The sequence below is a fragment of the Hylobates moloch genome, unplaced genomic scaffold (genome assembly GCF_009828535.3).
Source record: "Hylobates moloch isolate HMO894 unplaced genomic scaffold, HMol_V3 SCAFFOLD_5, whole genome shotgun sequence".
Classification (NCBI taxonomy): Eukaryota; Metazoa; Chordata; class Mammalia; order Primates; family Hylobatidae; genus Hylobates; species Hylobates moloch.
The window spans coordinates 16,171,607-16,232,432 of record NW_026652280.1 but is presented as its reverse complement, the minus strand read 5'-3'; the positions used below and the strand labels follow the sequence as shown (position 1 = coordinate 16,232,432).

Below are 60,826 nucleotides of genomic sequence, written 5' to 3'. Positions count from 1 at the left end.
AGGCCCCGGAGCATCGGAAAAGGCGGCTGGAGGCTTCCGGAGCAGGCTCAGCCTGGGAGCCCGGCGACTACGCTCTGAAATCCCGGGCTCCACTCCATATTTTTTGGCGTTCTTAGAAGATGGTCACAGCCCACTTTCGCTTTTCAGAGGACCGGAAAGCCTTAACGGGGAGTTTTGAGAAATCACCAAGGTAATTCAATTTCACTGAGTTCAGAGTTCATCTTTACCAAGCAGGTTCAAAACAAATAAATAAAAAACGCAAACAACTCATCTTTATTAAGGTCTCATTCACATACTATACCATACAATTCCCTATTTAACGTGCGTAATAGGCCGGGCGAGGTAGTTCACTCCTGTAATCCCCGACGTTTGGGAGGCTGAGGCGGGCGGATCACTTAAGGTCAGGAGTTCGAGACCAGCCTGGCCACGATGGTGAAACCCCGTCTCTACTAAAAATACAAAAATTAGCTGGGCATGGTGGCGTATGCTTGTAATCCCAGCTACCCTGGAGGCTGAGGCAGGAGAATCGCTTGAACCCGGGAGGCAGAGATTGCAGTGAGATCGCGCCATTGCACTCCAGCCTGGGCGACAGAGCAAGACTCCGTCTCAAAAATAAATAAATAAATAAAGCTCATAATAAATTGTTTTTAATATAGTCACAGTTGTGGACCCATCACTATCGTAAATTTTAGAACATTTTTTGTCACAACCCCCCAAAATCCTATACTCATTAGCAGTCATGACCCATTTCCTCCCAAGCCCCACCCAAGCCTAAGCAATCCCTCATCTTTCTGTCTCTATAAACTTGCCTATTCGGGATATTTCACATAAATGGAATCATATAATATGTAGCCTTTTTCATCTTATTTTTCACTTACTGTAATGTTTTCAAGGTTCATCCATGATATGAAGTACTACATGTTAATACTTCATTTATTTTTATTGCCAAATAATATCCCATTGTATGACTATACCACATTTTAATTTTCCATTCATCAATTGAGGAATATTTAGGTTGTTTCCACTTTTTGACTATTAGAATTATGCTAACTGTAAATATTCGTTTACAGGTTTTTGTGTGGGCATTATGTTTCATTTCTCTTGGGTACATGCCTAGTAGGAGAGTTGCTACATCTTATGGCAACTCTATGTTTAACTATTTGAGGAATTGCCAGAATGTTTTCCAAAGTGACTACAACATTTTGTGTTCCCACCAGCAGTGTATGTGGGTTCCAATTTCTCTACATCTTCACAAACACTTGTTATTGTCTGTCTTTCTGATTATAGCTTTTTTAGTTGGTGTGAAGTCTCATTGTGATTTCAATTTGCATAGAGGCTCATATTTTTGTTTGCTTACTTGCTTTTCATTTTTGTTGTTGTTTCTAGAAATACTAGGGAGCTAAGGAGAAAAAAAAGTTTTTGTTTTCCTTTTTTTCTTGACTTACAGCAGAGTTACCCAAACTGCAAAATTTGAGGGCATAATGTCCAACACTTCTGATATCAATGCAAGTTTAGAGGTTCCTGAACCACCCTCAGGTTTGATAATTCACTGGAAGGACTCACAGAACTCACTGAAAGCCATTATGCTCATAGTTATGGTTTATTATGGGGAAAGAATACAGATCAAAATCAGCTAAAGAAAGAAATGCCTAAGGCAGAGTCTGGAGGGCTCCAAATGCAAAGCTCCTGTTGTCATCTCCCACGGAGTCAGGCTGTGTTACCTTCCCAGCATTGGTATGTGACAATATGCTGGGAGTATTGCCAACCAGGGATGCTTGCCTGAGCTTCTGTGTCCAGAGTTTTTATTGGGACTCCAGCACATAGGCTTGATCATTCGTCCACTTGGTTGAACTGAGACTCCAACTAGACTGATAGTGCATGACAAAAGCCCCCTAATTCACATGCTTGGTCTCTCTGGAACGGCCAGTCTCCACCCTAAAATCCAGTTTGCCCAGTCCCCATCTAAACAGAGATACTCCTATCAGGTATGACATAGATAACCTCCCATAAGCCAAGGGCAAAAGTCAAACCTCTTTGGGCGAGACTGAATCCTTTACAACATGGCTGCCACCTGGCCTTTGGCCAAAGCTCTCTTACAGTAAAATGAACATGTATCTGACGTTTGGAGGAACCATTGTAGAGTAGGAGGCCTTTAACTCAATTTCTCAATACATTTGGCCATCAGTGTGAATATTATAACCTCACTTACAATCCCAGAGTTACACTGTATTATGATATGGTAGTAAACATAATTTGAAAAATTAGAGTCAAAAGATAGTGGCAGATAGATATAAGAGTTCCACTCTGCCATCAACAACTGGTCCAGTTCATCATCATATTGTATGACCAAAATGTCTCCCAGAGAAATGCCACTCAGACTTGAAGGTTCCCGTTTGATGCTATCAGTTTCCAAAAACAGAAGTGGCCTTCACCCTTTCAGGTACCAGACTGTCTTTTTAACATGTTTTGTCCACCAAGTATCCTATAGTTTTTAATATTAACAACTTGTGTGGGCTCAGCAATCTTACTGGTTCCCATTTAGCATGTCCAATCAATATTGTCTGAAGGGCAGATCCACCTGTCTTGTGTTTTACATTACTAGGTAAAGGAAATTTTCCTCAGGCAATATCCATCCCCATAGTACATTCATGTAAACGGGATGCAACCACTCCAAATAGAGTCTGTTCAGACATTCCAGTTTCTATCCAAACTTTCATTTTAATCCCATCAAATGTATTTTCATATCTTTCCAATCTGTTGCCTTGGTTAGAATTTCACTAACAGAAAAACAGTGCATGGGGCTCCCATGTCAAAGAATTTTAGAAATGTTTCTTTTCTTGATATATGATCATGTGATTTTCCTTCTTTCACCTGTTAATATGATAGATTATACTAATTGAATTTTAAATATTGGAACAGTCTTGCATCCTTGAAATAAACCCCAGGTAGTCATGGGGTTTACTTGTCTTACTTGAAGTAAGATTTACCAATGGAATTTAGATATCATGGGGTCTCATTCATAGAGAATTGGCTCACTGGAGGCCAAAATAAATGCAAAGGAACAACAACATCAGAAAGCTGAACATGGCATCTCTTGATTGTTATTATCTGTAATCGCTAAATTATAGGGATAGTGTTGGGGCACAACCTGATGCTGGGCCAAGCTGGAATTGTAGCCGTTGAGCCATAGCTGCTAGTTCAGGGCCACCTCCAAAGGGAAAAGTTATGCTAAAACTACAGAGAGCAGACTTATTCCAAGAGACAAAGGAAAGAGAAAAGGGAGAGGGAATGGATAGAAATTTAAAAATAGTTATTAAGAAATATCATAAATAAAGTAGGCATTGGTGGTGTTGAAACAAAAGTCTTAATGCAGCACTCTCAGAAGTTGGATGGACAAATGGAAACCCTTACTTAGTCCCCCAACATTGAAGGGCGCTAAACAAATCCACTTTTTTCAACCTAGTCTGGATAAATTTTAAAAGCTGAAAAGCAAAGATGACCATGAGAAACCTGACTTCCAATCACCTGGGGTGAAGATACGCAAAGTAGTCAAGATAAGAACTGAAGAAAGCCCGGGCAGGTAGCTTATGCCTGTAATCCCAGCTCTTTGGGAGGCTGAGGTGGGTGGATCACCTGAGGTCAGGAGTTCGAGACCAGCCTGGCCAACATGGTGAAATCCCATGTCTACTGAAAATACAAAAATTAGCTGGGCATGGTTGTGCGAGCCTGTAATCCCAGCTACTCGGGAAGCCAAGGCATGAGAAACACTTGAACCCAGGAGGCAGAGGTTGCAGTGAGCCAACATCACACCATTGCACTCCAGCCTGGGCAAAAAGAGTGAAACTCTGTCTCAAAAAAAAAAAAAAAAAAAAGAAAAAAAAAGAAAAGAAAAGAAATGGAACTGCTACAACTGGACGTCCATAGACAAAGTAAAACAAACAAATAGAAAAAAAATACCTCAACCAAAAGTTTATACCATTTGCAAAACTTAAGAAGGTGGGATGGCTAATTTTGTGTGTCAGCTTCATTGAGCCATGTGGTGCCCTGATATTCAGTCAAACATTATTCTGGGTGTTTCAGTGAGGGTATTTTGGATGAGATTTATCATTTAACCTAGAAGACTGAGTAAAGCAGATTGTACCTCCTGTGGGTGGACCTCATCCAATCAGTTGAAGGCCTGAATAGAACGAAAAGGCAGATCCTTCCTTTCGTAAGAGAGAATTCTTCCTGCCTGATGATCTTTAGACTAGGACACTGGCTTTTTCCTCTGCCTTTGGCTTGAACTGAAACATTAGCTCTCCTGGGTCTCTAGCTTGCCAACTCGCCCTGCAAATCTTGGGATTTTCCAGCCTCTATAATTGCATAAACCAATTTCTCATAATAAATCTCTTTGCTTATGTATACATCCTATTCATTCTATTTCTCAGGAGTACCCTAAATAATACAGAGAGGATCATGGACTTAAATCTAAAACTATAAAATGTTAGGAAAAACCACACTTTGAGAGCTAGGATTAGGTAAAGACTTCCTAGATTTGGCACCAAAAGCACAGTCCCTAAATGAAAACATTGATAAATTGGGCTTCATCAAAATTTAACATTTTGACTCTGCAAAATACCCTGATAAAAGGAAAAAAAGGTAAGCTGCAGATTGGGAGAAAATATTTGCAAACCACATATCTGACAAAGGACTAGTATCCAGGATATGCAAATAATTATCAAAACTCAACAATAAAAAAATTGAGGCTGGGCGCGGTGGCTCACGCTTGTGATCCCAGCACTTTGGGAGGCCGAGGCGGGCGGATCACGAGGTCAGGAGATCGAGACCACAGTGAAACCCCGTCTCTACTAAAAATACAAAAAATTAGCCGGGCGTGGTGGCGGGCACCTGTAGTCCCAGCTACTCGGAGAGGCTGAGGCAGGAGAATGGCGTGAACCCGGGAGGCGGAGCTTACAGCGAGCCAAGATCGTGCCACTGCACTCCAGCCTGGGTGACAGAGCGAGACTCCGTCTCAAAAAAAAAAAAAACACAATAAAAAAAATTGAAACCGTCAGGTGCAAAGGCTTATGCCTGTAATCCCAGCACTTTGGGAGGCAGAGGTGGTGGACCACTTGAAGTCAGGAGTTCGAGACCAGCCTGGCCAACATGGTGAAACCCCATCTCTACTAGAAATACACAAAAAAACTAGCCGGGCATGGTGGTGGGCGCCTGTAGTCCCAGCTCCTCAGGAGGCTGAGGCAGGAGAATCTGGGAGGTAGAGGTTGCAGTGAGCTGAGAATTGCACCATTGCACTCCAGCCTGGGCAACAAGAGCGAAACTCCATCTCAATAATAATAAAACCAGTTATAACATGGGAAATTTACATGAGATATTTCCATGAGGAAGATATACAGATAGGAAATAAGCACATGAAGAAATATGTCCAACATAATTTGCCATTAGAGAAATAAAAATTAAAACCTCAATGGGCCGGGTGCAGTGGCTCATGCCTGTAATCCCAGCACTTTGGGAGGCCAAGGCAGGTGGATCACCTGAAATCAAGAGTTTTGAGACCAGCCTGGCCAACATGGTGGAAAACCGTCTCTACTAAAAATACAAAAATTAGCTGGGCGTGGTGGCGTGCCCTTGTAATCCCAGCAACTCAGAAGGGTGAGGCGGAAGAATCACTTGAACCCAGGAGGCGGAGGTTGCAGTGAGCCAAGATCACGCCACTGCACTTCATCCTGGGTGACAGAGTGAGACCTTGTCTCAAAAATTATATATAAAATAAAACCACAATGATGTATCAGTATATGTTGATAAAAATGGCTAAAACAAAAAATAGTGACAACACCAAATGTTGGTGAGGATGTGGAGAAACTAGATTACTCATACATTGCTGATAGGAATGTAAAAAATGGCACAGCCTTTCTGGAAAACAGTCTGGCAGTTTGTTGAAAAAAAGAAAAGCAAAAACTGAGCCTGCAACTACTATGTGACCCAGCAATCACATTCCTGGGCATTTATCCCAGAGAAATGAAGACTTATGTTCACACAAAAACATGTATATAAATGTTTATAGCAACTTCATCCAAAATAGTAAAAAACTGGAAGCAATTCAGATGTCCTTCAACAAGTGAATGGTTAAACAAACTGTGGTACATATGTACCATGGAACTCAACAATACTCAACAGTACCATGCTACTTGACAATAAAAAAGAATGGATGGCAGAGTGCAGTGGCTCATGCCTGTAATGCCAGCACTTTGGGGGGCCAAGTCAGGCAGAGCACTTGAGTCCGGGAGTTTGAGACCAGCCTGGACAACATGGCAAAACACCATCTCTACAAAAATACAAAAATTAACTGGACGTGGTGGCATGTGCCTGTAGTCCCAGCTACTCAGGAGGCTGAGGCATGAGAATAGCTTGAATCCAGGAGGTGGAGGCTGCAGTGAGCTAAAATTGTGCCCCTGCACTCCAGCCTCGGCAACAGAGCAAGACCCTGTCTCAAAAAAACAAAAATGGATTATTGATACACACAGCAACCAGGATGAATTATGCTAAGGGAAAAAAGTCAATCCCAAAAAGGTGACAAGTCAATCCCACATAGTTACATACTGTGTGATTCCATTTATATAACATTCTTGAAATGGAAATATCATAAATAAATAACAGGCTGGGAGTGGTGGCGCTCACACCTGTAATCCCAACACTTTGGGAGGCTGAGGCGAACAGATCACTTGAGCTCAGGAGTTCAAGACCAACCTGGGCAACATGGTGAAACGCTGTCTCTACCAAAGGTACAAAAACTTAGCCGGACATGGTGTCCTGCATTTGTAGTCCTAGCTACTTGGAAGGCTGGAGGTAGGATAATTGCTTGGGGGTGGGCAGGGGAATGGGAGGTAGAAGATACAGTGAGCTGAGATTGCACTACTGCACTCCAGCCTGGGTGACAGAGCGAGGTTATCTCAAAAAATTTAAAAAAAAATTTTTTTAAACTAACATCATTGGCCGGGCATGGTGGCTCACACCTGTAATTCCAGCACTTTGGGAGGCCAAGGTGGATGGATCACCTGAGGTCAGGAGTTCGAGACCAGCCTGACCAACATGGTGAAACCCTGTCTCTACTAAAAATACAAAATTAGCCGGGCGTGGTGGTGCATGCCTGTAATCCCAGCTACTTGGGAGGCTGAGGCAGGATATACCCACTTGAACCCAGGAGGCAGAGGTTGTAGTGAGCCAAGATTGCGCCATTACACTCCAGCCTGGGCAACAAGAGTGAAACTACATCTCAAACAAAACAAAAAACAAAAAATCAAAAACTAACATCATTTCTAGGGGTTAAGGAGGAAGTGGAACAGGAGGGAAGTAGGTGTGGCTATAAAAAGGGAGCATGTGATAATGAGAATGTTCTGTATCTTGACTATATCCATGTCAATATCCTGGTTGTGATATAGTGGTATAATTTTGCAGGATGTTACCACTGGGGGAAAGTGGGTACAGGGGATCTCTGTTTTGTTCCTTACAACTACATGTGCATCTACAATTATCTCAAAATAAAAAGTTTAATAAAAACAGAAAATTAAAGTGAAAGAGGACAGCAGGAGAGTGGGTGGGTGAGATGCAACAATGCAAGAAGAGGCAGGAGAGATCTTAAGCACGACTGGGACTTAACCCACCATTGCTGGCTTTGAAAGTGGAGGAGGGGGCCACAAGCCAAGGAGTGTAGGTGGCCTCTAGAAAGTGGGAACACCCCTCAGCTGACAGCCAGCAAGAACATGGGACCTCAGTCCTACAACCACAAGGAATTGAATTCTGCCCACAACCTGAACGACCAAGGAAACTAATTCTTCCCAGGCTGGAGTACAGTGGTGCAATCATAACCCAGGCTGGAGTGCAGCGGTGTGATTACAGCTCACTGCAGCCTCAAACTCTTGGTCTCAAGCAATCCTCCCACCTCAATTTCCTGAGTAGCTGGGACTACAGGCTTGCAACACTATGTCTGGCTGACGTCCTGATTTTAGCCCAGTGAGACCTGTACTGGACTTCTGACTGACAGAACTGTAACATAATATATCTGCATTGGTTTAAGCCACTAACTTTGTGGTAATTTGTTACAACAGTATTACAAAACTAATCCAAGTTCCTCTTGCCTACTCAGATTCACACACGCCAAAAACACAGAATGCATATAACCTAAATTCTGGCCACAACATACTCACCATCCATGAAAACCCTGCAAAATACAAACTCAGAAGCACCATGTTGGGTGACTGGCTCCCAGCCCCTCAGAACCCAGCTGACAAAGCAGGTTCTTCTTGATATTTTTATCATCCTGGTGATACTGTGTCTTACAGAAAGGATTTTTTTGGTCTCTAAGTATGGCATTATACCTAAATTTTCCTGTATTGGTCAACCTGATGCAGTTCGTCAGCAATGTCTTTTTTTTCTAAAAGTTCCTCACTCTATCTTCTGCCTTGTGAGCTGGTTTATTTATCAAGATTGATTTCAAATGTGTCAGTGGCTCAGTGAGGTTTTCCCAAGCAACCTAAGAAGAGTATTTTTTCTCTAATCCACATTTTCCACATTTTAATTATAACATTTATCACATTGTATTATAAAGTAGTCACATGACTTAAAACTAAGATTCTTCCATAGTGCCTTGCTGAATTCTGGACACCTAAGTAGGTGTCCAATAATTTATTGTTAAATTGACTGATGATTTGGCCCTCAACAAACTTGGGGTTAAATAAATGCATGGGTTATGACAAAGCAGAAATCTAAATAACTCCCGTCCTTCCCTCCCTCCCTCCTTCCCTCCTTTCTTCCTTCCGTTTATTCCAGGTCTTTAGATAATAACTCTTTCAACCAACTGCCAATCAGAAAATCTTGGAATCTGCCTGCGACCTCCCAGCTTCCAGTTTTTCCACCTTTCTGGACCAAACCAATGTACATCTTACATGTATTGATTGATGTCTCATGTCTCCCTAAGATGTGTAAACCAAGCTGCAGCCCAACCACCATGGGCACATGTTCTCAGGATCTCCCGGAGCTGTGTCATGGGCCATTGTTCACTCGTATTTGGCTCAGTATAAATCTCTTCAAATGTTTTAGAGTTGGACTCTTTTGGTTGACATGAAAAAGTTCAAAGCAGGAAATAAACAATGAGAACCATTAAGCTAATTTCTAATCTTATCTGATAATTTTTAAAAAATATTTTTTGTATCTTGTTGAAACCATTAAAAAAGATATTTTGGATTACCTTAGAATAGCAATATTGGCATTCTCACTCTTCTTACATTCTTAAAAATGAATAAAATATAGAAAATTAAATTAAAAACTATTTTTTTTTGGAGACGGAATCTCCATCTGTCACCCAGCCTGGGGTGTGGCACGATCTCAGCTCGCTGTAACCTCTGCCTCCTGGGTTCCAGCGACTCTCCTGCCTCAGCCTCCAGAGTAGCTGGGATTACAAGCATGCGCCCCATGCCTGGCTAATTTTTGTATTTTTAGTAGAGACAGGTTTCACCATGTTGGCCAAGCTGGTCTTGAACTCCTGACCTCAGGGGATCTGCCTGCTTCAGTTTCCCAAAGTGCTAGGATCGCAGGTGTGAGCCACCATGCCCGGCTTGAAAGATACATAGTTTCTTTTTTTTTTCTTTTTTTTTTTTTGAGACAGAGTTTTGCTGTTGTCACCCAGTCTGGAGTGCAATGGCTCAATCTTGGCTCACGGCAACCTCTGCCTCCTGGGTTCAAGTGATTCTCCTGCCTCAGCCTCCTGAGTAGCTGGGATTACAGGCACCTGCCACCATGCCTGGCTAATTTTTGTGTTTTTAGTAGAGATGGGGTTTCACCATGTTGGCCAGGCTGGTTTCGAACTCCCGATCTCAAGTGATCTGCCTGCCTTGGCCTTCCAAAGTACTGGGATTACAGGTGTGAGCCACCGTGCTCTTTTGAAAGGAACTGGCACGGTCCTGATACAGAGATATTATGAAAAAAAAAAAAGGTGGGGGAAGAGCGGTGAAGAGCAGAAGGACTCCTCTATAGATCTACACTCAGGGAAAAAACAAAACAAAACAAAAAATCTTTTATTTGGATACTTAAATATTTCACCATAATTTAAAACATTTGGTGAAGCAGTTATTTTATGAAGGAAGACTACAAATGCAAGGACTCAGGGAAGAATGATGAAACAAGAGGAGATGAAAGTTACACTGGCAGAAATCAGGAAAGAAGTGAAAATCATCAGAAATAAAAATGAAAGTGAATGCAGTAGGAGAATAGAGTGAAAGGAGAATGGAGTGAAAAACACAGGAATAGAAAGGAAAGAATGAGTAAAGCAAACAAAATGAAATGAAAACAAAGAATTTAAAAGACAGAAAAAAAGGTAAGAAAACAGACAAAGGATTTGAGTCAACGTATGTATAATACGAATGCCTGAAGAAAAAAAGACATTAGAAATATTTTTTTAAATTTCAAATACACTTTCCTAAAATACCAAAGCATTTGAACATTTATATGTGTGTGTGTACACACACAGACATGATAGATTAGATAGATGATAGATAGATAGATAGATAGATAGATATGATATGATATGATATTTTACACCAGGGAAAACTGACGGAAAATAATCAACATTGAGTCATTCTCTAGTAAGTATTGGATTTTAAAAGAATGAAGACTTTGGTCAGTTAGACGAAATCATCAGGTCAGTTGTTTTAAAAAGAGATCAGGCTAGTTTCAGGTTTATCCAGAGTGACATTCAACATGAGAGAACGATGCAACATCTATCAGATCCTCAAGGAAGGAATGTTGGCCGGGCGCGGTGGCTCACGCTTGTAATCCCAGCACTTTGGGAGGCTGAGGCGGGTGGATCACGAGGTCAGGAGATCGAGACCACGGTGAAACCCCGTCTCTACTAAAAATACAAAAAATTAGCCGGGCGTGGTGGCGGGCGCCTGTAGTCCCAGCTACTCGGAGAGGCTGAGGCAGGAGAATGGCGTGAACCCAAAAATAAAAGAGCGGCATTAACTAGCCTGGAGACGGGACTCTCTCTCAAAAAAAAAAAAAAAAAAAGGAAGGAATGTTGTGTCAAGGTTTCACGTTCAGCGAATCTGTATTTCACCCATAAAAGTTACAGACAAATAATTTTGAACATCTAATAACCAAGGAAATATTTTTCCCATAAGCAGTTCTTGAGGAAATTATTAAGACTATAGGATGACTCAGCCAGCCAATAGCTGACTGGGAAAAGCATAGTAAAAAAGCAATCTTTTGAAAATTGAATCTATTTAACAGTAAACCAAAGCCTAAAGCAAATGTGAGTTGTAGGGTAAAGAATAATATGTATGTACATGTTATATGCAAAAATAATACAAGGGACAAATTTTGGGAGAGGAAGGAGAAAAACGTGAAAGATGTGTGGAAAGCATTGAAGATCAGTTAGTCATTGATTCTTTCTTTTCTTTTTTTTTTTTTTGAGACAGAGTCTTGCTGTGTCGCCCTGGCTGGAGTGCAGTAGTGCGATCTCCGCTCACTGCAACCTCCACCTCCCAGGTTCAAGCGATTCTCATGCTTTAGCCTCCCGAGTAGCTGGGATTACAGGCTCCCACCACCTCACTCGGCTAATTTTTATACTTTTAGTGAAGACAGGATTTCACCATGTTGGCCGGGATGGTCTCAAACTCCTGACCTCAAGTGATCCGCCCACCTCAGCCTCCCAAAGTGCTGGGATTACAGGCGTGAACCACCACGCCCAGCAGTTAGTCATAGATTCTATCACTAGATATTTTTTAAACTGCAGAAACGATTCTTTATCCTTCAGTGTTCTTTATTTATTTAGACATGTTTGCTTCATGTAGGTGTTTAAGTGCATGTGTGGAGTTTTTTTTCGGAACCATTTCAAAGTAATTTATAGACGTCATGGCACTTCCTCTGCATCCCTGTATGAGCACACTTAAGCATATGTCTTCTAAATTGAAGGGTACAATGCACACTAACATTAACTACAATACCATTATCACACTTAAGGCAGTAACAATTCCATAATATTACCTACAATCCAGTCCCTATTCATATTTCTTCAATTCCCCCCAATTTTTTTTTTTTTTTAGATGGGGTTTCACAGTGTTGGGCAGGCTGGTCTTGAACTCCTAGCCTCAAGTGATCCACCTGCCCTGACCACTCAAAATGCTGGGATTGCAGGCGTGAGCCACTGCGTCCAGCCCAAATTGTCTTTTATAGCTTTTTGGTTTTTTCCAGACTAGGAGCCAAGCAAGGTTCACATATTGCATTGAGTTATACATCTCCAACTTTTTTTAATCTAGAAGAATATAAGAATCTTCCAAGCTTTTTAGAAAAATGACATTAAGTTTTTTGAAGAGACTGGGTCAGTTGTCTTGTAGAAGACCCTGCATTCTCTTCTGACTGATTGATTTCTTTTGGTGTTATTTCTCTCTCCAGTGAATTTTCTGTAACCTGGCATTAGGTCCATGGCTTGGTTAGATTCAGACTACACATTTTTTATAAGAATACTTCATAAGTGGTTTTCATGTTGCATCCTACCAGGTGGCACATGATTTCTGGTTGCCATTGTTAGTGATGCTCAATTTGATTTCCTTGGCAAGGTGATGACAGCCATAGCTCTCCATTGTAACACCAGTGTTCCCCTTGGCGGTGAGCAAGTAATCTGAGAGGACACTTCTGAATGTTGGTGGGTCATCACCAACAATTCCTCCCTTTCCTATCTGCATATGCTGGTCCTCCTATGAAGAAGTAGAATTTATTTTTCATGCTGTGAATCTTGACTGGTCTTCTAAGTGGTTTATTTCTTGGTCTGGGCCTTAAGAGGCATTGAAGCTTCTGGGACTGGGAGTAACCTGCCATGGAAAGAAACTCAGGCTGGACTACTGCAGGATGAGAGATCACATGAAAGAGAACAGTCCAGCCAGCCCAACTTGAGGCACCAGACATGTGATGGAGCCATCTTGGATTCCTCACCCCAGCCAACACCATGTGGAGCAGAGGCAAGCCCTCTCCATGGAGTTCTGCCTGAATTGCAGACGTGTGAAAAATAATAAATGGCTGTTTCAAGCCATTAAGATTTTGAGTGGTTTATTATACACTCATACACCATGTAAATATATATCACTCAATAATTTTAACATCCATCAATGATCTTTGCCTGAATCATTTCATCAGGCTTGGCAAAGGGTATTTTAAATTCCGCCGTTCCCTTCACCTTTATTAGCTGGCATTCTTCTGGAGAGAGAGAGAGAGAGAGAGAGAGCTTTCCCTCATCATCTAGGTATCAACTGCTATTTCTCTTAAAGAGGAAGAGCAAATGTTCAATGTCTCCCGTAATTCCTAGCTTTCAGACTAAGAAGTTGTGTGATATTCACCACCAGTGGTGGCAAATGAGGCTCTCCCCCTCCACTTTTTCCCATAGTCTTTAGCTGTTCCTCTTCAATGGCTGCGTGGTGCGCTTTGCACATCTGTCCTTGATCTCGAAGTGTTGTACTATAATCATTGATTCACTTGACTATCCTTTTAACTGGACTGTAAGTTTCTTGAGAGCAGGGACATTATAGGCTCAAGGCCAGTATATGTAAAGTTCTGACATCTAGTTAGATGGTACTAGACTTCTACCATACATCTTTTAGTTTTATTTTGGACATATATTTTACATAGCTTAGATAATACAATTTTTTAATCCTGCAATTTTTTTTAGAGGTGATCTTGATACTTTAGTTTTTATTTTATTTTATCTTTATTTTTTGAGATGGAGCCTCACCCTGTCACCCAGGCTGGAGTGCGATGGCACCATCGGCTCACTGCAGCCTCCACTTCCTGGGTTCTAGCGATTCTCCTGCCTCAGCCTCCCGAGTAGCTGGGATTACAGGCACCCACCACCACACCTGGCTAATTTTTTTGTGTCTTTAGTAGAGATGGGGTTTCACCATGTTGGCCAGGCTGATCTCGAATTCCTGACCTTGTGATCTATCTGCCTCGGCCTCCCAAAGTGTTGGGATTACAGGCGTGAGCCACTGTGCCTGGCCCATTTTATTTTTTAATCAAAAGAATAGCTGTGTGTGGACATAAAAGTAACAGTACACTGGGCTAAGATGTAACTTCACAGTTCCCTACCTCAAACCCTCCTCAGCCCTGATTCCACTCCCCAGGGGCAATCACTTCCAGTCTTTCTTAGGTTTGGTTCCTGTGGATGATTTTGTTTTCCAAAAGTGGCCACAACAACATGTGCCAACTCAGATGCTCTTCTTACAATGTCACCTTGACATTCCTCCCAGGGATGGGGGAATCCATGTCCCCTCCCCTCAAAATTGGGTGAGCTTCTGTGAATATTGTGATCCATGGAATATGGCAGGAGAGACACTATGTGACTTCCGAGGCTAGGTTGCTAAAAGTGGTACAGCTTTTGTTTTGGTCCCTGGAATACTTGCTCCTGAAGTTGCAGTCACCAGTCACCATGTCAGCAGTCAGACTGCCCTGTGGCGGCCATGCTATGTGGAAGCCCAAACATCCTACGCAGAGCAGCCACTTGGAGCAACCCCAAGCCTCCATGAAGAGGGCTATCCAGCCAACGCCTGGTTGCATCAGCTGTCCAGCAGCTGTGGGACTGCACCTGTGCAGAGCTCTCCTAGGCAGAAGCACCTGGCCAAGCCCTTCCTGAATTCCTGGCCCACAGGAACCAAGAGAAAATAACTGAAACCATGAAGTTTGGGGATGACTTCTAAAGCAGCAATTCCAAACAAATAATTTTTCTGAGTTATCTCCATGTCTGCTTATTGTACTACATCTCAATTTACTGACCTTATACATGATTGCTTCCTACTTTGAGAGATGAGAGTTTAGCTCACTTGCATTAACCCCTCAGTTGCCCCTTCCAATTTTTTAATAGTTTAGAATTTTATCGCCTACCTTTGAAACTGTTTTTAAACCTCCATTTCTTGCTCCACCAACTTTTGAAATCTCATATTACTATCCATTTGTAAGGTTAAGTTTATATAATGTCTATTCTTTCTTCTACATCTATTTCAATTCTCAACTTACCTTAGATGTATCTTCATTATTTTCTTAATTGTGAAATACCAGGCCAGTGGAGGAACATGTAAAGTATGTATTCACTGTTGTTTTCTAAAATTCATTTATTTTCTATACCGTTCATCCTGCAGAGTTAAACGGGGCCCTGGTAGATAAGACCGTACCTAGACTTTTCATGTTCTGGATGGTGGCAGTATTTCTATGATTTCCTCTAGTGTTGTAACAATTGTTTATTATTCACTGTTTCTGTAAGAGGGAAAAGTTCCAGGGGGTTCTCCTTGACCCTTCTTTTTACATTAACCTTCACCCCACATGTCAGAGAACTGCTCTGGTGACTGACCATTCCCAGAGTTATTCATTCAGCGTAACCAATGCACACTTTGGTTAAAACTCCACCTCATTTATCACTAAACCCCCATAAGTCCCCTCTTGACCAGTGGACCATGTGACTTTCTGATTCTCCAGTTAAGATTATTAGCTCAGAGCCAGTGTCCCACAGTCCTCTAAAGTCTTCATATTTCTGTTTCACTATTTCCTAGCAGCTTTGGTAAGTAGCCTCCCATCCCTTTGCGGAAGGCCGAAAGGAAGGTACTTGTGGTATTATTGCAGGATCCTTCCTCAACAATACCAAGCCTACGCTTGCTTCAAGTGGTACAAAATCAATGCTGTGCTTCATGCTTTGCCTATTATCATGATGGTTCTGGTCAGGTGTCCACCAGACTTGGGAGGTTTTGGTTAGGCTAATGAAGTAGCCCCTTAGTGAGCTGAACAGGCATTTGTTTTTGTTGCAGGGATCCCATCGCCCATGAATTGTTGCTTAAGACTCTGTGGGAAAGACCTTTCTGATGATCACACTAGCCTGACATGGTACCAAAGTCCACTTGGCTTGTGCTAGCCCTGGTGCCACTGCTGGGCTTCTGCAACCCAAGTGGATTGCGTTCCGGCCCCAGTGCAATCAGAGGACAAGAAAAGTGCATTAGAAAGCATTTCTTCAGCCGGGCGCGGTGGCTCACGCCTGTAATACCAGCACTTTGGGAGGCCGAGGCAGGTGGATCACTTGCAGCCTGGCCAACATGGTGAAACCCTGTCTCAACTAAAAATACCAAAAAATTAGCTGGGTGTGGTGGCAGGTGCCTGTAATCCCAGCTACTCGGGAGGCTGAGGCAGGAGACTTGCTTGAACCCCGGAGGTGGAGGTTGCAGTGAGCTGAAATGGCACCACTGCACTCCAGCCTGGGTGACAAAAGTGAGACTTCATCTCAAAAAATAAAATAAAATAAAAAGTAAGAAAGCGTTCCTTCCATCTACCAAAGCTTTGATTAAGGAACCAGATTCTAGTTCTCTAGGAACACTGTGGCTTTGTGGATAGGTCTTACGTGGTAAATCCACTAAAGCTTTATTTTCTAAAGTTGTTTTTTTTCTTTTACATTATATGTTACTGGAGTTCAGAGAGGGTCCACTGTCAAGTTCAGTTTCTTCAAGCAGTCAGGCAAACAATGAAAGTCACTCTCAGTGGTTCAAACCAAAAACTGAATACAGAATTTCTGTTGACTGAACCCATAGTGATAAATCCAATTGTATCTGAAACTTGATTCCTCTGCTTTTTGATCATCAGCATAACCCACTGTCACATATGCTCCAGATAGTTGCTGATATTCAGAATCCTCCAAATTTTCAAATATACACATTCTAATACTACAGGGCCTGCTGTTTTCCTACTAAATTTTCTTCCTTTCACATACAAAACGTGTTGAATCTGTGAATTCAACTGATTGCCAGCAACCTGCAGGATCAAATACTGAGTTTGGCTTTTGATTACTTAGGTACTGTGGCTGTAAGAAATTATTTTAGGACAGTCATAGAAGATCCCTGGTTTTCCTTCTCTGCTCTGACCAGCCATTTGAAGTTCTCATGCTCTGTATTTTGTTCTACAGCAGCTGCAAAGTGGCTCTCCAATGTCTTGTCCTCACTGGGCACTTCATTCCCTGTGACCATAGGCAATACTATAGTCAGCTGTCTCACTAGGAGCTACCAGAGTCCCATCCAGTTATATGCTGGTGATGCTGCTATGATCCTGTTTTAAATGTCCTGCCATCTCTGTGTTACTTGCTCAAGATCGAAGGACCTGAGTGGCAGCACCTGATATGCCAAGGTTACATAAAGGGCCCAGGTACTGGCTACCAAGTGATGAAGAAAAATAGGATCTCCTCACTTTGGTTCCTGTGTTGGGAGGCCGGAAGGCAGTTGGATGAATAGCGCCTCTCCAGAGTACATCTGTTTGATGACTGTCTGACTGCCCTGGTCTTCTCTTTTTAAAACATTTCCTGTTATTTCGTAGAGTTCTAGAGGGGGAGGAGTCCTAATTCCTGTGATTTGCTGTCAACCAAATTCTTCCTTAAAACTCCTTTTTTTTTTTTTTTTTTTTTTTTTTTTTTTTTTTTTTTTTTTTGAGACGGAGTCTCGCCCTGTCACCCAGGCTGTAGTGCAATGGCATGATCTCAGCTCACTGCAACGTCTGCCTCCTGGGTACAAATGATTCTGCCTCAGCCTCCCGAGTAGCTGGGATTACAGGCGCCAGCCACCATGCCCAGCTATTTTTTGTATTTTTATTAGAGACGGGGTTTCACCATGTTGGCCAGGTTGGTCTTCAACTCCTGACCTCAGATGATCCGCCTGCCTAGGCCTCACTAAGTGCTGGGATTACAGGCCTAAGCCACTGAGCCCGGCCCCTTAAAACTTCATTTTGAGAAATTAAAAATAAAGATAAAAATATAAAGAAAAGAATAAAAGTGTCCATATTTCTATTCACCAGAATTTAGTCACTGTTAATTTCTTGAGGTATTTTCAGTCCTAATTTTCTTTTTAGAAGAACACTGCGGGGTAGGGGACAGAAATTATACATGCTGATTGTACAAATTTAGGAAGAATACAAAGTAAGTTTCACTCACTCAACGAATACTTGTTGAACACCCATCAGGCACTAGCACTCTTCTAGACACTGGAGATACAGCAGAGAACAAAACAGACAAGAAACTCTGATTTGATTGCATACATGTTAGTGGGAGAAATCACATAAGGAAAATAGTAAATTATATCGTATGTTAGATGACAAGCACTATGGGGAAAAATACAGCCAGGGATGGGGATAAGGAGCATCAGGAGGGTTTGTCATTTTCAGTAGGATGGCCAAGGAAGGTTTCACTGAAAAAGAGACATCGGAATAGACCTGAAGGGGATACAAGAGGTAAAGTAAGTTAAAAAAAAAAAAAATCTATCTAATAACATCATGAGCATTATGGGGAAGTCATTCCAGATGTCTATGTGAACATGCAGATTTCTGGATGAATGATTATGGATGGATGGACAGAAAAATATACTTAGGAGATACTATCATAAAAACAAACTAGAAAAGATTTTTAAGAATCAGTAAATTATTTAGTACCTATTTCTGGATATCTATGTATCTGGATATAAATGTACAGCATAAAGCATATGTTTTCACACACACATACACACACACACGCACACACTTTGTATCAACCACCCAGATCCAGATTTGGAATTGCATTAAATCTATAAATTGATTTGGTTAAATTGACTGTTTTTAACCAAACAAAAGGTCCATCCCTCCTCTTATTTAGCTCTTCCTTAGTGTCTTTTGGTAACGTTCCATAGTTTTCTACGTGGCAGTCTCGCCAATCTTTGAGTAGATTTATTTTGAGCATTTGATGCTCTCTGATACTATTGTAATTAGTATTTTCTTTTTTTTTTTTTTTTGAGATAAGGTCTCCTTCCCTCACCCAGGCTGGAGTGCAGTGGCGTGATAATAGCTCACTGCAGCCTGGAACTCCTGGGCTCAAGTGATCCTTCCACTTCAATTCCCCAATAGTTGGGACTACAGGCACACACCACTCTCATAATTTCAATTTCTAATTGTTGCCAAGATAAATAATTTTGACTTTGTATCCTGCAACCTTGTTAAATTCACATTATTTCTATGTTTGTATCAATTTTCTACAATCATCTGTGAATGACAATTTTCTTCTTTTATCTGTAAGCCTTTCATTTCTTTTGCTTGTACTGGCTAGAATCTGTACAAAGTTGAGAAAAAGTGGTGATAGTGGGCACCTTTGCCTTTTTCCTGATCTCTGGGGGAATAAACTTTTCAAAAATTCACAATTAAATATGTTGGCTATAGGTTTTTTTGGTAGATCTTCTATTAAGAAGTTCCCTTCTATTCCTAGTTTGTGCAGTTCAAAAAAAAGCAAGTGCTGAATTGTATTGCTTTTTATGCTTCTATAAAGAACTTGTCTCCTTTATTTCCGTAAATGCAGTAAATAGGATTAATCTTCCTATTTTAAGTTACAGGCAGTCCTTGTTTTTTACGGCTAACTGAACTCTTGCTGGTTTCTATGGTATAAATATTTCCATCACAGCAGACTTTAAATTACTAGTATGAGGTCACTGAACTCGCAGCTGGGAAAGGTGTACTATTGGTTTTGGTGAGCCAGGGTGAGCTAGTTTGAACACATTTTTGATTGTGTAGTTCTCAATCACCAAGACAGAAATTTATCCTAACTTCACTAGACCAGTAAGAACAAAGCCACTTTATAAACTTACCTATAAGTCTCTCACATAATCCATGAGGCAGATCAAAATAAAACTCCGTTTTTTTTCCCCCAAGTCTTTACTAAGTACCTGAAAGCACCCAACACTATATTAATTGCTGGGGAAAATGTAACTCTCAGAACTTAAAATCTAAATGATCTAAACATGATCAATAGAACATGCTTCAGAGAAAAATCTTAACACAGTAGCAGCAATTTAACTGCTAAAGAAACCCAAAAGTAGGATGGGGGGTAGTTTAGGCGGTCTTCCTGCAAGAGGTTACATGGTTCATCATTAGGTTTTAATGGAAATACGTGATGTGGACTAGCAAAAAAAAAGAAAGATACCATATTAGAATAAGATACAAATGAAGGGATGAAAGTAGGAAAGAAAAGGGCACCTGTGAAAACTCACAAACTTAAAATAACATCAATGTCAACAATGGGCACTGCGTTGCTTCATTTGCAACATACAGCACCATCAGGTAGATATGCCTCTTTCTCAACTCTGGAAGTGGCTAAATGGTGCTTCTGTGACACTAATCAAGTACACCCACTCTGTTTTTCTGCATGTAGTTGACAGTGGACTCAGAAGTCAATTCTCTATTGACATGTTTTACAATTATAGAGTCCTTATAGATTTCTCAGGGTGAGACAAAATGCTTTCAAATATCCAGGGTGTAGGTCATAGAGATGCTTAACAACTATGATCTACTTGCTGGCTCAGAAAATGTCTACCTAAATTTTCTAATTACTGGTCAAGAGCCAGAGAAATAGAACATGCCCATTCAGATTCCTTTGAGTATCTGTCCATAAAGAACACACAGCAGTACTGCATAATTCTGAGGCTGATAAACAGGTAAGATGTATAAATTATCTTATCCACAAAGAATTCAGTGTTAGTTTACTTAGTTCTCAATCCTCACATAAAAGTCATTGAAAAACAGAATTTTCATATATACATTAATAATTTTAATGATTTATTTGTATCTAACCAATTTAGGTAATATTTTCTTTTACACAGAAGGTCCCAAAATAAAGAATAATACACAGAATACAGTCAATAGGTTATATCAATTTACTTCACATAACAGCAAAATTCCGGCCTTTTCTATTTAATAACAAAAACAATCTGTACAGAAAACCCAAAGGCAACCACATAGCATATGTAAAATGTGCAAATACACTTTAAAATGCAAGTTATTCTATAGCATTTGCAAGATAGAATTTCATTGTAATTAAGGAATCTAGTTCATTCTAACTTAATAGTCTTTTGCATGTATAGACAATGCAATTCTACAAGGCACAAGTTAGTGCTGATGCTAAAGTATGAAACACATCCTCAGATTATTTATTTGAAAATATTAAAATAGCATCATATTATTTTTTAATGAGTCATGAGCTCATTTCTAAAGCTTCATAAAGCATTACACTGATAACATATGTGTGGTCAGGACAAACTGTTCCCTGAACTTAAAAGGTGAAGAACAAGACCCCATATTATTATCCTGTATTAAAAAAGGAAATATACATATATGTACACAGACACCCCATATTACAGACAAGAAACTTCCCATAATCCAAAGGGAGACCATTTCCTTATTAGCAAAGGTGCGCATTACAGTATTTCATGACAGTTAAAAATTACACACTTACCACCTGTTTTGGTCAATCTTGCTACAAAAAGACACTGAAATAGACAATTTTCTTCAAGGTAAAGACAATGTCTAATTTAGAAAATCTTCCTCTTGAGATTGCACAGTGAAAGGTATCATTTAATTAAATATAAAAGCTTACTGTTTTTGTTTTTTTTTTTTGAGACAGAGTTTCATTCAGTCGCCCAGGCTGGAGTGCAATGGCGCAATCTCGGCGTCCAGGCTGGAGTGCAGTAGCGTGATCTCAGCTCACTGCAACCTCCACCTCCCAGGTTCAAGTGATTCTCCCGCCTCAGCCTCCTGAGTAGCTGGGATTACAGGCACTCACCATCATGCCCAGCTAATTTTTGTATTTTTAGTAGAGACGGCATTTCACCATGTTGGCCAGGCTGGTCTTGAACTCCTGACCTCAGGTGATCCACCCATCTTAGCCTCCCAAAGTGCTGGGATTACAGGCATAAGCCACCATGCCCCGCCAAAGCTTAATGCTTTTAAAGAAATTATTTAAATCTACATAGAAAAAAATATCAACTTATTAAAAACCATTAAGAGCACTGTCTATAATTCAAAATCTTTCAAACCCAATCACAATGCTCTTTCTTTGCTGCTTTATTGCCCATCCCTGAGAGTAAAGATTCTATCATTTGTAATTTTTTAATAACGTAAATAAATTTTACATTGATAAGAATGATGTTTAACATTTTTTTTGAAAATATAAAATAAACCTTATATTTTAGTAAAAAAAAAAGATAAATGCTCTTTGCAAAGACCACCATTCATAAAAATTGTAAATATTTGTATGTCAATTTCTGACATCCTTTTTACTGGGTAATTTCTATTTTTATGCCATTCATATACCACTCATTTCCTCATAACCTGTCATTTTGTACCTTTTGTTAATAGGAGTATTTAATAAGTAATGGAGGAAAAGTACAATATAAAACCTAATGGAACTCTGAAGTGAGATGTGTATTTCCCTGTGGTAAAAGAGTTTTACTGGAAACAATCAATGTGATCCAAAATAGACAAAAATTATCTATGAAAGAAAGAATACACATGGTAAGCATCTTCCTTGTCTTTGGCTTAGCCTTCTTGACCAAAATCTTCTGTAAACTTCTTTAATTTCAACAAGTCATGTTCATTGACTGTAGGTTTTGTGTTAGATAGTGACCGCAACATATCCGACTGTCAGGGAAAAAGAAGGGTAGGGAGGATATTAATAATAGAGTTAACAAAATAAAAAACCGTCATACTATCATTATTGTTATGAACTTTAACCTAAGTTTAAATATGAATATTTGCCGTCTGCCATAGGATACTAACAATAAACTCCCTATTCTTTTCTATTCTTTTTTTTTTTTTTTTTTTTTTTTTTTTTTTTTTTTTTTTTTTTTTTTGAGTCAGAGTCTTACTCTGTTGCTCAGGCTGGAGTGCAGTGGCGTGATCTTGGCTCACTGCAACCTCTGCCTCCCAGGTTCAAGAGATTCTCCTGCCTCAGCCTCCCAAGTAGCTGGGATTACAGGCACCTGAAACCACACCTGGATAATTTTTGTATTTTTAGTAGAGATGGGGTTTCGCTATGTTGGTCGGGCTGGTCTCGAACTCCTGACCTCAGGTGATCCGCCTGCCTCTGCCTCACAAAGTGCTAGGATTACAGGCGTGGGCCACTGCACCCGGCCCCTATTCTTTCACGGATCTTTCACGATCTTTGATCATGTTATTCCTTTGTGTAGAAACTTATACTTTCTTCCCCTGAACTGATCAAATGGCTCCCCATTACTTATCAGAAGGACAATCCTCTTAGTCTGAGGATCAAGGCCTCCAAACTATGTTCATAATCTAATTTCTGGTCTTACCTCTTTTTCTTAAACAAGAGATCAGTTTTCCAAGTAAGTATAATTCAAAAGGAAAATATCATTCACTTACACTTAAGTGAAGCAGAATACCATTTTATGAAAAATCAACTAACCAGAATTTTAAAATAATTAGTTACAATTAAGATGGAAATGCTTGGAAAAATATGCTAATATCAGAGATTCATTAAAAAACTAACTTCTAAGCCAAGACTCCTGTAAAAGGATATGAAAAATAATAAAAAGGACCACTCTAAGTTACTAAAAATTCTTCAAAGCTGAACAAAGTACAAAAAATAAAAAATAATACACCAAGGATTAAAACAAAGGGGTTTCTGAGTAACTTCTCAGATAAGCATTATGGTTAGTTCACACACAAATACATGGGTGTGTACACATTTACATGTATATCTATGTATCATGTAAAAGTTTCTCCTCTGGAAGTTACTATTAAACTTGCCATTAAAGGTCTTTGAAGATGTGAAACTGACAGAAAATTTTGAAAACTGAGAATGTTCTTCCATAAGTAAACAACTTTTCAATCACCCTAAGTTTCCTAAAAATAACGTGCCTTACAAAATAAGTCTTGTAGATTATTTTAATTCCTCCAATATAAACTATATAACTAATTTTTAAAAATAAAAATAGAACTACAATATTTAAACTTTCTATGGAGCTTTGAGAAGTGAAATAGAAAACACTATAAATATGATGATACAAGCATTAGTATTTTTTTTTTTTTTTGAGACAGAGTCTTGCTCTGTTGCCCAGGCTGGAGTGCAGTGGTGTGATCTCGGCTCACTGCAACCTCTGCCTCCTGGGTTCAAGCTATTCTCCTGCCTCAGTCTCCCAAGTAGCTGGGACTACACGCACGTGCCACCATGTCTGGCTAATTTTTTGTATTTTTAGTAGAGACGGGGTTTCACCGTGTTAGCCAGGATGATCTCGATCTCCTGACCTCGTGATCTGCCCGCCTCAGCCTCCCAAAGTGTTGGGATTACAGGCGTGAGCCACCGTGCCCGGCCTTGTTTTTAGATTTTTTTTTTTTTTTTGTAGACAGAGTCTCGCTCTGTCGCCCAGGCTGGAATGCGGTCACGCAATCTCAGCTCACTGCAACCTCTGCCACCCTGGTTCATGTGATTCTCCTGCCTCAGCCGAGTAGCTGGATTACAGATGCACGCCACACTGCCCGGCTAATTTTTGTATTTTTAGGAGAGATGGCATTTTGCCATGTTGGCCAGGCCCGTTTCAAACTCCTGGCCTCAAGTGGTCTGCCCGCCTTGGCCTCCCAAAGTGCTGGGATTACAGGCAATTTCTGGTTATTTTTAAAAATCTGAGATGCAGGGGAAAAAAAATTTCATCAATCCTACTTTTTAGTTAGGTCTTGATAATAATTATACTATATATGAGCATTTTGGACATATTCTAGCTATAAGCCCTGTAAAGTCAGAATCTTGTGCTTTAAAAAATAGCTTTTTCACTTAAAGGTTCCTCAAAACCCAAGAAAATAGTTTAAAAATAATTACTTTTTATATTTCAAGTTCAATTAACTTTATAATTTTTAATGTGAGTCAACAATATTAAGTAAAATACACCTGTTTATACTAAGATTTTCCAGCAAATCTTACATAACTGAAAATTATAAAGTATAATGTTTTAAAATATTTTCTTAAAAACAAAATTTCAAACCATGGAAACAACTGGCTCCAAAAGTTTATCTCCAGGGACATCCATCCATGTCATTTCAATGGCACCAGGGTCACCTGGAGAGCAAGGTGTTAGCAGATCATCTACAAGATGGTTAGGATCAGCTCGGGAAGGTCCGCAAACCTGTAATAAAGAGTAATCTGAAATATTTATTTGAAACAAAATTGAACATTAAGATTTAATCCATTATCAGGAAAGTTAAAATGTATAATAGCTTTGTATGTTTTATTAGAATGTTTACTTTTGGAAAAAAAATTAAGAATATACAACAAAAAGTAGTTATCTCCTGGGTAATGGGATAGATTTTGGTTGCTTTTAGTTTAGTTTTTTTTTTTTTTTTGAAAGGGTGTCTTGCTCTGTCACCAGGCTGGAGTGAAGTGGTGTGATGTCAGCTCACTGCAACCTCCGCCTCCTGGGTTCAAGGGATTCTCGTGCCTCAGCCTCCCGAGTAGCTAGGATTACAGGCATGCGCCACCACAACCAGCTAATTTTTTTTATTTTTAGGAGAGACGGGGTTTCACCATGTTGGCCAGGATGGTCTTGATCTCCTGAACTCGTGATCCGCCTGCCTCGGCCTCCCAAAGTGCTGGGATTACAGGTGTGAGCCACTGCACCCAGCTGCTTTTAGTTTTTTTCTTGATGCTTTCTATATTTTGAGATTTCCTACAATAAATTACTTATGATCACACATACAAGATGAGTTAAAAAAAAAAAATAGTTACCTGTGGCTTTCTCTTTTTCCCCTCTAGTGCTTAATAAGTGATAGTAATCTTAAAGACCAAAACCAAATAAATTTAAAAATTCTCAGAAGTTGCTCTATAGCTGAGAAACTTCTGTAATATTTGGAACTTTAGTATGAAACTACTGAATCGATCTCGTTCCACAAAAATGCTCTCAAATCTAAGTGCAAAATTGTATGCTAAATGCGGTATCAATGCCATTTTATCATGTACAACTTATTTATAAGTTTTAACAATATCCAGAAAAAGAATCTTTGTGACATAGTCACATGCAAACATTTAGATAGCAACAGTCTGCATCAACTTGGGGGCACTTTTTTTTTTTTTTTTTGAGACAGAGTCTCGCTCTGTCACCCAGGCTGGAGGGCAGTGGCGCGATCTCGGCTCACTGCAACCTCTGCCTCCAGGGTCCAAGCAATTTTCCTGCCTCAGCCTCCCGAGTAGCTGGGATTACAGGCGCCCGCCCCCACGCCGAGCTAATTTTTGTATTTTTAGTAGATATGGGGTTTCACCATGATGGCCAGGCTGGTCTCGAACCCCTGACCTTGTGATCCGCCCACCCTGACCTCCCAAAGTGCTGGGATTACAGGCATGAGCCACTGTGCCCAGCCAACTTGTGGGCACTTTCACATCTGTTTCACAATGATCAACTTTAAATATTATCTCAGAATTGGTGTAGGTGTGAAGAAATACATGCTCTCACCTTATTATGTGTATTTTACTGTCTGTCTTTACTCACTAATATTTTAGCTGCATGAGGTCAGGGATTTTTGTCTTTTTTGACCGCCCTACTTTCTGATCTACTGCCGGTCCCAGATTAGCATTTTAGAAATAAAATACTAGTAAATGCAAAAAATAAACAGGGAACCTTGTTCTTGTTAACTGAAATAATCAGCTTTAAAAGAAGTAAAGGATGGAGCTGCCGAGAGGTCTGCTGCAGCTGGTGATCCCCAGCCGCAGAGATAGAACTCATCTGGCTGTGTCACCTTCACCCCACTAACAAGGACCTGGCTTCAGCATCATGTGAGCTCACCCTGGCAGTAATATGCAGAATTGAGTGATAAATTCTCAGTAGGAAAGGACTGAGTTCCTATGCATTTATAGTTTCTAAATGGCAAAGAGAATTTAAGAAAAAACATAATGGCTGTGGCATAAACTTAACAGTATTTCAGTAATGAAATGGCTGAAGAAGGGTGGATGAGTAATATTCATCAGGCATCTGAAGTATCACGACTGGTGTTTTATGAGTATTGTATCACTTCATTATCAGAAAGGACTTCAAAATAGCATTATCATCCCTATTTTAGAGATGATAAAAATGAGCCTTAAAGAAGTAATAGAATTTGCTCAAAAAGGTATAACAAGTAAATGGTGCCAGGCTTCAAATTCAGATTTTAATTCAAGCTTGTTAACTTAAAAAATCTTATTATAGTATATGATAAATATACGTATGTGACTTAGTCATATTAGTCTTGACATACATTGTGAGATTAGGTTTGCTAATAGTTTTTCACATCTATGTTCATGAATAATACTGGATACTGTTGTTCACAGCAAAAGGGTTGGTCCAGATTACCTAGTTCACTGTTACTCAAACTGGGTATCTCAAGACCACAGTCTTTTTATAAAACTTTATCTCAGCCATAGATACTTAACTTGTTCTTGCAGACAAAACAGAATGCAGGAGGGGCAGGATAGCAGAATGGCTGAGATTTCGGATTCGGAAACACACCTCACCTCCAGGCAAATCACACGTCTGTCCCACTCTAGCTACGGTGTTAGCACGTAAGTTCAAGACTAACCACCAGTAGGTGGCTGGCTACATGTACCTCTTATTGTTTTTGTGAAGACCAAATGAAATAATAAGATAAAAGATAGAACACAGTGCCAGGCATGTGAATATTTAAAAGATATTAGCTATTATTATTTTTACTTTATGAGGTATTAATGCACCAGATTCTGCTCAAAAATATTCTAGATGTGTCAGAAGCAGCCTTACATCTATACATTTAAGTTTCTACACTTATATCAAAATAATACACAAATACTTCAAAAATCATTTCATAGGAAAATTTAAAACACATTAGGATGATTAATAAGGCCTTTTTTTTTTTTTAATACAGGGTCTCACTGTGCTACCCAGGCTGGAGTGCACTGGTGCAATCTTGGCTCACTGCAACCTCCACCTCCTGGGCTCAAGTGATTCTCCCACTTCAGCCTCTCAAGTAGCTGGGACTACAGGAGTGTGCCACCACATCCAGCTAATTTTTGTATTTTTTATAGAGATGGGATTTCGCCATGTTGCCCGAGGCTGGTCTCAAACTCCTGAGCTCAAGAGATCTGCCCACCTCGGCCTCCTAAAGTGCTGGGATTACAGGTGTAGGGCACTGCACCCAGCCAAAAATGGCTAATAAATAAACTTTATTGAAGAACTTGTTTCAGTGACACAGAAATATGTCTATTATGTAAACCCACTTATCGTATTATTATACAACACTGAAATCCTCCCAAATTCTTTGAAGACAAACCAATGACGGTCTTGAAACTTGATTTTAAAAATATAGGAAAGGGGCCAGGCGCAGTGGCTCACGCCTTTGGGAGGCCGAGGCAGGTGGATCACCTGGAGTCAGGAGTTCGAGACCAGCCTGGCCAACATGGTGAAATCCTGTCTCCACTAAAAACACAAAAAATTAGCCAGGCATGGTGGCACACGCCTGTAATCCCAGCTACTCAGGAGGCTGAGGCACGAGAATTGCTTGAACCCAGGAGGCACAGGTTGCAGCGAGCCGAGATAGTGCCACTGCACTCCAGCCTGGGCGACAGAGTGAGATTGTCTCAAAAAAAAAAAAAAAAAAGATAGGAAAGGATAGATAAAAATGACTTACCTTTTTAAAATGAGTAGCTGACTGTACCTTCCTAACAGGTTGCATAAGTGCATCACGTACAATGATACTTATATCTGCCCCTGAATAACCATCTGTTTTCTTCCCAAGTTCCCGAAAGTCTGCTTCCGTGAGACTGTTCTGAGTGGTCCCCAGGTGCAGTTTAAACATTGCTGCTCGGGCATGGGGTTCCGGCAAAGGAATATAAATTCGTTTCTCAAATCTTAAAAGAGAAATTACATTAAGAATATATTTAAGTGAAAATAAGGATATTTCCAAGAAGAAACAGATACTAAGTTAAGTGGGCCTGTATGTGCCAAGGTTAAACATACATATTTAGGTTAAAGGGAGAATATCCAGAGCACATTAAAAACAAATAAATAAAATCAAAATAGCCTGGGAGCCAGTTTGGAGTGGCTGAATCTTTCGTGCATGATTTTTGGGTTATTTTGGCCAGTGTTCATATGTCTGGAATTCACGAAATAAAAAGAGGTCCTACAAGATTACAGTTTCCCACAAAATTGTACTCTGAACTCTTGATCAAGGGACTAATGATTAACAATATAAAACAGGAGTAGAGATGACACAGCAATTCTCTACACTCAAAACAGAATTAACTCACAATCTTATAGGATATGTATTACATAAAATGTCCACTTTAATGAATACATCCAGAACAAACAATCCTATATTATAAAGAATAAACACTATGTTTCATTAACAATAATTTTGCTTGCCTTCTCAGAATTTCAGTATTTGGAGACAGAGAAGCAGCGATGACGGATAATTTAAGTGGTCTAAGCAGACTGTTTTTCCTCCAGGTAACTCTCTGTGACAATGAAAAGAATTTAAAGTTTCCATTGCCTCTAGAGATGGGTGCAGAATAAGGCAATTTTTCAAAAATACCCTGCACATTTCCTTTCTTGGTACTGGATGGTAAGCTAGAATGCTGGCAAATCATCAAGTGAATGGGATAAAAGTGGCAAAAACTGAATTGCTAATTTTTACCATACAAAACGAACGTAACAGAGAACTGTGAGGAGTGAAAAGTGAAGAGTCCGTATACCTTTCCTAGAGCTGAAGTTTCATTTTCAACTTAAAAATTAGATAGATAGTACACACACACACATATATTTTATTTTTTTGAGATGGAGTCTCACTCTGTTGCCCAAGCTGGAGTGCAGCGGCACGATCTTGGCCCACTGTGACCTCCGCCTCCTGGGCTCAAGCGATTCTCCCACCTCAGCTTCCGGAGTAGCTGGGACTACAGACAGGTGTGCGCCACCATGGCCAGGTAATTTTTTTGGATTTTAGTACAGACAGGGTTTCACCACGTTGCCCATAGTGGTTCTGAACTCCTGAGCTCAGGCAATCTGCCCACCTTGGCCTCCCAAAGTGCTGGGATTACAGGCATGAGCCACTGCGCCCGGCCTGACATATATTTTTTTACTAAAAAAAAAAAAAAAAATCTTGGCTGGGCGTGGTGGCTCACATCTGTAATCCCAGCACTCTTGGATGCCGAGGCGGGTGGATCATGAGGTCAAGAGATTGAGACCATCCTGGCCACATGGTGAAATCTCGTCTCTATTAAAAATATGCAAATTGGCTGGGAGTGGTGGTGCATACCTGTAGTCCCAGCTACTCGGGAGGCTGAGGCAGAAGAATCACTTGAACCCGGGAGGTGGAGGATGCAGTGAGCTGAGATCGCACCACTGCACTCCAGCCTGGCAACAGAGAGAGACTCCGACTCAAAAAAAAAAAAAAAATCTTACCTGGTTATCTTATTTTGACTTATAGAATTGCCATTTTGCTAAAATTTTATATAAATGGTTTTTACCGAATTATCAAACTATGTTTATAAATTTTTGAAGCGTCAGTGCCCACCAAGCTTAATCAGAATGAAAGGTAAGCATTAGGTAATATATTTTCTAATATGAAAGACAGAAGTGTGTGGAAATCTTGTATATTTGATAAAGTAGGGAAACAAGCAAATGACCACCCTTCTCCCCCTCAAGGCAGGGGAGCAACAGGGTTAGAGCACATTACAAATCTTTTGAAAAGTTGTTAGAATGCCTCCTCACAAGACAAAAAGGGAATTATCATCTACTTGTTACATCTGCAGTGAGAAATAAGATATTTACTGTATTATCCTACCTTCGCCTAATGGCAGAATCCAGAACCCAGGGTATATTTGTAGCTCCCAGAACCAAAATTCCATCATTGTCTACACCAACCCCTGCATTAAAATAGGTAAGGCTTTAATTAATTTGTCATTTTGGTGTTCTTTAAACTTCTTCCATATATTCTGTTAAGAAATGTGGTGCTTTACCAATTAAGTGCCTCATCTTGAGAGTCTGTCTTTGAAAAAAAAAAACTGTATTTAATCAAATATCACCTTACGGCAATATGATCCAAATACACTACGATGCAATATGATGCAAATATATGAATCAAATCTCCCAAATTGTGGACAAATACTATTAACATTCCTTTCAAAATATTTCTTGAAAAATTTCATTCAAAGTCTACATATTACTTTTACTGAAGTTGTTCCTCGTACATTATAAATGAATACATTAAATCTCTTTTCTATTTTTGTCAGTGAGTCCTACAAGATAATTACAACTGAGTAAAAATTATGTATGCATATGGAAGACAATTGGAATGAAACATGGCAAAATGAAACAGTTTGTCAGAACGGAGAAATTCTGCTTGAATTTTTCATTACTGTTATAAAAATTGTTTATAAAATAAACAAAAACGACTTTAAAAATCAGTAACATTAAATTAGCAGGGCATGGTGGTGAACGCCTGTAATCCCAGCTACTCAGGAGGCTGAGGCAGGAGAATTGCTTGAACCTGGGAGGTGGAGGTTGCAATGAGCCAAGATCGCGCCACTGCACTCCAGCCTGGGCGACAGAGTGAGACTCCGTCTCAAAAAAAAAAAAAAAATTAGTAACACTACCTTGCATTTGCACTAGGAACTCTGTCTTAATTCTACGTGCGGCTTCACTTTCATTTTCACTTCTTGAACCACACAGAGAATCAATTTCATCAATGAAGATAATGGAGGGCTTGTTCTCTCTGGCAAGTTGGAATAAATTCTTAACCAGTCTAAAAATAAATGAAAACTTTTAAGTCTCTAAAAAATAGTAAAAGATTAAAACAAAGTAATATATCAATATTACAAGAACCTGTAAATTAAAAAGCCTAATCACGTTTCAGGTACAGAAAATAAGAATGCTACAACTGGATAATTCATTTTATGATTTACTAGGTTGTACATATATGCTGTCTTTTCCCACAAAAGAAATTCTAGATTAGAGACTGATTTGACAGAGAAGTGAGTACCTATATTACATCACTTCTCTGAATATCTGTGAGTGATGTAAGAAATCTATTAAGGACTGATACAATAATTACGGGCAAAGAAAAAACTTTAAAAAATTGATTTACTACTTACTTTTCACTTTCACCTAGCCACTTAGAAACAAGATCAGAGGAAGATATTGAAAAAAATGTTGAGTTGTTGGCTTCTGTTGCTACAGCTTTGGCTAAGTAGGACTTTCCTGTTCCAGGCGGCCCAAATAATAGGATTCCCCTCCAAGGTGTTCTCTTGCCTAAAATTTACATTTAGAAAAATGTCATGAGAATTTTAACACTTAATTGCATCATCTATACTGAGGAATACTCTAAAAAGATTTTCACTCTAAACCTCTAAGGATTAAAACAATATTTTAAAAATAAATCAATCTAAGGTATGTCTTAAATATATTTTGTTTCTTCTAGAGACTACTTTATCAAAAAGATACTTACATAACATAAGCCTTCTAACAGGAAATACATTTGTTTGCTCATTCATTCAACCAATAAGCATCAAAACCGTAACATGTGCACAGGCAAAAGGATTTCTGCCCTGCATGGAGTCTAGTAGGGGAAAAGAGTTCAGTTAAAAGGTACTTCCTGATCATCTACTGTGTGCACTGCTTGATACCAGAATATTGTACAAAAACTATATCCATAAAAAATGGGCAGCTGGAAGAGATTTTCTTTGAATATTTATGCTCTTTGGAAAAGTGAACCTAACAAAGTTTGGATGACTTGTGAGTTTCTGCTGAATTCTTGATTCCACAGGAAAGCACAGGTTAGTGTTATAGGTAGCAGACTTTCTTTTATTTTTATTTTTTTTTGAGATGGAGTCTCACTCTTGTTGCCCAGGCTGGAGTGCAGTGGTGCGATCTCAGCTCACTGCAACTTCTGCCTCCTGGTTTCAAGCGATTCTCCTGCCTCAACCTCCCAAGTAGATGAGATTATAGGCGCCCACCATTACGCCTGGCTAGTTTTTGTATTTTAGTAGAGACGGGGTTTTACCATGTTGGTCAGGCTGGTCTCGAATTCCTGACCTCAGGTGATCCGCCCACCTCAGCCTCTGGCTAGGTAGCAGACTTTCATGGTTGGGTAACAAAAAGGTGATACTACCTTAAATCCTAGTTTTGCCAAAATATAACCAGTGAATACATCAACTCTTTGAGCCTCTATTTTGCTAATGAGCAATTATAATCCTGCCTAAAATAAAGCAGGGTGGGTTACAGCTGGCAGTAAACTATCAAATATACATTTAAAAAACTATGGCTGGGCACGGTGGCTCACGTATGTAATCCCAGCACTTTGAGAGGCTCAGATGGGCGGATCACCTGAGGTCAGGAGCTCGGGACAACTGTGGCCAACATGGTGAAACCCTGACTCTAGTAAAAATACAAAAATTAGCTTAGTGTGGTGGCAGATGCCTGTAATCCCAAATACTCGGGAGGCTGAGGCAGGAGAATTGCTTGAACTTGGGAGGTGGAGGTTGCAGTGAGCGGAGACCACGCCACTGCATTCCAGCCTGGGCGACAAGAGTGAAACTCCGTCTCAAAAAAAGAAAAAAGAAAAAAAAAAAAAGCAAAAAACTGCTAGGTGCAAACTATGGATGTGTACATGGTATCTGCAAAATAATGATATGCAGATGAATAATACTGTTTCACTTAACTGTTATGAAAGCAACTGTTACTTGAATTTCATTTTCCTATTTTAAATGTATACATTTACAAGTAAGTGTCTGAGTATGGTACATATACCACTGGTATAACATGAAATGCTTTTAGGTGGTATATACTTTTTATTTAAATAATTTTTTAATGTGTACTGGAAAAACACTTTTTTTTCACTTATAATAGGCACAAAGCAGTCTTTTCAATAACGTTACTAAGTAAAAATATGTGAGATCACTTAAAGTTCAAATAGAAGCAAAATAATCTCTGGTGTTAAAAGTTGAGAGAGAGAGATGACCTCTGGGGAGGAATGAGGCAGAAGGCTCCTGCCAGGTCCCTGGCAATGCTGTTATTTCTGGATCTGGTTGATGACACTGGCATGCTTGCTTTGTGACAATTAAGGAAGCCCAACACCCAGGGGCTCCTGTATGTCTCTGTGTATTTATGCTATACTCTAGTAAAAATGTTGTTCTAAAAAATAAGCAAAGAAAAATATTAAAAATTAGTAATAGTACACATACATGGAAAAATTCATGAAGATGAGACATAAGTGACTCATGTTTGAGAAAAACTGGTGTAAGTAATATACCATAAAATGAGTTCAACCATATTTTTGTGCTTTTATAGGATTATGATGTCAACTTTTATGCTGTTAAGTTTCATACTCCTGAAGTTGGGTAGTAAACTGCACCTTGAAGCTAGGTGGACAGTGCGTGGCCTACAGGCTTTTTGCTCTTCATCACTGCTCTATACGATATGACCGTCTGGACTCTTCAGTCTGAGGCCAATGTTACAGATTTGCTGTTGACATAAACCAACATGTTTGCAAAAGGAAAAACCTCTGACTTTCAGACTGTGGGTGTGGCCATATTACGGACACAGGCTATCAGTCACAAGAAGGATAATATAAAGGAACGGTTTAGCACAGACATATCACTTACTGCTGGAACTAGAACTTGTAAGTTTCCCCAGATGGTAGGTCAGCAATATTCTCTTCACAGTGATAATGAAATGTCCTTTTGCTACTAGAGGATATGTACTTCCTCTGAAACTGTTAAGTGATTCTTACTCCTCTTTTTAAGAAATGGAAATACTCTTTAAAAATTAATACATAACCATTGCAAAAATTCAGATGAAAGTCAAAAGTAAAAATCTCCTATAATCTTATCCCCTAGGCATACGTTAATATTTCTATGTCAATCCAATTATACTTACTTCTCAGCATACATATTTAACAAACATGGAATCATACTATACAGTTTATAACTGCTTTTTGATCTTTGTAATAGATGTGGACATTCTTCAATAAAATATAATGCAGATTTCAATTTATTAATGTAGATGTACACTCTATTTTACTGAGTGTATAGTATTCCACTGCATGTTGGTGAATTACCCTACTGGTTGACATTTAGGTTGTTTTGCAATATATATACACTGCAAATATGGATATGTATAAGAAATAAAACATCTTGTATAAAGATATATCACCACCTTTTAACAGTCACAATTTATTTAAGATAATTCATTAGTGACAAGAATGACAATGCTTCGCCTCAGTCATCAATGAACTTTTACAAACTCATGAAATAAAATTATTTAAAAGTTATGTCACCTGTAAAAAGATGAGGAAATTTAATAGGCAGTATCACAGCCTCTTTCAGTGCTTCTTTGGCTCCTTCAAGTCCAGCAACGTCACTCCATTTCACATTTGGTCGTTCTATAACAATGGCACCTGCAAAAAATTACGTTATCTTTAAATTAAGAAAGACTATTTCACCAAAGTTAGAAGACAACATGAAATACTGATGTTAAAGAAACGCATTATAAAATTGGGAAAGTTTTATGTACTAACAACCTTTTTGAAATAGTGTGAGCAGGAAGCAGGTGTTAGGGAGTAGTCAATAGGACTAGGAACCAGGTGGATGACTAGATAACCTGGGGCATGTTACTTTACCCTTCTGTTTCAGCTTCCTCACTTGTGAAATGAAAATAATACCATCTGCCCAAACTACTTAGATAGGTTGGTGCGAAAATCAAATGACATAATGAATACTAGAGTGTTTGGAAAAGCACCAAACGTTCCATAAGGTGGTTATATTTGAATACATTGGAGTATCAAAAGTACTTGTTCTACCATTTCTCCTGTTAACCAAAAGAAAAGGTGATCTAATCCCCTCCTCAACCACTGAAAAAAAAATATGCTTAACAAATTTAACTCAAGATAGGCAGACAGACAGAAGGGAGAAGGAAACGGAGAGAGGAAAGGAAGGAATGGAAGCAGATGATGGGAAAGAGAGAAAATATACCCCGGCAGATTTGCAATACTTTCCTAAGATTTGCCCAAGTTTCTATTTGGCTGCTAAATAGATCTATTTACAACTTTTGTTAATTAACAAAGTTAACTTACAGGGAAGATTTAGCTTCTGAATGCAGTATATTCAAAAGCCAAAGCAATTATTGCAGTAAGAGTCCAAGAAGGATGTCTTTTAATATAGCCTACTGACAAATTTTCTAGTTCTCTTTTATCAAAAGCTTTTCTAATTTTCTAGAATATGGAAACTGTTCCACTATAAACTATGAAGCAGCCTGTTCTAAGAGGACATGTAGTTAGTTGTCTTAAGTCTAAGAACACCACCACTTATACAATCTATTACTTTATGAACTCAGTTCTACTGATTGTTTCTTCTTGTTAGGAAAGATAATCTGTTACTCTAAGACTAGTTAGTAGCAACTTACTTCCCTAAATTATGAAAATCTTTAGCTACTAGATTAAAATTAAATGAAACCATAAGCATTTTGTATTCCAAAAGTTCAGACTACTATAAAGTAAGAAAAAAGTAAATTCACTTCATCTTTTTTATGTTTCATTAAGATTAGTAATCCTAGGATTTCATGTCAGTTAAACAAAAATAAACTTATTTTATATATGTATACCATCTGACTAACTTAAGATTTTTGCTATAAATTTTAAAAATGTGTCATGATTTGTTTTCATATATAATACTTTTAAGTTAAAAGGTGACTTTGGAATGCTTACTGATAAACAATCTCATACTAGACATGGTTTGCAAAATTAAAAAGGGGGGGATAAGATTACTGAAAAATGCTAACAAATGGAATGTACTTCCAATGATATAAATTTATGCAGTCTTTGACTATACTATTTACTAGTATATTATTTAATCACAAAAAATTCACTGAAAAAATTAGCTATCAGAAAACTCAAATCACAAACCAATTTTTAATTTTAACAAATATGCACTTAATATCATAATCTAAAACAGAAGTAAAAGATTTAAAATACTATTCAAAAAACAAGGAAAAATTCAAAAAAGATATAATAGTATGAAATCTAGCAGCAAACCATTAAAAAGTAGAAAAAAAGGATATTCAAATATAAAAGGCTAGGACTCCTTTCATATTCTATTTCATCCTGAAATTTCAAATACATTTCCTCATTTAAATGTTTTAAGTATTTGTTTTTTTTCTTTTGTTTGTTTTACATTTCTGGCCCCTATCATAAGTGATAGGGAATTTAGAGAAATCTCTATTAAAAATTGGTTGTATCGGCCAAGTGCAGTGGCTCACAATTGTAATCCCAGCTCTTTGGGAGGCTGAAGTGGGCGAATCACTTGAGCTCAGGAGTTCGAGAGCAGCCTGGGCAACAAGGCCAAACCCCATCTCTACAAAAAAAAAAAAAAAAAAAAAAAAAAAACTTAGCTGGGCATCGTGGTGTGTGCCTGTGTTCCCAGCTACTCAGGAGGCTGAGGCAGGAGAATCCCTTGAACCCAGGAGTTCCAGGCTGCAGTAAGCCGTGAATGCACCACTGCACTCCAGCCTGGGTGACACAGTGACACCCTTGTCTCAAAAAAACAAAAAAGAAAAAAAAATGTATATTTTTGAAAATTAAAGATATACAACTGATTTTTACCTGGGGCAGGGTAGGGAGAGGGAAACAAAACCAAATCCAATAGAGCACACAGAAAAAGCGTCTTGCTTTACAACTGGAATAAGGCTACTTGGCACAGACCCACTGGGTTACCCAGTAAATGCCAACTGAGTGCCAGTGTGTGCCAGTAGTTTCAGGTGGTGGGGACACAGCAGTGTAAACTCAAGTTTTTGCCCCGGACTATATCTACCACTGAAGTTCTTGGCATCTAAAGATGTTCTCTATTCATTACCTGGTCTGTTGTCAACATATTATCCTTACAGTGTTTTCCTAGACATCCCAGTAGGGTAGGCAAGACAAAAATACTACCAAACCGAAGACACTAGTATAGCAAGGCTGTAAGTTTGGCTCAGGTAGGTATTTTCACTATTCAGTAACCAAGGCTGGACCTATAAAATGGAAATCCTTCCCAGTTATGTATTCTATTTGGTAAGATTCAAATGAACAAAATACATACTACCAATGGGTGAGCAAAAAATTCAATCTGAAAAATTGTTAGATAATTTATTTCGAAGAAAAATCAAATCTCAGTGATTAACAAAGCCAGCCAACAAATAGATGCCGTTTTAGATAAACAGTGCTACCATTAGACTTCATCAGATATATTAGGTAGTTTTTACACTGTCATTAATCTTAAAAGCCCTGAAAGGAAGCTATTGTTCATTTCTATTTTAGAGACGGGGGACTCTGACTCTGAGAGATTCAGTCACTCGCCCACAATTAGAAAGTTCTAAGTGGCAGACCCTTGAACAGAATCAAGATTTGAATGGAGCCAAAAACCTATGTCCCCTCCGTTATGCCACTATGCTGTAGTAGAACAGAATGAAAGAGCTTTACAGGTGTGGAAGGTAAACACAGAAAGCTTAAATACTTAAATGTAAACAGGAACACTGAAAAGATGAAGAGCAGTTAAGAAACAAAATAAACCATCAATAAGTGAGCTACAGCAATGGCAATAAAAGCCATGTGTAAGTCCTAACTTCTCCTCTCACAGTAGTAAATTTTAATACCATCAAATTTTGCAGTGTGCTAATAGTATAAATGTTACCTTCTTTAAAAGGGGGCAAATAAACAAAAGAAAGAGCAAGTTGACTGAGAGCCTTTTAAAGGCAGATGTGAAGCCAACAAAACTATTATATAAAAAAGACCAAACCATGATCCCAGAGGGCAAACCCTAAGAAAACACTCTAAACAAAACCAGCACACGACTATTGGGAACCAAAGCCAGTTCTTAAACTTCATTTAAATATAGAGGGAGAACAAAAACAATTCAAATAGACAATTCACTTTGACTCTTTTTAATAGGATAGTAAATTTAAAAACGAAATCTAAAGCAACCTTGAAGTTGATTCTGTAGTTTCTTTTTTTCAGGATCATCAGATTCTCCTTCCCCATCACTGTCATTCCTAATAAAAAGAATTTAATATATTCAAATGATCACTCATTGCTATCAAGGCAAAAATGAAGGAAAAATTAACCTGAAATATTTGTAATTGAAGTGGCAAAATCAGACATTTACATTAAAAGTTATGCTTAAAGAATGTAGTAAATAAAATAAGAAGCAGGCACATTATCATCAATAGAGAATCATGCAAAAGAAAGGGACAAAAAGACCAGAATGAAGTCAGGAACTAGCTCCAAATTTCCATGACACATTTAGGTATGTATTAATTCATAAATGCATGCCCCACACATCACTCCATGAAGGATTCAAGATGAATTACAGGAGAGTTGCAAACAACAACAGTAAAAACATCAGGACTGGGCAAGACATAAATTAGAACAAGAGGTCATATTAGGAGGAAAAAAATCTGGAACACGAATTATCTAAGGTACAAAGGTCTATAACCCTTAGTCTGGGGATTCCAAAGGACAGAGGAAGCTTCTTGATGACAATGAACTACACCCAAAGAACAAGTAGGTTGATCAAGGCATTTGATTCATATCTAGGAATTTATCTTGAGGAAATAATTTTAGACAAGTTCAAGGATTTGACCATAAGGATAATCACACCCACACTGTTTGCAAAAGGGGAAAAAGTAACTTACACTATAGGGACTAGCATATGACAGGATACATTGCAACATTTAAAAGTTATGTAGAAATAGTTTATTGGAAAGATATTCCTGAAACAATGTTAAGTATAAAAGTGATAAAGCCAAAAATAAGGCATTGTATCATTTTTAAAACAATACCATATAAAGGGAGATAAAAGCATGACATGTTTTACGCCAAAATGGAATTGCCTTGGTTATCACAGGATGGTGGGGCTGTGGATGAGGTAGACACTGCAAAATACATTCACTTGACACTCACTCCAACCTTCTTCTATCATGCTGTCCAGTACTATAAAGGCTGTCCTTATTAAAAACAAACAAACAAAACCCTGCCGTTTCTCATCTCCCTCGTAGCTGGAGTTCCACATGAGACCTAAATTCTTCCAAGAAGGTGGGGGCTGCTCACAAGGAGACAGAATTTTCAGGTGAAGGCACTGGTTTTGCTGAGGGAGCTGCACAGAGGATTTACTGCCTTCTCCCAAGCACCATCAGTGCTTAGCAGAGGAGTTGGCAACAGTGGGATCCCTACTTGAACAACCCTGGTACTGTTGGCCATTTCTCCTTGTGATCCAAGTCTGACTCCCTGGCCCCACTATTCTGTAAGCTAATACTCTATAATATATCCCTTTCTGCTTAAATTAGCCAAAGTGGGTCCTACTGTAAACGAAGATTGCTGTTCGGTACAGGAGAAAAACTGGCATCGCCTGGTCAGGTAATCATCTCAGGAGAGATCCTTACAGGGTTTTCAAGCAAGACAGAAGAGCTTCTATGGACAAGGGACGAGAACCTTCTGCTGTCAAGGGAGTTTCAGTGAGAGCTGGAGGTCCCGGGCAGTCAAGGTCAACTAAATTCTTCCCAATATTTTTACTTGATGTTTGGAGTCCCTGTTTTATACTAAATGTCCTCACTTTCATATAAGAAACCCTAAGGGGAATTCAATAATTCATAAGATCAGACTATCATCTGATTTTTGTTATGTCAATGCTATCGATGAAGACGATAACATGTTCTTAGGGTGTCACAGAAACTCCCTGGTTCCCTGATCACATCTTGAATATAAAACCTTAAGCTTCAGCTTATCATTTCCTTCAAACTCTGCCACGTAGCTTGAAGAAGCCAAGTCAATGCTGGTTCTTATATTCCTCATGTCCTTCTAAATGGTCTGTGGTAGCAGCCACAAAGCCCCAAAGCACTGCCTAAAAGGTACTTCATCCCTTGTGACCACAGGGTATTAAGTAACCTGCGCCACTGCATACCATGAACAATGAGAATCACATCCTCTAAAGCTGAGCAGAATCTCGATGCTTTCAATCCCAAGCAGGCCAGATAACTCCATCCCAGAGTCTCATTTTCTTAAGGGTGTGTTACCTGGAACTACTGGCATCAATTAATAGGAGAGCTAGAGAGGATGTGGTTAGAATATGTTCCCAGTGCTGAGCACAAACTTGGCATGCATATGTCATGTGCTGAATAAACAAATTCTGCATCTAGAAGTGATACATCCCCCATCTAGGAAGACATGCCAAAAATCTGTTTCAATGTTTATAAGTTATGCTGTGTTGTTCTCTTTACAATGACAACATAAAGCAAATCTAACACAAATTCACATCAAAAAATTTTGCATAAGATATCCAAAAAAATTTACATTGTTGGAGTTACTTTTCATTTTTTCCATGTGGTCAAAGGTTTAACTCTCAGGTCACTCCTATAACCTTAAGCTTCCATATTAGCTAATGGCCAGAGAGTAACTGAGTGCTGTTCCTACAAGCATTCTCTCCTCCTACTGGCAGGCAGTCAGGAAGGGTTGTTTGAGGAATATTGTCCATTAAACTTGGAAAACTAGGGGTCAGCAAACTTTTTTTTGTAAAGGACCAAACAAGTAAATATTTTAGGTTTCGTGGGCCATATAGTCTCCACACAACCACACAACTTTGTTGTTACGGCATGAAAGCAGCCTTAGACAACAATATGTAAAAGAATGGGCAAAGCTGTGTTCTGATAAAACTTATTCCAAAAACAGGCAGCTGGGCAGCTTTGGCCCATGAGCCATAGTTTGCTGACACCTGTTTTAATCAAAAGAAATTTATTTCACAAATCGAAAGCAAAAAGCCACAATAACATTGAACAATTTTAAACACATACCCCTTCTCATCTGCTGGACTCGGCTGTCCTTCTTTCACTGGCTTCTGTGCTTTTTTCTCTTTATTTTTCAGGTACTCCTTTAGTTTTTCTGCTCTATCAAGATATTCTGTACACTTTGCCCTGATACTTTGCTTGGCTTTATCACCCTGTGCTTCATCTATTAAAGGGAAATGAGAGAGATTTTTTTCCATTAGTATTCTATGTAGAAAGGTTTGAACTATTAAATATGTATTTTTTCAGACAAGGAAATTCCATGTTGGGAGAAGGAGGGAAGATCATCTCTAACTCATCATAGCCAATGATTATCACCTCTTTTCTACCCCTTCCTCCAGCAGGGTTGGAGACCAACAGTGGGTCTGAGTCAGAAACAATCTGAGCAAGACAGTAGGGTATTTTAAGATAATGTTAACTAATAGGAAATTATTTAATATTCTGAAGCTTTCATACTCTTCCCTTACATTTTTGCAGATAGTTCAAAGTTGCTTGTCTTACACAAACTCAATTATAAAAAAGACAAATAGAAGGAAAGCAGTATTAATCATTTCTATGAATGTCTACAAAAGCTTTATTTCAGAAGAGTAAAGTGATGGAAATCCCATATATTCTGTGTAATACCAACATCGTAAATTTTACTACATAAAGGCCTCTGTCAGAGCTGTTTTCAAAGTGAACTTTGGCAACACATGCAATAGATGGGACGAGCCCCACATAGCTGACAGGTTATGACTCATTCTTAGTTTCACTTTAACATAATGGGAGAAGCTCAAAAGAATATCTTCAATTATCCAACTGCATTCCATTTAAGAGCCATGAGGGCAGGGGTTTTACATTTTTTTCTATTTTATCCCCAGTGCCTAGAACAGTGCCTGCCACATGGTAAACATGCAATACATATCTGTAAAGACACAATAAAATGTCTCCCAAGCTACACTGACTATACTACATTTTAAGATGTTTAGGTATACAAAGTAATAACTATGATGGCTGTCACATTTGCTAGCTAAGTCTCAATACTTAAAAATCACTAGAAAGAAAGTGGAGTATTTTTTTTTTTTTTTTTACAAATGGATAGTTTAGAATTTTCTGGCATTATATTTCAATTTTTTAGATAAGAAATAGAATACATATTTCTTTTCGTGTTTTTAAATAAAATGTAACCTATGGCCTCACATTTAACGACATGAAGAAAATACTGCACAGCATGCTGATAGAGCTGAAGGGCTTCTTCGTAGTTCCCAGCCTTGTCTTCTTGCGCTGCTTTGCTAGCCAGATCTATCGCTTTCTGTTTGAGGGAGGCAAAACAACACTTAAATCAAAGCATAAACATAAATTTGAAGTAAATAATCATATTGAAAGTTTTTTTTTTTTTTAAAGCTTCTCAGCTTGCTGGGCTGTGAAAGAAAACAAAGTAAAAAATAAACAGTAACTAAAAAAATCATTTTTTTCTAACTCACAACTGTATTTTATTGTAAATTACAAGTTGATAAGATGCAAATTACATTTGTTACATGAATAAATGCTACTGAATGTTACTTTAGTACCAATTGCTAACATTTACATGTAATTTTCACTTAGCTAAAGTTAAATTTAGGGCTAATAAGAAATAATAGAATAATGTGAAAATTCAAACTAAACAAGCATTTAGCGAAATTCTCAAAAATTAAATGCTGCTTTAATCTAAAAGATATAACAATAGTGGAAATGTAAATGGGGTGAAACCTCTTCAGAAGCAATGGGGCAATGAAATATCAAGAATCTGAAAAATACTCATATATTTCAATCCAGTAATTAACTAAAAGGTTTACTGAGCACAGATATTAACAGAGAGGTCTTTTAAATAACAAAAACAAAACCTGGAAACTTAAATCATAAAGGATGCCACAAAACAGAATACCAAAGGATCACTAAAATAACATTAAGAAATATTGGTAATAACATGGAACGTGTTAATAATGGTCATTCTTAAAAAGCAAGACACAACTTTTTATATGTAGCAGGAATTTATTTGAAACAACAGCAAAAAAAAGCAGCACATGAAAAAGATGGGAAGGAAATTTAACAGAGCTTATCTTTGACAAAACTTCATATATTTTTCATTTTCTACTTTTTCACATCTTCTAAAAAAGGTCCATAAGGAACAAGGACTACTTTTGTGGCATTTTTTTAAAAAGTCCCAGAAATAAATCCATACTAATAAAGCCAAGAGATTTTTGAAAATGATGCAAAAAGCCAGTCAATGGCACCAAGTCAGGCTTTTTAAGAAGTGGTGCTAGAGGAACTAGACATCCATAAGCATACACCTAAAAGAATCCTGACTTAAACTTAATAATTCCTACAAAAATTAACTCAAAAATGGATCACAGAATTAAATGTAAAACTACAAAACTTTTATTCTTATTTATTTGTTGAGATGGGGCTCCATCTCACTATGTTGACCAAGCTAGCCTTAAACTCCTGGGCTCAAGTGATCATCCTGCATCAGCCTCCCCAAATAGCAGGACCACAAGTCCACACCACTGCACCCAGCTAAAACTTTTAGAAAGAAAACATAGAAAACTTAGGATCTGGGGCTGGGCAAAGAGTTCTTAGATTTGACATCAAAAGCGTACTATACAAAAGAAAAAAAAAGGTAACCGGACCTTATGGCAAAACTTGTGCTCTCTGGAAGATTTTGTTAAAAGGATGAAAAGACAATCTACAGACTGGGAGAAATATTTGCAAAACATATCTAACAAAGAACTAGTGTTGAGAATACATAAGGAGCTCTCAAAATGTAACACATATATACATGTGATAAAACTGCACAAACACAACCATACCCACACACATAAAAACACATGAGGACAAGTAAAACTGGGAAAATATGAGTAAGAGTGGTGGAATGTATCAATGTCAATATCCTGGTTGTGATATTGTCCCAGTTCTACAAGATGCTGCCACTGGAGACAACTGGATAAAGAGAATGCTGGATTCTCTGTATTTCTTACAACTGCATGTGAATCTACAATTATCTCAAACTAAAATTCTCCTGAGCTCAGGAGTTTGTGACCAGCCTGGGCAACACAGTGAAACCCCGTCTCTACTAAAACACAAAAGATTGGCCAGGCGTAGCGGCGTGCGCCTGTAGTCCCAGCTGCTTGGGAGATTGAGGCAGGAGAATTGCTTGAACCCGGGAGGCGGTGGTTGCAGTGAGCCAAGATCACGCCACTGCACTCCAGCCTGGGCAACAGAGTGAGACGCCATCTCAAAAAAAAAATTATATTTAATTTTTAAAAATATGCACAGACATACAAATAAAGGGCAAACATGATTTATTAAAACATTCCAACTAGGGGCCAGGTGCGGTGGATCATGCTTGTAATCCCAGTACTTTGGGAGGCCGAGGCGGGCGGATCACGAGGTCAGGAGATCGAAACCACGGTGAAACCCCGTCTCTACTAAAAACACAAAAAATTAGCCGGACGTAGTGGCGGGCGCCTGTAGTCCCAGCTACTCGGAGAGGCTGAGGCAGGAGAATGGCGTGAACCCGGGAGGCAGAGCTTGCAGTGAGCCGAGATCGCGCCACTGCACTCCAGCCTGGGTGACAGAGCGAGAACAAAAACAAAACAAAACAAAACAAAAAAACAAACAAAAAAAACATTCCAACTGAGTTAATTTAGGTAGTAAAACTATTCAACAGAAATAGGTGCCTGTAAAAAAAAAAATGAAAATGACAGTTGTTAGAGATATTAAAAAGTAAGTATATAACATAAGCAAAAAATCAAACAACGCAAAAACCAATTATGTGTAAGAATATTACATTTTGGGGCAGTTGAGCATGGATTGGATATAGCTAGGCTGAGATCTGTAAATGGGAGGAACAGGTCTCCCGCTGGAAGACCATGCTTCCTCTATTGTAGCGGGGAAGAAAAATAAATGGTTTACTTTAGAATTGATAAAATGTAGTTACATGTCTCACAGTTCAAGTAGCCTAAATTCAAAGCTAAATTTTCAAAAGTTTTATCAGCTAGTATATGAATATAAAACATGGAGTCACATAGTCAAGTGGTGGTTAGGTGAGACTGGTCATATAAAAATGCATCACAGCCATGATTGTGCCACTGCACTCCAGCCTGGGTGACAGAGTGAGGCCGGGCACAGTGGCTCACGCCTGTAATTCCAGCAGTTTGGGAGGCCAAGGAGGGCGGATCACTTGAGGTCACGAGTTCGAGACCAGCCTGGCCAATATAAGGAAACCCCATCTCTAAAAATACAAAAAAAAATTAGCCAGGCGCCTGTAATCCCAGCTACTTGGGAGGCTGAGTCAGGAGAATCGCTTGAATCCAGGAGACAGAGGTTGCAGTGAGCCGAGATCATGCCACTGCACTCTAGCCTGGGTGACAGAGCAAGACTCTGTCTCAAAAAAGAAAAAAAAAATGCATCTCAAAGCCTCAGTGGTTAAGCCACATAGCAGAAATAAATCCTTTTTCTTTTTTCTTTTTGAGATGGAGTCTCACTCTTGTCACCCAGACTGGAGTGCAATGGCGCCATCTTGGCTCACTGCAATCTCTGCCTCCCAGGTTCATATGATTCTCTTGCATCAGCCTCCCCAGTGGCTGGGATTACAGGCGCCCACCACCATGCCTGGCTAATTTTAGTATTTTCAGTAGAGATGGGGTTTCACCATGTTGGCCAGGCTGGTCTCAAACTCCTGACCTCAGGTGATCCACCTGCCTCAGCCTCCCAAAGTGCTGGGATAACAGGCGTGAGCCACCGTGCCTGGCCTAGAAATAAGCTCTTTCTTATCCTAACTATAATTTTCTTCTCAGGTGATTTTGAAATGCTGTGCCACTTACCTCTTCAGCCACTTGTTCCTCTCATTCAGTCTGGCCTCACTGCAGCACCACACTGATTTTTATTAAGGTAAATCTCTTACACTGCAGTAGGTATTATTTAAGCATCTAGCTCCAAACATAGTACTAATTAAACCAGCCTTTCCCTGATGATGAGAATGTCTGTATATGGCTTCTGAGCACTTGAAATGTGGCTAGTGTGACTGAGGAGTGAGTTTATGTAATTAAAATTAGCCACAAGTAGCCACTGTACTGGGTGGCACATGTTAAACCTTCAATCAAAGACAATGAATTAAGAGGATATGCATCTGGTTTTTTTCGGCTGATGAATGCCCCATTTCAACCTTATTTCTGTTAACATTTTTCATCCGAAATAAAATTAACCATGTCCGTTAGCATTTTTCATTTGAAATAAAATTAACCATGTCTTCTATGGTTAATTCTGGAGAGCTAATTATTTTATTTTTTCATTCCAGAAAGCTTTACCGGAGGGATCCATACAAAGGACATCTCTGCACTTCCATAGTTTCTTGATGGACATGTTTTACTCTCTATTCTTCTGCATGATGCTGGCTACTGCTATCTCAAAATCCTCCTGGGTGACATGCACTCGCTGTTCCCTCAGGGCATATATGCTGCCTTCTCTGTATATGACTTTCACTTCAGCCCTTGATGCTCCTGGCATAAGCTCAGCAATTTTTCTCTGGTTGATCCCCTGGGTCAGGTTCCTTTTCAGAGAATGGATGTTCAAAATGTCCAGCTGGAATTCAATTTTTCTGTTGATGTGCCCTGAGCAAAGCAGTGGTCCATGATAACGTTGATATTCTTGGTGGCCTCAAAGCTGTCCAGTTGGTTGAGCAATTCCAGCACGATGTGCAGCACTTCACTGTCCCCTGCAGAACCTCCCTCCAGCTGCGAGGAGCTGATGGAGCTGATGACAGATGGCGGGTCCTTATGCCATGACAAACAGCTCCCTCACCATTCTTGGCCCTTCCCTGATGAATTTCTATACCAATTCAGAGCCAGGGATATGAACACAGGTACAGTCTGTATGGTGAGCCACAGCCTAGGCAAACAGTGTCTTCCCAGTGCCTAGAGGTCCATACAGTGGTACCACCCTGGGTTGTGTGATACCCAGTGCTTCAAAGAGGTTGGGATGCTTAACAGGCGGCTCGATCACTTCTGTGATGTCCTTAATCTGCTTGTCCAGTCCACCAATCATCTCTTAAATCAAGGTTGGCACCTTCTCCACCATCACTGGTGACACCAGTGGGTCTACTTTGCTGGGTATGATATTGTGCAGTGTGTAGCTATCATTTCTTAGTGCCCCCCTGGCAATTGGGTCTCATGTCATTGATGTCGCTGTTTCTGTCCATATCTAAGACAAACTTGCCCTTGGGATACACCTTGACTAACACTTTCTCCTTATCCATGACCCGGACTACTTCCCTCATACAGGAGCCCTGTTACTGCAGCAGCTGTAGCTCCTCCTGCAATAGGTGAACTTTTGCATTTAGTTCATTCATTTGTGCCTGCAGCCTCTGGAGGTCCCGGCTCTTATCATTCACAACTGACTGGAGTTCTTGTCTCAGACAGATAATGCTGGCAGAGTCTGTTGCTTGTCTTCCCCTCTTCCAGCTCCATCTGCTCTGGTCCATCAAACATTATCTTCCCTCTTCAGCCAGAGCTAATTTTCTTTCTGAATATAATCCTCACCATCTTCCTTGCTAACACCCTAGTTCAATCTGCTATCATATATGTCAAAACTACTACCCAGCCTCGTGAGTGGTCAGTCTGTTCCCACCCTTGCTACCTGAAAACATACAAGGTAACCTTTGATGGTCTCCCATTAAAAACAATAAAATCCTGATGCTAGAGCTGATCTACAAGGTCTGAAATAACCCGGGCCCTAGCTACGTGTGGTTCTCCCCGAACCCTAGAATCCTTCTCCTGCACTCAGGCAGCCCGAGCAGCTGGACCCCTCCACCTAGAATGCTCTTCCCTCCTTTCCCCAGATAGATGCATGATGTCTCCTTTTCAGTCCTAGTTCAGATGGCAAGTCCTTAGAGAGGCCTCCCTAATTTGCTATAGCAAAGGCTGCACCTCATCCCTTCTCTTTGCTATCTGCCCCCACTGCACTCTTTCATCCCATCACTGTCATTGTATTTACCTGTATGCTCACCCACTGGCTGTCTCCTTTAGGGAGGTAGGCTCCATGAAGACAGGACTTCACCTTGAGCTACCCATGCCTAGAATGGTGCTGGCATACAACGGGCACTCAAAATTGTTTAACGAATGAAAAAAAACAATTCCCTACTCCTTTTTCAGTATCTTCTTCCTTTTGGTTACTTCACTTCTGTCATTCTTTTTTTTTTTTTTTTTTGAGACAGAGTCTCGCTCTGTCGCCCAGGCTGGAGTGCAGTGGCGCGATCTCGGCTCACTGCAAGCTCCGCCTCCCGGGTTCACGCCATTCTCCTGCCTCAGCCTCTCCGAGTAGCTGGGACTACAGGCACCTGCCACCACGCCCGGCTAATTTTTTTGTATTTTTTAGTGGAGACAGGGTTTCATCGTGGTCTCGATCTCCTGACCTCGTGATCCGCCCGCCTCGGCCTCCCAAAGTGCTGGGATTACAAGCGTGAGCCACCGCGCCCGGCCCACTTCTGTCATTCTTAACAATTTCTCTCCACTAGATATTTCCATCAACATACAAACAGCCCTCCTTTAAAAAGTCTCATTTGACAACAAAACACTGTTCGGTGTTAGTTCTGTTTCTCTGCTACCTTTTAGAGCCAAAAATCTCACCAGGGTGGTCTCTATTCTCTTTCCTGTATCACATAATAAAACGGCTCATATCAAGGCTCTCTAGCATGCTAGATCCAAACACCAGCTCTGTCTTCTTGATCTTCTGACATTTTACAAAGTTGATTATTTCCTCCTTCTTGGACACTGTCCTCTGCTGAGCCCCCAACCACTATTTTGCTGGTTTTCCTCCCACCGCTCTGGCTGCTCCTTCTCAGTCTCCTTCATTGATTCTTCCTCTCTTATGTGACAATGAAGTATATTCATCAGGTGTGGGCTGGGACTCACTTCTCTGTTTCCTCCCACCCAACATCGGTGACTTAAGGCTGATGATCTTTGTGTGTGTGTGTGTGTGTGTGTGTGTGTGTGTGTGTGTGTGTGTCTGAGCATGCACATGGTTTTTTTTTGTTTGTTTGTTTGTTTTTTTTTAATTTACTGGCCTCTCTCTTCCATTAGAATGTAAGCTCCAGGAGAACAGCAGTTCTATCTGTTGTCTTCACTTCTTTATATTCCCAGAATCTAGCACAGTGGCTGACACAAGACTGAATGACTGTATCACCCCAGGATCAGTCAGGATCCAGTTATCAATATGGAAGTATAAAGGTTGGGAACATGTGGAATTGTCCTTTTCCACTTAGGAGACCCAGACACATCCACCTTAGAAAACCCTGAGAAATGGGGTAAATTCTACAATTGCCTACCTCAGGAGAAAAGGTGTCCCAGGCCCTGTCTGTGGAGACCAATTCTTTCTCCTCTGCTGTGGAGCTGATCCCCACCTTCCTCCGCTGACATTTACTCCATCAATGACATGCCTATCAACTGTTCTCTCCAAACTTTCCTTTTATCCCTCAGCAGAAAAATGTGTTGTCCTATCTCAGACTCACATCTGCAGAACACAAACTATACACCATCTCTCCTCAGCTTCTCGGTTCTCCTCTCCCTACATCTCACTCATCTCTTTGCCTCCACAGCAAAATCCCAAAGAATACCCACGTTCATCCCAGTTTCCTGATCTCCTAGTTTTCCCACAGCAATGCTTTCTGGCTCCTGATAGCCAATCTTATGCTTATCTCACTCCCTCTCTGCAGCATTTAACATACACAACAAACACCCTGACAGTGTCTCCTTGCTTGGCTGTCATGACACCATTTTCTTCTAGTTTTAGTCTTTTTTTTTTTTTAAGACACGGTCTCACTGTGTCACCCAGGCTGGAGTACAGGGGTGTGATCATGGCTTACTGTAACCTCCACCTCCTGGGCTCAAGCCATTCTCCCACCTCAGCCTCTGGAGTAGCTGGGACTACAGGCATGCACCACCACACCCAGCTAATTTTTGTAGAGAGGGGGTTTCACCATGTTGCCCAGACTGGTCTCGAAGTCCTGAGCTGAAGCGATCGGCCTCCCAAAACACTGGATTACAGGCATGAGCCACCGTGCCTGGCTTGGTTTTACTTTTGATTAATAGTTCTTTTCCAGGCTCCCATTTCTGTCTCCTTAATGTCGCTAATCCATAGAATTTCTACCTTGGTCTTTGTTTTGCCTTATTCTGTAAACTCTCCAGGATGTGACTCTGTATGCCTACAACCTCTGCTACCACCTGTACGCTAATAACTCCCAAATCCTTATTTCCAGCCTAGTCCACTCTCCCTAGTTCTACACATATGTATGCAAATATTCACCAGACAATGTCCATTTGATGGTCTCCACAAGCATCTCAAACTCAACAAGTTTAGAACCAAATTATTTTGCTCCCTTGCCCTGGCCCCAAATAGCTCTCCTTTTGTATTCCCAGAACCAATCCCTACCTGAGTTGGGTACTCAGATAACCAACCCAGGAATCTGGGAGAAAACCCAGACTCTTCCTCCTCCCTCACTTTTGAAATGCAGATACATCTGGGAGCAATGGCTCACGCCTGTAACTCTACCACTTTGGGTGGCCGACGGGGGTGGATCACCTGAGTTCGGGAGTTTGAGACCAGCCTGGACAACATAGCAGATCCCCGTCTCTACAAAAATTAGCTGGGTGTGGTGGTGCATGTCTGTAATCCCAGCTGCTACATGGGGGGCTGAGGCAGGGGAATCGCTTGAACCCGGGAGATGGAGGTTACCGTAAGCCGAGATCATGCCACTGCACTCCTGCCTGGGCAACAGAGTGAGACTCTGTCTCAAAAAAAAAAAAAAAAAAAAAAATGCAGATACAAGCTTGGCTCTTCTCCATCTTCAATTTTTCTCCTCTGATCAATCCTTTCCACTTTATTTGAATGGATACTCTACTAATTGGCCCCTTACCGCTTCCCATCCCACAGACCTTGGCCTCCTTGCCCAGTACGTTTTATTACAATATACTATAATAAAAGTGATGTGAATGTGGTTTATCTCTCTCAACATCTTATTGCACTATTCTCAACCTTCTTGTGATTATGTGAAATAATAAAATGCCTACATGATGATATGAAGTGAAGTGAATGACACAGGCATTGTGACATAGTGTTTCAAAATTATGAACTATTTATTCTGGAATATTTCATTTAAAATTTTTGGAACCAGGTTAAATTTGGGTTATTGAAAGTGTGGAAAGTAAAACCACAGGGAAGTGGAGACTACTGTGTAGCTTTATTACATTATATAATTTTGATTTTTAGTTATCTGCATTCCCTCATTAGATTATAAGCATCTAGCCACAGAGATTTTTGCCTTGTTCAGCAGGAAGTTAATCATTACATGAATATTAATCCAAATTTCCTAGGTTAGAAGGTTGAAAAGGCTGAATGAGAAAGCACACATGTGAACCTACCACTATCAAAATTACAATTCAAGATCCTTCCTATTTAACAGTAACAATTATGCCTTTAATGTTGGTCAGTCTCTGGCTGATTCACTGAAGAACAGCCAACAGTCCAATTCAAGCATGATGCATTCTGGGGCCGCGCACGGTGGCTCACACCTGTAACCCAGCACTTTGGGAGGCTAAGGCGGGCGGATCATTTGAGGTCAGGAGTTCAAGACCAGCCTGGCCAACATGGTGAAACCCTGTCTCTACTAAAAATAGAAAAAATTAGCCGGGCGTGGTGGCAGGCGCCTGTAATCCCAGCTACTCGGGAGGCTGAGGCACAAGAATCACTTGAACCTGGGAGGTGGAGGTTGCAGTGTGCCAAGTTCACGCCGCTGCACTCCAGTCTGGGCAACAGAGCAAGACTGTCTCAAAACAACAACAACAACCTGCAAATGATGATTGTGTTCTAAAGAATCGAAATCACGTGCGATAATCTCTGTTTAAGTGGGTCTACTTTGAGTGGTCTTTCTTCAGAATCAATTATCATGGGCTAAGGAGTTCTTCCATTACCTTTGATGCCTCTATCAGGCACTCCAATAAATGCTTGTTCAACAAACTACCGGAAGTCCAAGACGGGGACTCAATACAAGTATTTTAGGCTACTCTTTTGTCCCTTATTGACTTACTGGACTGGGAGTCCTCTACATTATGCCACATTACATTCTAAACTCCACTGAAGCCCTAGATCCATTCAGGAGATGGCAGACACCATTACATTATGAAATTTCTTTTCTGAACGAATTCCATTCCACAGAAGACTAACGATTAAGCCTAAAATCTTAAGATTCCACGATTTGTGTACAAAACACTGTGCTCATTGCGGTAGAGGAGGGGAAGTGGAGCCACACAGAAGTTTAAGAATACTCCTCGATCTTACACACTACAATCTGGGAGCCACAGGAGTGTGCACATAAATTCAATGACTTCACGGAGATTGTATGTAGGCTGGCTGTAATCTCAGATTCTTGGTCTGTTCCCATATCTCTACTCACCTGACAGCTCAGAATGAAGGGGTCTGCTGTCAGCTTGAGAAATTAAGACCGAACTATGACCACCCTATTTTCAACTGGTCCAGAATAGGGCTTTGCAAAAATTACGTTCTTTCTTTCTCCCTTAACCCTGATTGGAGAAACCTGCCCAGATCTTGGCTGCTTTGGAAGCGGGAAGTCTCAACAAAAGTGAAGAGTCTCACAAAGCCAGTGGCTCGGGAGACCCCAAGAGCGGGCCAGAAACGACCTTTCCGTTGGAAAACGGGCCCCTCTCCCACCTGCTGCAGGTCCCCGGACCCGCCCTCCTGCGCCTCGACCACAGGCGCGGCCGCTTCCTCCCTTCTTCCCGCCCCCCACCCGCTTCTCGCGCCTCCCCTCGGTCCCAGCTCCCTAGGGGGACGAGAGATGAGCAATGATACCTGAAGGTTGGGCGAAGTGGATGACATGGCGGAGTTCCCAGGCGGTTCCCAAGGGAACGAGGGGCGAGGAGCGCCAACAGCAGCAACGTCGAAGCGCGCACGGGGTAACAGCCCTCAAACTGGGGAGGCCGGTGGTTCTCGGACCGCGAGGGGCAGCCTCCCTTCCGGAACTTTAGACAACACTCTCTCCACCAGAGCTCCGACCCTCCCCACCAAACTTCCGCAATCCCGAGCCCCTCTAGGTTCTGGTCCTGCCTCTGCTCCGGTCACTTCCGGTCTCGTCATCAGCACGCGCACCCAGTCACCAGACTCCCTTCTCTCGCCACAGCTCAGGCCCTCCCTAGGCCGGGAGAAGTATCCTGGAAGGCAATCGAGCCCTGGCGGAAGTCGGGCTTGGCGCAGGCGCACTGAGACTCTGCCCTAGGGGCGGGGCGGCAGCCTGGCGGACCTAGGAGAGCGCAAGCGCGGAAGCACAGAGCCGGGTTTTGTTATTGTTGTTGTTGTTTTTTTTTTCCCCACCCCCGGGGACGTCTTTTACTTTGAGATGAATTATTGGCCCTGGCTCCCTTCCCTCCTCATCCACATGCCTCGTTGCCTCGTAGCGTTTGAGTGAAAAAGTCATCCGTTTCTAAGACCTGCCGACTGGGGGCTTTGGTCCTGTGACTGCGCCTTGTTCACTCCGTGTCCTCTGTGGAATGGGGGCGATCACCGTCCTCGTCTCGGTGGTGAATAATTCAGGAGGGAGTGCGCGGTCAGGCGGTCGCACAGCGATTCGCTAGCAGTCAGGCCGCGGGCAGGTCGGCGCTCGTTCCTGCTTGTTCTTCCCACGCCACTGGGCATCTTCCAAATGACTGTTGTGTTGGGAAGATGAATGTAAATAAGGCGTGGACGACCGCTGTCCTCGAGTATATGGTCTGAGAGGGAAGCACTTGGCCTGTAAAATGGGCATATCAGATATTATTTATGCCAGTTAATGTTTACAAGCAAATGGCTTGAGGAGGTTAAATGCGTCAGGGATTCAGAGGCAGAACCAAGGTAAAACCGTTTCTCAGCCCTCCCATGGTTTGCAGCCACCACCACCCTTTTCTTCTTTTCATAGTTAACCTCAAAGGAAAGCAACATAGATGTTTAATCACTCCATTTTTTTCTCACTCATTCCTTAATTTTTTCTAATCTAGCATCTCCGAAAGAATTAAAGTCCTCTCCTCCTCCCTCTTCATTGGTATTGTCAACTACCCAGTTCTTGTTTGTCCAGCTTCCTAATGTTCCTTCTCTGCCTCCTTCACTGTCTCCCTTTCTTACTCCTCCCTGAGCTTAAGCTGAATTTACTCAAGAGTCTGATGTCCTCTTCTCTCTTTCTTCTCCACTTCTGCTCATCTTATTCTATTCTTGAGCCTCAGCTATCGATAGACTAGAAATCGCTTCAAATCTGGATCTCCAGACCCACCCCACCCCCTGCCCAGCATTTACAACAGCCTCCCAGAGGTTTCCTTCACAGGGTTTTTCTGCAAGACAAATTCAACATACTCAAATTAATTACCTTCTACCCTAAACTTCTTTCTCTGGTCTCTCCTTCTTAGAATAGTATTGCCAAATCTGTATCATCCAGGCTCAAAGCACAGAGCCCTCTGTCTGCCCTGCATCTACCAGTCCTTTCTTCCCACTTGTGAAATCGCCTTCACAAAATGATGACTGAGACAGTGAAAGGGATCTAACTTAACCAACTCCATCTTACTTTTAACCTCCAAGCTGTCCTTGTACATTCCTGGGCATAGGCTGAACTAACTGTGGGAGAAACTGAGTTTATAATTTAAGCAAAGACGGGCCGGGCGCAGTGGCTCAAGCCTGTAATCCCAGCACTTTGGGAGGCCGAGGTGGGTGGATCACTTGAGTTCAGGAGTTCGAGGCCAGCCTGGTCAACATGATGAAACTCCATCTCTACTAAAAATACAAAAATTAGGCCAGGTGCGGTGACTCACGCCTGTAATCCCAGCACTTTGGGAGGCCGAGGCGGGCGATCACCTGAGGTCAGGAGTTCAAGACCAGCCTGGCCAACATGGTGAAACCCCGTCTCTACTAAAAATACAAAAATTAGCTGGGCAATGCGGTGGTGCATTCCTGTAATCCCAGCTATTCGGGAGGCTGAGGCAGGAGAATAGCTTGAACCAGGACCCAGGAGGCAGAGTTTGCAGTGAGCTGAGATCGCACCACAGCGCTCCAGCCTGGACTACAGAGCGAAACTCTTGTCTCAAAACAAACAAAAATTAGCCAGGCGTGATGGTGCCTACCTGTAATTCCAGCTACTTGGGAGACTGAAGCAGGAGAATCACTTGAGCCCAGGAGGCAGAGGTTGCAGTGAGCCAAGATCACACCACTGCACTCCAGCCTGGGCAACAGAGTGAGAATCGGTAAAAACAAACAAACAAAAAACCCCTCTTTTATCACCAGTAATAAGCCATGTTGTTATGATGGAACCCCTGATGTGGAGAAGGGCACGTTACCTCTGTGGTATGCTTCCCAAACCTGTAACCTCAATCTAACCATGAGAAAACATCAGAAAAATTCATATGGAGGGTTTTTCTACTTCTACAAAATAACCAGTGTTCCTCAAAAAATGTCAAGGTCATAAAAGACAAGGAAAGACTGAGGAACTGTCACAGATTGAAGAGACTAAGAAGATGACAACTAAATGCAGTATGGGATTCTGGATTGGATCCTGAAACAGAAAAGGGCCATGAGTTGAAAAATTGTTGTAAGAATGAGAATAAAGTCTGCAGTTTAGCTAATAGTATTTTATCAATGTCAATTTCTTATTGTTGATAAATGTACCATGGTTATTTAAGATGTTAACAGTAGGGGAAGTTGGGTGAAGAATATATGGGAATTCTCTGTATACCTTTGCAACTATTCTGTAAGAGTTTATTTTTAATTTTTATTTATTTTTACTTTTTTTGAGACAAAGTCTCTCTCTGTCACCCAGGCTGGAGTGCAGTGGCGCAATCTCGGCTCACTGCATCCTCCACCTCCCATAACAATTCTCCTGCCTCAGCCTCCTGAGTAGCTAGGATGACAACAGGCATGTGCCACCATGCTCGGCAAATTTTTTGTAGTTTTGTAGAGATGGGTTTTTGCCATGTTGTCCAGGCTGGTCTCGAACTCCTGTCCTCAAGTGATCTGCCTGCCTCAGCCACCCAATGTGCTGGGATTACAGGCGGGAACCACCACACCCAGCCTGTATTATTTTAAAAGGAAAAGTTGTCATTTTAAAATTCTTATTCCCTGGGACCTTACATTTTAGTGGAGTAGAAACTTTTAACTGTTTACATATTTAAAATGTAAATGTAAAAATGTTAGGTGTGTAACAGTTTTGCATACATTATCTTATTGTATGCTACAAGGTAAATCTTAAATATCCCATTTTTACAAAAGAGGAAACAGGCCAGGCGTGTAATTACGCCTGTAATTCCAGCACTTTGGGAGGCCGAGACAGGCAGATGACTAGGTCAGGAGATTGAGACCATCCTGGCCAACATGGTGAAATGCCATCTCTACTAAAAGTACAAAAACTAGCTGAGTGTGGTGGCACGTGCCTATAATCCCAACTACTCGGGAGGCTGAGGCATGAGAATGACTTGAACTCAGGAGGCAGAGGTTTCCGTGAGCCAAGATTGTGCCACTGCACTCCAGCCTGGCGACAGAGCAAGACTCCATCTCAAAAAAAAAAAAAGGGAAACAGCCTCAGAGGTATCAGTAGAAATCCCCCCCCAATCCATTCAGCTTTTATATGGTGGAGCTGGAGTTTGAACCAGGTCTTCTGACTCCAGGATGACAAGTGCTAGGATAGAGGCAGGAAGCCCTATGGGACCACAGGAGAGAGAAGGCTTAATTCTGAATGAGTGGTTAGGGATGTCTTAAGGAAAGTTCACTTAAACTGAAGTTTAAAATTTTAATCTGATTTTGACGGAGTGCAGGCCATTTCAGGCAGAAGGAAAAGCAGAAATAAAGGCCCGGAAGAATAAAATACCTGCTCTGTTTGAGGGATCCCTGGAATGTAGGAAGCAGAGGCACTGTGGGGTTGGAGTGGCAGGAGATGAAGCTAAAAATGCACCAACTGGCACTGCCAGTTAGAGGCTTGGAATAATGAGTTTAGTCATGATTCTGTAAGAAGATTTATTGAAAGCTTCCCTCTTCATTCTGTCACAACCTCCTGCTTTTCTTTCTTCCTGTCTTCCTTCTTGGTAGAGTTGTGATTTGGTCAGATGTTGGTTTCGTGAAGGTGGATCTGACAGTCCGTTTAGGATACACCAGAGAGAGAGGAGGCAGTAAGATCAAGTGGGAGGTTCCTGCAAGTGTTTCATTTTAGAAAACAAGGGATGCAGAGCCAAAAGGGATATTCGCAGTTCCTGCAGTGCAGCCCCCCTTCCTTGCCTCTTGGGCTTTGAAGAATAGACTCTTGCTCCTGGCTTGCTGTGGTGGCTCACACCTGTAATCTCAGCACTTTGGGAGCCTGAGGCGGGTGGATCACCTGAGGTCAGGAGTTTGAGACCAGTCTGGCCAACATGGTGAAACCCTGTGTCTACTAAAAATACAAAAATTAGCCGGGCATGGTGGCAGGGGCTGGTAATCCCAGCTACTCGGGAGGCTGAGGCAGGAGAATGGCTTGAACCAGGGAGGGGGAGGTTGCAGTGACCTGAGATCGTGCTATTGCACTCCAGCCTGGGCAACAAGAGCAAAACTCCATCTCGAGAAAAAAAAAAAAAAGATCCTGCCTCCTTCCGTTGCTTTAACCAATTCAACCTGTTAAAATCATACTATTCTTCAAGTGTCAGTTCCAATGTCACTTCTTCAGGAAACTTCTGAAACCTCTCTGAGCTCTCATCGCACTTTGGACCTTGAATTGCCCTTAAATCACACATGCCAAGTGCCTAACACAGTGCCTGGTGCAGAGCAGATGCTCAAAAATTGTTGATCTTACTAGCAGTGTTCCACTTTTCTAGATTATAAAATCCCCAAGGGCTAAGACTTCATTTTATTCCATTTGCAACCTACCCCCCTGCTTTACCACCTACATGTACAAAGAGGGTGTGTTCTTAAATAGCCAAGGTTTGTTGAACAAAATGGAGTTTCCCTGCTGTGATCAAGGACTTCAGAAGTTAGGAAGGTCAGTGGGGTGGCAGGTGGTGTTTGTGGATTCAGCCTTCGACAGAGTCTCACATGCAGACCGCCCAGGACTTAATTCATTTCACTCAGACCACGTTAAAGGACATGCATAATATTAAGGTCCTCCTCTCATGTGCACCCAGAAGTCAGGTCTCTACTTGTTGAGTTTTCGGCTTCCTCCCTGACCGGAAACATAACTTGAAGGAAGGCAAAGTGCTGAGGGGCCTGATCCCATGAAAGTGACTCAGGCAGTTGTCAGGCAGGAAGCTGGTTGAGCCCATCAGGTGACATTCCTTTCTGAATGTGCTCAGCTACCTTGAAGGCCCAGCCCTTTCTCACTTATTGCTATTCATTGTATTCATATGAAGCCACAGCCAGCTTGCAGACTGATAAGGAGGTGTGGGAATCCACCCATCAATGTCATTCAGCCATATGATAGAGGGCGTGGGGATGAAGCAGCAATTCCTCATTGCTGGTCATATAAGGGCCAACATGACATAAGGCATTAGCACAGAAGGAAAGATGAGGGGTCTGCCCTCAAGAAGTTTGCAGGCTAGAATAAAAAAAAGAAAAAAGAAGTTTTTTTAGCCACACCTGGCTAATTTCGTATTTTAGTAGAGATGGGGTTTCACCATGTTGGCCAGGCTGGTCTCCAACTTCTTATGTCAGGTGATCCGCCCACCTTGGCCTCCCAAAGTGCTGGGGATTACAGGCGTGAGCCACCGTGCCTGGCCCATCTTGTTTTTTATTTATTTTATTTTTCATTTTTTGAGACAGAATCTCGCTCTGTCGCTCAGGCTGCAGTGCAGTGGCGCGATCTCGGCTCACTGCAACCTCTGCCTCCCAGGTTCAAGCGATTCTCCTGACTCAGACTCCCGAGTAGCTGGGACTACAGGTGCATGGAACCACACCCAGCTAATTTTTATATTTTTTAGTAGAGACGGAGTTTCACCATATTGGCCAGGCTGGTCTCGAACTCCTGAGCTTGTGATCCACCTGCCTCAGCTTCCCAGAGTGCTAGGATTACAGGCATGATCCATCGTGCCTGGCCTTCTTTTTTACTCATATTTTCACCTGCAGTTGGTTGAGTCTATGGATGTGGATTTATGGATTTACATGCTGTATAAAAGCATATAAAACAAGGTATTCTTGTGTTGTATGTGTTGCAAATATTTTACCGTGTTAGTATTTGAGTCGTTACTTTTTTGGCATGAAAATTTATTATTCTTTTTGTTTTTTGCTGTGTTGAGAAAGAGCTTACCCACTAGCAGATTATTTAAAACAACAGTATCATACCTTTATCTTCCAGTATGTTCAGGGTTTCACTATTGCATCTAAATCTTTGACCTGTCTGGAATTTATTTTGGTGTTTTATTTATTCCAAATGAGTAGCCAATTGCTCCAATATTATTTAGTTAACATTCATCTTTTCTTAACTCATTTGAAAGGGCAGCCCTTATTGTATACCATTTTCTCACAAGGTTTTGTCTGAATTCTTGATGATGTTTTAACTATTCCTTTTAACCACCTATTCTTACTCCAACAAAACTTATTACAATAGCTTTATAATACATTTCAGTATCTTGTGAGACTGCCCGATTTCTTCTAAGCAGAATGCAACACTAGTTAAGGGCTCAGTTTCTGATGTTAGAATGCTTGCTTCAATTTTTATTTTTCATTTTTTGAGATGGAGTTTTGCTCTTGTTGCCCAGGCTGGAGTGTAATAATGCGATCTCGGCTCACTGCAACCTCCGCCTCCTGGGTTCAAGCGATTCTCCTGCCTCAGCCTCCCAAGTAGCTGAGATTACAGGTGCCTGCCACCACGCACAGCTAATATATTGTATTTTTAGTAGAGACGGGGCTTCACCATGTTGACCAGGCTGGTCTCAAACTCCTGACCTCAGGTGATCTGCCTGCCTCGGCTTCCCAGAGTGCTGGGATTGCAGGCGTGAGCCACCACGCCACCTTCAAAATCTTGACTAGCACATAGTAGGCAATTACTCAATCTCTCTAAACTGCTGTTTCTGCATCTATAAAATGGGGGTGGTATTACTATCTGTCTACTGGGGCTACATGAGAATTAAATAAGGCTAGAACATCACAGGATTGGGCTCAAAACATAGTTAACA

General features: G+C 40.7%; 1 protein-coding gene and 1 pseudogene across 1 annotated transcript; both read right to left on the bottom strand.

The window, feature by feature from the left end:
- Window positions 1-20,597: 20,597 nt before the first annotated feature.
- On the bottom strand, window positions 20,598-53,780 carry VPS4B (vacuolar protein sorting 4 homolog B). The gene is made up of 11 exons (XM_032152104.2): window positions 53,538-53,780; window positions 42,837-42,948; window positions 41,667-41,823; window positions 38,806-38,873; window positions 35,131-35,250; window positions 31,949-32,105; window positions 31,451-31,599; window positions 30,640-30,721; window positions 28,489-28,708; window positions 24,846-24,986; window positions 20,598-22,488 (listed from the first exon to the last, which is right to left on the bottom strand). Exons 1-11 carry the CDS (start codon window positions 53,562-53,564, stop codon window positions 22,387-22,389), a joined length of 1,335 nt encoding a protein of 444 aa, XP_032007995.1. The 5' UTR covers window positions 53,565-53,780; the 3' UTR covers window positions 20,598-22,386.
- On the bottom strand, window positions 46,953-48,779 carry LOC116468416 (26S proteasome regulatory subunit 8-like; annotated as a pseudogene).
- Window positions 53,781-60,826: the final 7,046 nt, after the last annotated feature.

Excerpts from the sequence above, each read along its gene's own strand:
- VPS4B (XM_032152104.2), bottom strand. The coding sequence starts at position 53,564 with ATGTCATCCACTTCGCCCAACCTTCAG. Across the intron at positions 30,722-31,450 it reads GTTCCTAGTGCAAATGCAAG|GGGTTGGTGTAGACAATGAT; the intron begins GTAGTGTTACTA and ends ATTTTAATGCAG. Across the intron at positions 24,987-28,488 it reads CAGCTACTCATTTTAAAAAG|GTTTGCGGACCTTCCCGAGC; the intron begins GTAAGTCATTTT and ends TCTTTATTACAG.